A 51,477-nucleotide genomic window follows, 5' to 3' on the forward strand; every position below is an offset into this window, starting at 1 on the left:
GCAGCAGTTGAGTCAAACTCCGTTTTACTGTCACGGAGAATACTTTCTTCGTTTATGTGGTGTTTGTGACCCTAAACGTAACATGACTTTCAACTTCTCCTGCTGGTACCATTATTTCGGATGGTATACAACCAGGTGGAAGAGGTATACTTACGTAACTTCCAAGAGGTTTTGTCGAGTGGCTAAATCGATTTCGGTCAAAGATGCGTGTTATGACGATGCCTTTGTCACCGTCCTGATACTTTACATTTTGAAAAGGGACGACTCGGCTTTTGAAAGTTGATCTGCTCTCCCGAAACTTTTGCTTGGAGGATTGGAACAATCCAGTTTTGCCGCATTCACTGCTGTCTGCGGCAAAAGTGTCTTGAGTTTTGTACTTTTCTTCATCAAGGAGTGGTGGAGAGACGGCATGGTGTTCTGTCGCGGTAGCAAATGATGCAATTTCGTCTGGATGTGTTCTTTTTGAGGAGTCAGACATTTTTTTTTAGGAATATAGGAAAATTTCTGACGTTAAGCCTTTTAATGAGCGTGTTATTGTTGTGTTGTTTTTCTGAGTAACCTGTGGATATTGGTTGATCTTGATCCTACGTGTTGTGTAAAGAAGCCCATGAAATGTTCAGGATTTTTCTAGTTTATCACTGAATGAAATATTTTATTCTCTTGCTCTTTCCCAAATTAGTTCCCTACAAACCCTTCACTCACCGAGTTCAGGCGGCTGTTTACCAATAATAGAGAACACTCGTACTCGCCCAAGTCTATTCAGTTTAGCACTCTGCCACCAAATTCACCGCAGAAGTCAGAAAATACGGGCTCCCGAAAAAAAAACGGCTACCTGAAAGTACGAAACCTCAATTTGCTGGCCTTTCTTTTATTCGCCGTTCGTGACGCTATATACTAACTACATCTGAGGCATCAGAGCCAGCGCTACATCCATGCATCAATAACCCGACATCAAAATGCTATTTTAAAACGTACGAAAAATTCAACGTGAGTGGTTCGACTAATTTTTTGCTGAAACTTTAAGCTGAAAATGCTTAAAAATCATTTTACATTTCTTATTTCTTCATTCACTGTATTCTCTAGACACTAAACGTAAATTTAGCCGGCAAACCATAAGCACGAACGGATCTTGTTGAGCCGCGAGTTGTGTCATTTTGAAGGGAATTTTTAAGTTCGATTCCAGGGATGGCTTTACCTTGCGATCTCTTTTTCTTTTCTCGCGGCAAACGCAGTCATATGCAGTATCGGAGAACAACAGAAGGTCAGCGTGTTATATCCATTTAAAATAGAAATACTCTATTCCACAAGCAATGCTGAAAAGCGCGCATAAACTGCCTTCGACTCTCTCCGCTAGCTTACATTACCTTACGGCTTTGATTGAGGAAAAAAAAGAAGCTATTACACAGTTTATTGAAATGCAATTCTTAGGAGAGTCCAAGTCCTCGGAAGTGTTTATGTAACGATTCAATCGTTCCACTAACATCGTCTTAGGGTTAGAAATCAGAGATCAACGAATCGGTTGTAAGAATTAAAAGCCAATGTTTATTCAAGCTGCATGTTCAAGGACGAAATCAAGTCAAAAGAATGAAAAGCTCCGCTTTTAATAACAACCGGAGCATTAATCATCATTTCAAGTGTGTATTGCGATGTAGATTATGTGGGCTTCTCGAGTTGACATGGAGAACCACTAGCAATCGAAGATCACAAACACGCGAGGGGAGCTCGTGAGGAGCCTGTTGGTGTTCGAGAATTTCCGAATATTCAAGAGTAAGAGACATCCAACGTTGAGATAAAACATTTTCATTACAGTTCAAAGAACTTTTTGTCACATGAGGAGGTGGTTTTCTGTATTCGCCAATATTTAAACTGTTTTTTTTTTCTTACGATTTCCTAAATACGTTTGATGTTCACACGCTGTTGATTTATTTAGACCTCTTGCCAACTGGAAGGCCAACTAATTGCAGACCAATTAATCCACCGAACTTAGCACACTGCACAATCTTATGGAGCTTTGCTGTCAGCATAATGTGATTCACGAGCAATTTGCTAAATTTGTCTCTCTCTTTTACCCCTTCCCACCCCCCACCCCCCACCCCCCATTTCTAGTCGCAACAATTACCACCGTTCTGGCTGCATAAATAGCTCTATTTCTGCAATTCTTTTACAGTTGCAACATGCTTTGATCAGACACCTAAACCCTGAAACACGACATTTCGCTTGGTTTTATTAAGGCAGATGTAGTTTTACTTCAATGGGAATAGCAATCGTTAAAGATACTACAAAATATCGTTTAATACATGATGTAAGGGTAATGAAAATTCTATTTACTTTTATGCTTATACTTCGAGATGCTTACTGCTAAGACATCGTAGTATATAGGTTTGCATAAATCTAAACCATTGGGCACTCTTTCTAACTGTTATAGAGTTAATATATCTCCTCCCTATTCTTAAAATAATTTTTTTACTGCCTACCGTTTTGCCTCCTCTCTATCGTTCAGCTGTTGCTGAACTGCGGGTCTTGACACTTCTGCCTTTATTGCCGCTTTGAGGGCACTGATTGCACTTTCCACTACGTTGAGAAAAGGGCTTTAAGCAGGCAGCGTCGTAAGCTATGTATTGGCTGCTGGGTTAACAGCATTTCGGTGTGCTGGAGCTCCATAAACACCACGGTTCGTCCGGGTTAAGTTGACGTTGAGCTTGAGCGGTAAGTCACTGAATGCTCGTGTATTCATTCCACTACTACAGTAGTGTAATGGACCAAGCCAGCGGTTGGAGACACGGCTGAAGTTCTTGTTACATTTCTTCCAAACTGAGCAAGGACTTGTCTGTTAGCTCCGTCTTTCACCAACTCTGGCGCGCCAATAGCTTCTAAGTGTCCTTATCTGCATTCATCGGTCAATACGTAGTTTTGAAGAATTCCGTTCGTCATGAACCAGTTTCCGTTATCGGCTCGACTTCGGATGACTTCCGGCCTGTTTTGGTCAGCTGGTACTGTAAAGGCTTTGCAGGTTTAGTACATATCAGCATACTGTAAAGACCTTCTCTAACAGTCCTATCGTTTACAAATAACTTAGCCAGAAGTCCTCTTCGAAGCTCCTGGTTAATGTCACTCGAAGTAAGCATCCACCTTCACATTATTGCGGCCGTCACGCGGTCTCTCCTGCGCACGTTCTTCTCGGAGGAACCTTGCCACAGTGCTTCAAATCGTTCATGAACCTACATGGGGATCTTCGAACGCTCTCACTATTGACCACTATTCTCTCCCGTTGCTCGTTTGGGACACGATTTCTGCGCTATCGTTCAACCCTACGCTCCATTCTAAGAGAAGATTTTACGCACAGGTTTTGTTTTCGTTCCGCTTCGAGCCCAAAGGGAATTTGATGTGAAAATTCACAAAAGGGCGTTCCCTTGTAATTGAAATTTTATTCACCCAATTGAACTTGAATTCAAGAAATATGAATCCTTTGTTGTTTTCGTTGAAACGTCTTAAGGAATCGTCGTTTCGATGAAAATTGCGTTAATGAGTATCGCACAATTTAAAATGGGTCGCGTCTTATTTAAACTGATTTTATGCAAATGCTATTGAGAAATACTTTCATGCAAATGAAAATTGATTTTCCGGTTATGAAGGGCAAAAGGTATCTGACTATAGCACGCACGGATCTGGTTGAGCAGCGAGTCAGTTACCATTAGGTATCAATTGTGTAATTTCAAAGGGAATTTTAATGTTCGATTCCAAGGATGGCTTTGCCTTGGGATTGCTTATTCTTTCCTCGCAACAAACGCAGTCATGTGTGGTATCGGAGAGCAACAGAAAGTCAGCAAGCTATGTTAATTTAAAGTAGAAACGCAATGCTAGACAGTACGCTTGAACTGCCTCGACTCTCTCTACCAGCTTGAATTGCACCGCGTTCGCCCCCTATCGAGTTCGCCCCTTCGAGTTCGCCCCTACCTTATGCCGTGTTCGCCCCCACACTTTTCGAGTTCAACCCCATCAAGTCGAGTTCGCCCCTTGATTGAGTGATATCCAGATGAGTTGATTTGTGACGAAGGCACTAGCAGAATGTGCCAAATGTCACGTCAGCGACGACCATTTTGAATTTCGGCAATTGCGTGAACCTGTTTGGGAACTGGGTTGACGGATTCAACTAAATACTATGCGTAGGATCTGGGAATACCAGAAATAGCTGTATAAACTGAACTTGTGATAAAGAGAACCACACTTAATCAAAACAACATTGCTTAACTTATTATTCAGACTGGAAAAGATGCAAACCAACCTCGATTTACCTAACGAACACGAAATGTTCGGTAGATAAACTCGGTTCTAACTTGTTTGCAATGGCAACTAATTTAGACATGACTCAATCTGGGGGCGAACTCGACTTGGTGGGGGTCGAACTCGAAAAGTGTGGGGGCGAACACGGTATAAGGTAGGGGCGAACTCGAAGGGGCGAACTCGATAGGGGGCGAAAGCGGCGGATACCACCAGCTTACATTACTTTAAGGCTTTGATTAAAAAAAAAAGCAAAACAAAAACAATAAAAAAAATACCATCACACTCTTAATTAAAATACAAGAGTGCAAGTCCCCAGAAGTGGGGACTTGCACCTTAATCCATACGAAATCTTCTTTTACAAAATTCATGCGCGGGTCGTTATTGTTTAATAGGAGTGTTTTTCTTCTTTGTACACTTGAAAAAATGTTCGTAGTGTGTTACTCCACTGCTTTGTGTGTGTAAGGTGTCATTTCACCTAATTAGCGCTTTCACAGATGCATTTGGAAATTACGACGTTAATTCGGGTTCTACCTTGGCCTTAAAAATTACAGTCATGAATTATCGAAACGTCGTGCACTTTCGCCGCTGATTCCGTAGCTATTCTCTTTTCATTTCCTGAATCGCTGACAAGGAGAATTTGTTTAAAAATCAAGAGCTTCCCAGGTTCGTGATCATTTTCTTGATTCCTGGGACCCTAGTGTTTCATTCAGGGGTGATATCGTAAGGAGAAATTAGAAGCTGATCACTGTTAGGGGTTGAAGGGTTAAGAGAAAGCTCGCTAAAAATAATACTTAATGAAGTAATTTTAAGAATCCATTTGAAGAAAGGACCAGTCTTGTACAGTATGTTTCTACGATGTAACCAAGTCAATCATTTTTAAAATTGATTAAAAAGTGTGAGCCGTAAGGTACCTTCTCTGGCTGAACAAAATTTCGCTATAAACTCCCTTCCTGTGTGATTTTAGCTGAGTATATGACCTTCCTCGCCTTTTAAGAGCTTTTCCGTTTCTGCTCTGTTGGAGCGTTTATCCGAACATCCTTACCCTGGCGAGCAGGTTAGAAATGGATTTTTATCTCTCTTTAATCAAAATATAATATTTTTTAGTTCAGCTATGTGTTGGTATCTTTCTTCGCAGTAAAGTATTACTTCACTTATAAAAGCTAATAGTCCCTTGAAATGAATTTTTATTATATTTCTTTCATGATAATAACTAACATCGTTATACTCCTGTGACACACACGTTATATTCTGAATTCATTTGCCACAACATTTGGTCGCCTTTGCTCTCAATTTCCTCGATCCTATTTTCACATCCTCATTTAGATTAAAATAAAAATTCGAATCCTTGTCAGCATTTTGAGTCTACGAGTTGAACACCGAAATGTAGCAATTCTAGAAAATATTCCCACATTAAGAAGTTATTTCCATTCTTGCAAACCAAGAGTTATTTTATTAATAAAGCTAGGGTCAAAGTTGCCAGCTGTACCGGCTCGATTGTAAAAACGACTAATTAGCATTTCGTGACCGCTACAAACCGTCCCAAAATTAAAATAGAAAGGCTGAGGATATCAAAATACATATCTTATTCCCTTTGAATCAAAATTCTCTGGTTTTTAGTTTCTTGTTTAAGTCAGTACCGCTAGCGCGATAAGACTCACATATTTTCCAAGGAAACGTTTCCGCTCAGAAAAACAAAAATGAGAGTGAATGGTTATTTATTTCCATCTTGAAAGCTCTCTGACGTCAGTCAAGATTTAAATCTGAAATAGTCTCCCAGCTGTTGATGTTTTTGAGATAACAATACTTTTTCTTTTATGTGAAACAAAAGTCTCCAGCCTCGTTACTCATCCGGCTCGATTCCCCACATTCTATAAAAATCATACTCTTTAGCGATCTGAATGGAAGAAAATACCACCCCACATAAACAGCCTACTAAACCAAACACAGCTATTGACACATCGAACAATATATGATACCAAGGCATAGTGGAATAGTGAAGCTTAATATGAAAAAGACACGGATATATAAGCACTAAAATGGTGCCGGTGAAACTGCCGACAAAGGCCATTAGTAAACCGAAATGAGGCACGAAAATTGCCACAAGAGTAGAGAGCAAAATAAACATGAACCTGAACACCAGTTTTGGCATGGAATTCCTGTTGCATCGGAGAGGCTCATCTTTGAGTTCAGCAAACAGAGGAATATTGAGCTGGTGTTCAAAAATGTCATACAGCGTGAACATGGGAACCACATAAAACAGAAGTGCTGTGACGATAACTGCGAGAGAAAGAGTGATGCGGAACGCACCATGTGGGACACTAAGTGTCATAATCTGCTCTGTGTGTTCCCTGAAACAGAAGAACACCAGGATTCCATAGTTGAATTTGATAATGGTAACCAGAGTATAGGTGAAATCCATGATGGCGTTAAACTCTCCTGGATACCGCATGGACTTTTCGATGATAGGTAGATAAGCCTGTGATGAATAGGTTACCACGATGATTCCCATGGCAATGGACATTTCTTTGAATTTCAGTGGAGCTAGTTCGTGAGTCCTCCATTGTTGAAAGTGAGCCAGAGCAAATACCAACACACAGGTCGAAGTGACCAGAGCCACGATAACAGTTAAGATACTGATCCAAGAGATGTGCTTCATTGTACGGACGCCAGCACACGGCAACACAGCAATGGAGACCACCGCGATCCAAACGCTCTCTGACACGAAGCTATCTGGAAACGTGTGGTGCAGCACAGTCCCACACATGATAAGGAATAGAGTGCAGTGCGAGAACTGTTCAAAGAAGTTAGTAATGTGCACCATGACGCGCCCATATCGGGGCCAGAATGCTTCACCCAGGTCGGCGTAAGTGGCCTTTGAGAGGTTTTCATAAGCAGTGTCCTCCCGAAGACAGTAGATCAGAAGTTTGCCCGTATAATTACCGAGAGCAGCGATAATAATGATGAGAATGACTCCCCAGTAGCCGGTCAGACGTATAACATACGGCATAGCTAGAACCCCAGTGCCCATGTTGGCATTAAAGATATTGAAAAATGCTTCCAGAGAAGAAGTTTTGTTTTCTAACTCATTTCCGGAGCCTTCTTGGTTGGATTTGCTTTCTTTCCCCAGAAGGGGTGAAGATGATCTCGACTCGCTCATAACGAATTACTTTGAGTCTGTTTCCTTTACACTCGAGTTGGCGCTTCTCATTAATTGTCTTCAATTTAAATCAATTCTGAATTTCGTTTAGCGTCTTTCTTCAGAAAGGTCAAGTGTTTTAACCGGCAGATTACATGTTATCTTGAAGACCCGTCCATTTCAAACATCGGGGAAAGCGCTCTGACTTGTAAATGAAATTTTTTCAATAGAAGCTTCAGGCTTTCGCGCAAACAATTTATGTGTTGGAGGTCTTAAACGTTATTAGCACACGAGCCAATTAACTGTTATTAAAACACGAGCCAATTAGCTTTGGCGCCTAACATCCAATCAAAAGCGACAAAACATCTTGAAAAATATCACAAATTTCCACCTGCTTGTACAGGGATCGGCTTTCCTGAACATTCTCGCGTGGGAAATTGTGAAGATACATTTATTTAAACAGTATTTTTAATCGTCTTTCTTCAACCAGACCTTCAGAGGAAACTTGCAATTTTTTCTGGTCAAGTTCATGCACAATAAAAAGTAATAATACATTTTGTTTGAATTTACAACCACTCTTTCCACTAATTAATTATTTACTCGATCGTTCAGAGTAGAGTAAATTGGCTGCTTTTGGCGTTTTAGCTAATAATTTATGAACTTTCATTTCTGAAAGGAAGATCTAAAAAATTATCAATCCACCTACTAATAAATGACAACAACATTATTACACAAGAAAAAGACTTATTTATCACTCTTTTCTTAGAAAATACACCCTAACTAAGTAATTCAGCCGTGTGGGAATGTTTTTTTTTTTTCTATCGTGTAACCATATTTCCCTTTCTATGCATGAATTCAAACCTATAAGGAAAGTAAAAAGTGCTTTCATTTTTATCGATGATGAAAATTGAAGCAAAAATGTCAAATTGAAATTTAAGGGTCTGTGTAAATCAGGAAAGCCTGAAAATGCGATTACAAATAATAAGCTTGGTGTATGCTCTTGTGATACCGCTTCTCGTCTTTATTTACATTTTCAAAACCCAAGATTATCTTATCAAATTCTCTTTATTTCGATTGGGAAACGAAATATTTAAAATAATTTTTTTTTTAACATTCGAGTGGCTGTAGGTAATTGTATTATTTACAAGCGCGTTGGTACTTAACAGTGGGTTTTGCGAATAATCACTCTGCTCGCCCACACAATCTGTGACTGTCTTTGAAATATCTGTTTTAATCTACAGTTTTCACCTCTATCTTTCATTGTCTGCAAATCAGCAAGAGTAAAAGCTTAAACTTCCTAGAGTGACCAGTACGCAATATTGATGAAGAAGATTTCTCAATTTGATAGAGTAGAAGGTGTTCTATACTCCAAAACTTCAGCTAAACATTATTAACCAGGCATCCTCATTTTCGGGTAGAAACATGTATTCTTGTCTTGAATCGAAAAATCAACTTTGAATTTTCAAGCTGATAGAGATGTATGATTAAAACAAAAGGAAAGTTATAAACATGCATGGTGTTAGTTCTATATGTTTGGAGTCCTTTATGCCAACTCCTATTTAATTGCTTTCCTTTTCTTTTCTTTTCATAAGTCATAAGATCAACAACATCATCTTATCCCGATACTGAGTAATTAGCTACCAACAAAGGCCGTTACAGAACGCTTCAGCAAAATGATTAAGGGCTGGATGAATTTGCCAAGACTGCCGGATGAGTATCTCGTGGCTCGATTTACATATTTGTAGTGTTTATTTCAGTGGCGGCAGAAAAAATTTAAAAAAATCTGATATTTGAATTATTTGAATTTGATATGATTATTAAATTTCTTCATAGGCTTTGTTGATTCGGGGTCCTTATTGACGTTAACTACATTCCAGATTTAACATTTTAAGTAACGGAAATATGTCCGAAAGAAAACAAAGTAGGTCAGTAGGGTTTGAAAGCCATGCAAGAGAACGCATTGCCTGAAAGATTAAACTAACCATAGGGGTGGGTAAAGGTTTAAAATCTTATATCAAGTAAAACCAGTTTAGATTTGAGTTGAGTTAAAGATTTTGATAATCAAACCAGAACGTGTTCACATTCGAGTCTCAACTCCTCCAGGCAGAAAGTACGAGAAGACAGATTTGTTCGGTTGCGATACAGATGGACGCCGTCGAGCTGCAATCTGAAGCTCAGACCAAGCTTTGTTTTAAAGAAACTGTATAATCCGTTCCACCGATCGGATAAAAGTGAAATGCTCTGTTTTGTATACATCAGCTCATTCATCTCACTTCAGAAAATTTCCCTGGGAGTAGATGAGGAACGTCTCTGAATAACGAAGATCATACCTATAACTCAAGGAAACAGGAGATCAGGAGAGGCGAACAACAATCGATTTATTTTATCCATCCTCTCCCTTCCCTTGTGCAATTCTTACTTACAATTAAGTTACTAATCCTGGATCTCCATTGTACTAAATTGAAAGACAGATTTCAAGCAGTTGCAAAGCAGGAAAGGAAGTGGCATGAAGGTTTTTAGAGAAGTCTTCCCTTTTTTAGGTTATCGGCAAAATTACATGGCTATTACAGAAGAAGTATTGATAAAAATACAGTAACACCATCATGAAATATGCAACGTCAAAAAAGAAAACAAATCGGAAGCAGATTAATGGAGTTCAATCAAATTTTCACAAAATTCACCTCTTAGATACCTTTAACATAATTAACGTGTCAGTAAAGTAGGCAATAATCTACATTTATGCCTTTTAAACAAAATTCAAGGTACACAAAGTAAAAAAAATTGCTCTCAATGAATTTTATGGTAAATTTAATGGCCTTTTCTCAGCGCTGTATCACAGTATTTTACTAAGAATAAAGAATCAAGTTTCGAAAATTAATGTAGCAATCATGGTAGTCATATTGGTGGCACATTTACCGTTTAGGAAAACCAAAAAGAACACGAGCTAAAGAGTTAAAAAAATTTAACTCTAAAAGACTTAAATAAACATAGTTCTAGGTGAGAATTATCAACATGTGACTGTTTAAAGAACTCTGGAAAATCTCGCCAACGACACCATAAGAATTTAACCTCGATGATGAGATTTGAGCGCAGGTGAGGCAGAGCTTAACTCTCTTGAGTTCTTTCTTTTAGTTTATCTAACCCACTACTGTAATGCATTACGTATAGCTTTTTGATAATATGATGTACGCGAAAAAAGCTTCTTTTTAACCACAAATAGGATGAAATTTTACAAAAGGGACAAAGACTGGTACATTAAACTTATTCTAAGAAAGCTTGATTTTCTGTCTTCTAGTTAAAAAGTTCTCGCACTTGTTGCTTGTTACAAAGCTGGGTTAAGATAACCCAGGGTTAGTGTGAAATCTGATTTTAGATATGAAAGCTTTTATAGAAAATTCAGTATTATTATTTTTGTCTAGGATATGATTATTAGATGCTCTAAAAAGAATAGAAAAAATTATCCCAACAAGGCTTTTGTACAAGGAAATAAAGAAACCCGGATTAAAACTTAGTCTTAGGTTTGCGCTTATCGGCCTTCGACCAACTGAATTTTTTTCTTTGTCCCACACTCGTGACGAGAAAAAGAAAGAACTTTCGCTTTAGCTTATTTGTTAACAAAAAGAGCAAAATAAGCGCGGGTTAGGGAACAAAAAAAAAAATCCTTTAAAACATATCCACGACGGTGATTGGCTACAAACTCAGTACATATCTTTAGTTGCATGCCACATTCTACCAAGTAACCGCTAGAATATTGGACATGACCGTCATAATCACCGGAGCAGCCAAGAAGTGCCCTGGAACAGATAAAGACAAACACACTAGTTTCCCTGATATTCATACGATCTTAAATGATATGTGGGTTAAAAAAGGATGGTTGAGATAAACTAGTAACCATTTCTACATTCTTTTCTTTTGTCGACAGGGAAAAAGAACTTTATTTCTAGGGACTAAAAGTGAGTCAAATATGTCGCACAAAGTAATGTGTGCTGTTTGTATAGTTTTTGTCATTTGGTTAGATATACTAATTTCTCTGATACATTTCCCACTCTCATGTTCGGCTCACTACATGTTACCAAGTCTCAATTGTCTTTCGCCATAACATGGGATCTCAGTCAGTCACATGGTTAGTGACATAGGGCTTTGGTTTCAAACAAAAGTGAAACAAAATGATGAAAACAACTGACCGAGACTGTGCATGCAATCGCACACTGTGTAACACGATACATCTCGCTCCACGGGTCCATAATGTGAGCATCTATTGAGACCTATGCATCGCTCTGTTATGATCGTACAATTTCTTATCTGGCGAATCACTGGGCCCCCTGTGTCACAACACTTCTTCTGGCAATCATCGGTATTTTCTACTCTCCAAGAAGACCACCTTACTGCAGCTACAGAATCAAGCAAAGCAAATTTTTTCGGTTAAAATGTATTTGATGTAAGTTGCCGTTAACTTTTCCATCCAGGTACTTATCAGTCTGGTCATATTCAGGTTTGGGTCTTCATTTGAACGATGTAGGTTTCATTAAAAAGCGCTAATGAGCATGATAAATAAGGCTTCCTGTAGAACCATTTCATAAGTTTCTATTTGTCCAACGAAGTATCATTTATATAACTGTAAGTATTCATCAAACCAAGTTGTTATTTTTGCTAACGGTACCGTCATATTCTTACCGAAACCAATAGACACAGTGGCGGTCTGATTGACAGAGTGATCTACGGACTTCGCTATTGATACGGTAGTCATTCTATGTCCACCCTTAGAGAGAAGGGAGCTGCCTCCGGAATTACCCTGTTTGGTAGTAGTGCTGTTAACTACAGTTGGAGAGGTCGTGCCAATGGTTGAATTTGATGTTGCCGTGAGTGAGGGCGTAACTGTTACACTGCTTGAACCAAGAGATGAATGCATGAAGTAGAAAGCTAACGTGGCGGTGAGCAGAGCCTGTGGCAACAACATCTGCAATAACAGTTTTGTGTCACAACCATATTACTGGAGTAAACACCGCCCTGGTATATACACCGCACCCAATCAGAGGAATGTTGCATTTATTCGAAGTTTATAGTAAAATTGGATATCAAGTATCATATAACTCGGTTACCTCCACCTTCCGTCGAAATTTTTTATCTAAAAACGAGACTTGAGAACTTAAAAGAAGTTTCTGAGTCACAAAATGATTTATCGTGGTAAACTGGAGAAATATGATTTTGAAATAAATGCCGCAACGTTATGAACTTCGCATCAGAAACGCTAAAAATTGAATAATTGCCTCGGCGCTTGATCAAGTAAATACGATAGCTCATGTAAGAAACATGATTGGAAGGCTTAGTCGAAATAACTTTAAATCCTGTAATCAGGTTTCTAAAGATTAGGAGTAGGGAAAAGCATGAATGTAAACATACGGCCTCACTCTTTCATGGACCCGTGCGATAAGCAAGGATTTCCATCACTAACATTTGATGCTTTATTGCATTGATTTGTGTTGTAGTTTCCCTCAATCTTTCACCATCGACTATTTTTCACGGCCACAGAAGCTCAAAAGAGTTATTTTTCATAATTTGGGAAAGGAGCGGCCCGCCAATTATGTTTTAAGGAAAAAAAATATTATGAATACCTATTGCATTTAGATATATTTTATCGTAGTAGTATTCTCAGCTTTCGATATGACACAAGAACCACTTCTGTTTCAGCGGCATTTTGTCCACCGAATTACATATTTAAGAAAAGTGTAAAAGTGGTGTTCTTGGCTCTCTGACCATAGTACCAACTCTCTTCTGGCGGAAAATATTCTTTTGTTTTCCTAATGTCCTCTTCAACAAAACACCTGCCCAGTTTTTCTTACGACACATAAACACAAGGAGGTTGATTCACGTAACTGCTTGAAAAGGTAAAACACTTATTTATGAATATTATGAAACCCTGAAAGAACTTAAAGAACAGTATCGGTTTTATCTGGCAATGTTGCAAACTAAAATCTACAGAAACATGAGCAAAATATTATATTTTCAAGTTTCAGATATGTCTCTTATTCTAGCAATAACAAGCAGATCAAGTTTTACTCTAGTTTCACTGAATGAAAGTATATCGTGGATAAGGTGGGAAAGTGACTTATTTTTCTCTTTCCGAAATCAGCCCCAGCATCATCTCTATCGTAGCACATAAAAAATTGAGTCTATTTATGCTATTTTTTTTCTCATAGTGGAAGCAATTAATGCACTTACTCCATACACAAGAAATACGAGGAGCTTGTTTAATCAAGGAGGGGCGAAACATGGAGTCATTTTCTGTCCACAAGCACGAACATTCATACAGTAGATTTAAAGGATTGTTGACGAATATCTCAGTTTTACAGCGGAGAGAAAAAAGTTTGGTTGCTTGTGGTAAATGCTGAGTCGCTGCAAAGATATCGTTTTTCATTGAAAACTGCTTTTTTGTTTGACCTAAATTATGATGCGGTAAGTTTAAAAGGCTGAATCGATCTTACAGGAAATGCGCAAATATTTAGAAGTGAAGAATCTGCGCATTGAAGATATTTATGTCAGCCGAATTAAGTCGTGCGAAGGAAAATTACGTAAAGTGTTCCTAAGTCAGCTTAACCTATCGCAACAGAAACGGGCTTTTGACAAACAACGGGTTAATGAATTGTTCTTGTACCTTTTGCTGATATTTCTGTAGCAAAACTATGCATATTTCTTTTTTCCGAGCAACGTTTCCCTAACTATCCTGACCTTGCATGTCGCTGGTTAGGTTGAGTCGTTCCACTGACATATACTATATACACATATGTATCTGTATGGAAATATTTGCCAAATTATCCCGTTCCAATTGTCTCTGGGGAAAAAACCGTTGTCGTGAAAACAAAGATTTGCCACATTGATAAAAGTATTCTCTTACCTTTGTGAAAATGTTAAAGCTGCAATTGGATCTTACAGCAGAAGGGCTCTAATTTGAAGGCGATAAAAATTTGAGTTTACCTTGCAGTATCCTTTTACAGTGTTTTAACTTGTTTCCATAGAACCAACAAAGGCAAAAAAAATTATTGTTGAACTTTGTATGTTATTAACCTACGTCGCCTCCTACTTATAATTCGAAATGCGCATGTTTAAAAGAACCAATTGATTGTTAGCTTCGTTGTTGTGTGTACCCTCTACTTTCAAATAAAGTTATTAATCATTTATGGTAAAAAAATTCTTATTCGGCATTCTTTTTTTCGCAATGGAGTTGTAAAAAAATTTTAACAGATATTAGATATTTTTGGTTAAATTTTGTTGTCTGTAAATCATGCAAATTACTGTTGCAAACTGCTACGGACATCTTACTTTCGTCAATTTCACTTTCGTTCAAAGTTGTCGGTGTCAGTTTACATTTTCCTTTCATCACACCGGTACACCTTTGAATAAATTCAGCCACCTAAGAAAAAAACTACTGAGCTTCAATTTGACGATCTTTTTTTCGTGTACAATTCCTGCATTACAAAAGTAACTCCTTCTCCTAAAAGTCCACTGTTTCGACCTGTTCAATCAATCCTATCACTAAGACATAGCTGAATATACATTTTCCTTGTTCGCCTTGTGGAAAAAAAACTTTTCACCTACTCTTTGCCGATAGACTCCGTGATAAGAAGCGCATGTCGGACCTTAGAAAGACATGATAAAAGGCTAACGATTTGCCTTTTCCAAATGGGAAATTAAAAAAGCAGATGTGAAAGTACTGTATTGCGGATTTTCAGATGGCACTTTCGGCTGTTATTAAGCTGCACACGGCCAGGTCGTGTACAATCGCAGTAGCCTCAAACACTGAAAAAAGTTTTAATTCTTTTTGCTTAACTGTGGTGATTGGCTTTTCCTTTTAAACCATCTTCTTGGGCTGGTGTAGTGTGGAATTTCAGTTTGAACGATTTGAATTAATGGTTTTACTTATGAAAATATGAAAGCAGATCTTTTCCAACCAATGAAATAGAAGCAGCTAATGGTTTTTAACAAATGTGAAGTGAGTTACGTTCTTGTTGACATAAAAATTGGCAAATTATTTTGTGTGAGAGGATCGCACCTTTTTGATCTACAGGTCTCATTCAAAATTTCTTGAACTAGTTGGGAAATACTCTTAAATTGTCCTACAATCGTGTTAAAAAATCGCTATTGCATTGTAAAATTAATGAGCGAGCTAACATGTATCTCTTAAGTTATCACGGGTACCTGTAATGTCATCTAATCACAAATTTTTGTATTTTAGATCAGCAGCAGGACATCGATGCGCCTGATATTTCGGAATTGAGAGAAAAATTGCGCTTAGTAGGGTCATAGAGAATCAGTAAACTTTCATTGCAGTAAATGATTTGAACCTGTGAGTATGAGAAATGGTCAAGTTCGATCCCTCCCCATTCCCTTCCTCCACACTCCGCTCTAGCGATACAGGGCGAAATCATTATTCTACAGCGATTTAAAACTTTAAAACGAAATCTATCACGAGTATTCTCATTACAATCTAATTGCCTCATTACATAGACACCATCTGTCACATGCAGAGACCCACCACGTGCCAGGCGTCGGTATGCAAGACTGCGGTTAAAGAGCTTGCAACCGATCTGTTAGAACTGCTATACAACATACATGATAGCTATTTTGCTATAACCGCATTTGATACCAAGGTAAGCTGTAAAACACGTCCCGTGTCCTTAGCTGAGGACTGTTGTGTGCGAACACTAGGAAAGAAGCGAGGAAGCGAACAGAATGGAATGTGAAAATAAAAAAACTCGGGGAATTTTTAAATGCGAAAGCGGTTATGATCTCTTATAAGGCAAAAAAAAGAGTTCCTAATGAGTCCTTGACTAGTTTTCACGAAGCTACCCCAACAATTACAGTTTCTCTCAATAAGATATACTGTGCGTAAACATGTTAAAAACAGGATAGAACTTTTAATACTAAAATAGTTATCTAATACAATTCTTTACACTACACATGCACTATTCCAATCGTTTTAATTTCTCAGTTTTCATGGATTTGTGAATGACGCATAAATGTATTCGATTTTTTTAAGTTATTCACAAAAGGAACGCTTTCGCGTTTCATTAAGCCATTGTACAAACCAATTACAAGACCCTCTGAGGAGCTTGTTACATCCTTGCAAAAGAGACGAAACCACTACTCATTTATGACGCTGTGTTTTGGCGGGGAAGGGGGCTTGACATCACTCGGAAGCGAGGTTTTAGAGCTGAAAAATGTCCTCCAAACGGTTGTCTGTCAACACTGTTCCAAAGCAATCCATTACTGCTGCTAGTATCTAATATTAATACAGGAATTGTTTTCCAGTTATATATTATCTTTTACTGAAATACTTTCAACTTTCTCGTGAGCTACAAGGTAAAGAAGTGCGACACTACTATTAGAAACCAGAGATAGCTTACTAGTGTTACTTAAATACGAGAAGTGCTACAATTTACCAATTGCTTGGGGTGACATTCAGTTCTTTCCATTTGTTGTATTCATGTACATAATTTTCTTTCCAATCATGCCAAGCATCAAACATCCCCCATTAAAGTTGGAAAAAGGTGATTCATAACTAATAATTAAAAAATATATTTTGCATCCTACAGTGATCGTTCGTAACAGCATAAGATTCGAAATAGAAACTAATTGAATGAGCGAGTAGTTCAATCTCCGTCTGTCATCTGAAGGAACTGTGCATAGGCGTCTCGTGAACACTCTCCTTTGGAATTAAAAGCAAACTTATAATAACTGCCATCTGCACAAATAGCTACGGAGAAATCAACAAAAGAAACGGATGATCAAAACAAATTATCAACTGAAAAAAGTAACAATGTTATCAAACTTGTAAGTCTACTTGAACAAGCAAAATTCCTGCAGCTTCTCACGAGATTGCAACCTGTGACTATCGAAATGCCAGATGAATTTCCAATGCTGGCTGATGTTTTAGTGAATTTGTCCAAGGAGTTCATGACACTTAAAAACCATTCTACTGAGAAGCATCAAGTAACCCAGACCTACATCGTTAGTCATAAATTATTCCATACGTGGTAACTAAGTTATAAAATATTCCACACATGCAGAGCAATGAGGCTTACAATCCAAACAAGAATGCACAGTGTACATGCACAGTGACAGCCTATCCTAAGTATTTTAAATGTATCTGAAGTTGCGATGCATGTATGTCCCTTGCTTTCTATTAAAAAGAACAATGAACATACCTATGACAGTGTTTTTTTCACTTCCAAATGCACAAACACAGTGTGGGTCACCAGGAACTTGAAATCTTGAAAAGCTCCACTTAGAGCTGAAGTATTTTGGAAGAAAGTTGTGGGCTGTGGCAAGACTGACATAAAAAAGGAAATAATTTAGGAAATAATTTAGGAAAAAAATTATGTAATTCAGAACACAGTCAGTGCAGCACATATATCATGTATCCATGAACAGTGATTTCTTATTGCATGGCTTACAGATGTGATTTTAGCTCAGAAGAAAATCAAATATATATACAACATTATAAATTCATCTTGTAACAATTCCAAAGCCATTTCTCTATATAAGCCGCTGGCAAAATTGTTGAGCTCCAATACCATTATACCAGAGCTGTATACACTGTTCATGTAAATGTACATTTTGTAAAATAATAAGCAAAGTAACAGGTGGAGGGAGGATTAGTTACAGGTGGAGAATGTAGAAGATGTGCTGGCTTCCACATCAACAAGTCAAGGCTCAACTCCTAGCCAGGGTCTCAGAATTCATAAGAAAGACAACTGCTCGTGAGTATATGGTAAATACAATACTAGCACAGTGAACTGTAAGGGAACCTCTCTAAAGAACCTTTTCATCTCAGGAAAAAAAGCATTAGCTCTCCTTCCTTCATGCTACAAACCCTGGATAATCTGCAGCAGCTGTGAAAGTCACTTCAATATTTCTATATCCCACTAAAAAATCGAATTGCCAGCCCAGATGGGAACACCTGTATACCAGGACAACTCTCCAATCCCAAGGGGGGACCTTAGCTCAGACTGGATTTCCACTTGCATAATGAATTTTATGTATTTATCCTAAATCTATGTGCACTGTGAAGCTCATGTACATGCTTAGAGCTAATCTAAAAAATTTACCTTTGAGGGAGAGGACCTTACCTTGACTGTTTATTTTTCTTTGGATCTTCAATGGCAAAGATGTGAACTGTACCATGATCACTTGATACACACAAAAGTTCTGAGTCATGGTTGAAGTTTATACTACAAATAAAACAGACTCTTTGTTATCTACTATTGTTGAAATCATCGAGAAAATGGCACACAAAATAATGCAAAATAATAAACCATAATCATTTCAATTTACTGCCTGAACTAGCCCTTTACACTATGACATAGTTATCCAAATTCTCCACACTTTTAGATTCATAAATTTCCTACATGGTACCGACAAGGAGGATTAGTAAATCAGTCAAAGCTTCTTAGGTTAGCAATCACTTCCTTTATTCTTGTGATCTCCATGAATCACTCAGCAGTATTACTCAAGGGAAAGAAAGAAATGAAAGCTGTCGATATCTTAAAACACTACCATTACTTGAATGAAAGTGATCCCTGCACTAATCTGCACTACTTGAGCAGTAGTGAAAATAAGGCCTGAAAAAAATTCAGGCCTGTATGGGATTTGAACCCATGACCTTTGCAACACCAGTGCAGCACTCTACCAACTGAGCTAACAAAGCAACTGGGAGCTGGTCATTATGTTAGTTCAATTAGCAATCATTCCCTTTATTCTAACCCTTTATTCCCTTTATTCTAACCCCATGCAGGCCTGAATTTTTTTCAGGTCTTATTTTCACTACTGCTCAAGTAGTGCACAATACTGCAAGGATCACTTTCATTCACGTCTTTATCCGCAGTTCAAATATATGACTTTCATATATTCTTAGCCGACCACCATTACTGTAAAACACAGAAAACCATGCACACCTGAAATATGTTAGTAATGATTTCTGAGCTATGGCAAATTTTGTTGGAGAACAGGTCACTCCAAACCTCTGGAGCCACACCTGATAACTGCTGCTGATTACACTAATCTCTATTTGGCATCTTATCATTGATACACAGAGAGTATGAGTGAGATATCAAGTTGAACACAAGAAGAGAAATTCCATATCTACATAAACAAGCAACCATGTGATATTTTGTTTACTATAATAGCACCACAGACCTTAATTGACAGGAAAATTTGACAAAATGATTTGGGGGTTTAGAATGGTGAACATCATTCATCAACCTGACTGAGTGGTGCAAAAGACAAGTGACATGCCAACAGCTGATTGGCTGAAGTCAACATTGAAGTCACCATATCATAATAAAGATTTCCATCAGGTTGTCATAATGTAAAGTGATTGTCACCACCAACAGTCCCTTTGAGGACTGCCCTCTCAAAGACAATCACATACATAAAAAGCACTATTTCTTCATTTTTACCAGTAAATATTAGCACTTCCTGATCCTCGTCTCAATTCGTGCAGTTGTACTGCATTACTTGTATCAAAAACTCTTATCAGAGTTCCCTGTAGAGAAGATTAAGTAAAAGAAAAAATTACTTATTAACCAATTATCCACTGACTAGCCTTTAACACTGTTTCTTGAAAATCCATTCCGAATCTCAGCATAATAAGCTGTTGTACCTTTATGCATTGACAGTAATCATCAAATTCTCTTTCCAAAATGGGACAGTTCCAAAAAATATACACATACAAGTGAAACCCCCTCATCCCTGCACTTCATACTAATCTTAAAATTACTGACCAGCAGTATGCTGCATGTAATGAGTATCTTGTATTTATTTTTATTGATTAAAAGCAGCTGATTTTGCTTAAGCAGCCAGTGGTTTACACCAGTGTCTACAATATGTAAAAGACAAGCTACGTCAAAGTGAATTTTAAACATTGTTCCCAAAAGAGAGTATATCAAGCTCCTTGCATAACTACTGCAGTTTATGAAACATTTTTGGGATACAGCTGTGTACGCAATTCAATCAATTTAGTTTGATGCTGATCAAAAAGAGGAATATATAGAGCAATATATGAAAACACAGTTGACACAGAGTAACAAAAAGTTGATCTTTTCAGCACAGTTAATATTACAGGAAAGATATAACACCTTCTCAGAAGCTGTTGCTAGTCTTGTTCCTTGTAAATTCATGGCAATGCAACTCAGTGCAGCCTCATGAGCAGCAATCTCTTGTGGAGCACGTTCTGTGTTGGCCAAGTCAACAATCTGAACATGTCCCATCTTACGTGCAGGAAATGCTAGTAAAGAGTTGTTACTGCTTGGACAAAGGACACACAAACCTACAAGGGAAGAAAAATCCTGAATTTTACTTCAGTAAACCTCATCTAGAAGTACATGTAGTCCTTTGTAGCTAATCAATTATGTATCCAAAAGGAACTCTGACTTCTATTGAGTATTTGCACAAAACCTTGAGCAGCATTAAAAAGGAAAGTATAGAAACTTGGTTCACACACTGAAAAATTAAACTGGTTTGTAAATGACCCCCTTTCTTTCTCTATTGAACTCACTCAATACAACTCAATTCAAAGATAATCTGGTAATGGAACACACTTCAAACAAGAGATCACTGCTAAGTAAAATCAAACTTTGTTTTGTAACTAAGGAGCAAGAAAGAATGAAAGGAGAAAAAGAATGACATTCTATCATCCTGAGGTACTGTAACAGGGATTGGCCAAATTTGGTATCACACATGTAAACAAACGGCAAAAGTTTGGACATTGAGTCAACCACCCACTACCTGTGTACAAATTTCAGCTTCAGCATTTTGTTTTAAATAATTTTCCAATGTTGCAAACCACTTCAACACTCAAAATTGACTAGTTTGTTTCATCATATGTTTGATTATTTATAAGGCAAGGTGTTATTTTGTAAGCCCCAAAGTAGATGCAAAGAATGTAACAGGAAGTGTTGTGGCATGGAATAATCAAACCAGTTCGGTCAACAGTGATGTATCTTATCAGGAATTTTGTCAAACTTTCACTTTTTGTTTAAATCAGAAGTCACCTGACAGTACACATAAAAACTAATACTGAATAGGTGAATTTTCTCATTCAAGTGTGAAATTCATACCTTTGGGATTAATTGCTGTCTCAAACACATGAAGTTGTTGAGGATTCTGTGTAAATGTGAAGACTTTGATAAGCTCTGCCAGCACAACTACTATCCTGAGAAACATTACAAAGACAATTTTACAATACAAATCACACCAAAAAATTCCATGAACCCTGTGTTCAGATGACATAATCATTTCAGCATGACAAAAAATGGTAATAACAAGTGTTAAGAGAAGGTTTATTAAGAATTTCCGTTCCCCTAAATAATGTTCATAAAGATAATTGAAAGATTTGGTTGAGGGCTTGACTCTCTAGTGGCATCAACCCACAACCAAATATAACATTTTGTTCCACTAAATAATGTTTGTAAAGATTATTGGCAGGTTTGGGTAAGGGCTTGTTTCTCTGGTGGTATCAACCCAAAACCAAATCTAACATGAATATTTAGTGTGATCAAATATAAGCCAACTGATAAGTTCCTGTGTCATTGGTCAGATTACTAAGGTTGATAAATAGCTTTTATGAGCAGCAGCATTCAAAAACCAATAAATTCAATCTAGTGAAGCACATTGTATTATATGAAAATTGGAGTGAGATCACATGTCATGTGGATAAAATTCTGTCAAAGCTCATTAGCAAGCTGGAACTTCTTTTAAACAAATCACTAACCTGTCTCTTCTAAGCTTCACTGCCTTGACATCACTAGAGAAATTCAACTCTATGACACACTTCTTTTTCAAGTCATCCCAAACCATCACTATTAAGTTAAATAAAAACAATAAGTAATTCTTTGTATGTTGCATACAAGCATATACATGTATATGCTTAGGGGAAAAGGACATTATTCCATTCATATGTCAGTGTCATAACAAGACAATGCCATGACTGTGCTGTGAGTTACTGTAAATGAAGAAATTGGTTCATCTACATTATACAAATTTAAATGAACACTTAATCACATGGAAAATACATGTACATGAATCATTGTCACAAGAATGTAATTTTGCCCCTTATATGAAATCAAAGTAACCAATTAAGGGATTTTTTTTTTCAGATAATTTAACCAGAGGATTAGAGCAATAAGAATTATAATGTCAATAAAATCTTTCACCTTTGTTCTTTGGATACTTTGGATTTTGTCCGCCTCCAACAAGTGCCAGATAATTACATCGAAAAAGCATTTCCACATAGTTGATACCACCATCTGGGAAATCTGAAGTTGATCAATCATAGCACAGTTTATTCAGTAATGGTTCTGCCTGTGCATTATTAGAATGTAATTGATAGTAAAATTTTAAGCAATTTACCCGCTAAACGCTCATCCTCTTAAAATTCTGATTCATTGAGTATTTATAATTTCTTAATACATGACTAACAGAGGCTGAACCAGTATTCTTCATACAGTAATGACGTCTATCAGGATGGGATTAAGCTTTTTTTTTTTTGGTCTTTTGGCATGACATAAGAATCACACCATGACTATAGAGAATCAGGCCCTAAGATTGATCAATCAGAGTGAGCCATAGATTGAAATCATACAAATATATTGAAAGGATAAATCAATAAGGTTTCTGTTTCTGGGCTGAAATATGTTTTAGACCTGACTCAGAGTTGTTCTAGCCCAAACCACTAGGCAAGGGTTTAAATGACCAAGAAGGGCCCAAAACATATTTACATGTATAGCCAAGAAAATAAACTGTGTTAATATCACTACAACTCTGGAGGGCATTAAGAAAATTAAAACTAGAAAAAAAAAACAGTCTGACAAATCATGACAGCATGCAAGCACCAAACTCTCTATTTTAACCTGCAAAATGCACCACAAAGCCCAGCAAAGTGATAGTGATATATACTACAGCACATAAATAATAATGATAGTGATAATAATTTATAGCACCAAAAAAACTACATGCAATACTGCTGGCATTTTGTGCTGTATTTACATTACTCCTGGAGACCATTGAGAATTCACAGCTCCTACCTGAGGTCAGATTAGTCAGGTTGTATCAAGGTACCTCACAACATTTTTGTTCCCTCACCCTAACCTATTTTTGGCAAATAATTAGTCAGCCAGCATATTCTTCCTCTGATTGGCAGTCTATTGATACCCCAGTGGATACTACTCACAGTCAAAGTGACCCACTGCACTCAGATGCATTTCTTAGCTTCACCAGTCACTCCCACGAATGACCAGAAGGAAATTTATAATAATAATACATTTTCAAGTGACAATAAGAAACGAAAATGTTAATTTGGGGAGGTTGTTTTTTAATTTTACACAAAATTCTTTAATCTTGTACTATAAGTAATGTATTAAGTCATTGCCCGTTGTAGTACAGTGCAGAGAACTAATATCCTGATCATGGGTGAAGGAGTCAATGAGTATGATTTGAAACCGATTACAAAGCAATAATTTTGTATTTGTCAGTCTTCTCCTATAAAACTTTACGAAGAAAATCAGAAAGGCTACTACTGCAAACCAGTGAACATTATCTTAAAGATTCTTTGATATAATTTCGGGAGCTTACAAGTCGAGTTTGACCTCTAACGTGCATATTATGTGGATGAAACTGAAACCATGTCATTCCCACCAAAATTAATGCCACAGGTATGTCATAGACGCTTAGATGTTTACGTTACCTTGACGCTCTTTTTCTTTCAGCGGATCGCAGTTGTATATCCTAAAGCCGTTCTCCATACCACAAGAAAAGCAACCTTTAAAAGGAAGTAAAGATTGAGCTCAGTCTGAGCTGTTTCCGATCCGTCACTCGATAGTATGAATACAAACCTTGGTCTTGATTGAAGCCTGCATACAGCAGCCCATTGCCATATGAATTTGTTTGACTGATATTCATTGTCAAAGATAACAATAACCCATTGAATATTGCATACTTTTAACTACTAAGAAGGTTACACTGGAGAATTTATACCGCCATTTTGAATTAAATAGACCATGTGATATCCTTGCTATGATTTACTGAATGTAGCCAATCAAAATTAATGAAAGAATCAAACTTCATTTATCTGCCTTTCTGACTGGCTGCGTTGGCACCCCAGAGTTCATGTCGAGCGACGATAACAAAGATGGCGGCTGAAATACTGTAGTCAACTTACTTTTCCATAATATTTTGGAGTGGCTATGAATCCCGGGAGCAGAAAAATATTCCGAGCTAAACCACCAGACAAGGGTAGCTTTCCTTTGGATCACGACGGTATGGAAAAGTTTCCGACGTATCAAATGTTGTTTCAAACGAAACTTCTTATTAACAAGAATCATTCAGTTTTTCATCAACAAGCTTGAGTTTATGAATGATAATTAACAATTCGCCGAACGCGAACAATAATTATTGTTTTAGTATGGTGGCTCAGTTGCTTTCAAATTCTGTTATTGATTTGTTTTGCTGTTGACACTAGAGGAACAATTTTGACTGGCTGCGTCCTCTATCGCATTTATCACTTCCTCTGTAACATTGACAAAATACGAGTTTCTCATTGGCTGGGAAAAAATGCAATTGAGAGAAAAAATTGGTTTGCCAGATTGGTAAATCAATCAATCATAATTTATTTGTCTCTTATAAACCCTTTGCTACCTTATGTATGTAAAGCATGGAATTGATCTACTTAAAAATTATTGGTTGTTCATTAAATGGATCAAGTCCAAGTTTCCCTTAGTCCATTGTAGCCCATATTTTAATATGGCTGAATCTGGTCTGTGCCTCATGCACTAGATTAATTACATGTAATGTTGAGCTCAGGAAGTAAGAAGCCTCTCATTCAGCATGTGTATATGTGCAAATGTCTCACTTTATTGTGAAACAGGTGAATGTAAAGAGTACATGAAGAGATACATGAAGTGCTTGAGGGAGAACAATAATGGGAACCACTTGTGTAGAACAGAGTCCAAGGATTATCTCCAATGTAGAATGGACAGGTACATTTGTTTTCCCATATTCATTCCAGTGAAAGATCTTTTCCTAAATAGTTTTTGAAAAGGAGAACCAAAAAACGAAATGATCCTCACAGATGAATTGCAATAGAAGAAATTTCAGGAACATTTAGAAGGCTCAAAAAATTCAGGCTTTAATGGGAATCCAAGCCATACCTCCCAGATACCACAGGGGATTCCTAATAACACAGTTAGTATTGGCTGAAACCATTCATTGTATCCAGGCTTCCCTTCACAATATGTGATTGCTACTTGTACATGCAGCTGTGTGAAAATGATTCTGTTGCTGTTATTCTTCTTGGTTAGCTCTGATTTGCTCTTCATTTTCATAGTATAGCCAGTTTTACTGCAAGGTAGTATTAGATATTTAGATCCACTCAGAGAAGCCTTTTGGAAAAACTAGTTCAATATTGTTCTTTGACAGCTTCAAGCATGAGATGTCTGTGTTTGCTTTGTTGCCCCTCCTGTTCCTCTCCCTATCAATTGCCTGCTGCAAAGAGCTTGCTAAGCAGGCTAATCTTTTACAAATGGCCTATTTTGCATAGTTGGTTTTGTGTTTGTACGTGGTAACAAAGTAATATTTTTTTAAATTGACAGACAACTCATGGCAAAGGAGGATTTTGAGAAACTTGGTTTTCATCAGTCTATACAATCACAAGATCACAACATTGATCAGATTGATCATGACAACATACAAAATAGCACAAAGTCCACAAGCTGATAGTAGTTCAAGGACAATATAAAAGTTGATTAACATATTAAAAATACACAACAGTTTGGTGGAACTGGGTTTTTCATTGGTTAATCATCATCAAAAGAACTTTCTCAACAGCCAGGGGGAGTCAGCCCTTGGCAAGGAACACAGGCCTAAGGGGAGGACTGACTCGCTCCAATGACTTTGATGATCACACTACTGAAGATGTTAAGCAGTCAGTCACTTTCACCACCAACAGTCATTTTCAGGACCACTCCCCATCCAGACAATTAGACCACACCCTCTATCTGATAAACAATATAATAGAAGTGAACATTTAATATACAATAACATAGTAGGACTCTAGTAAAAGCTGTAGAATAGTAGAATGAGAATGTTTTCACCTACAAGAATAAAAAGGCAACAAGGACTATTTTGTATTTACTATGTTGGAGCATTTCTGATGTGGTGCAAAAAATAAACTAAGAATCGTGAAAATTGCACAAGCCTGTAGGGAAAGTGCAATTTGTGGTCTTTGAAAAAATTTACTAGAGCTTTTTTATTCCAAATTGCATGGAAAAAATTATGTGATTATGTATCAAGTGCAAAAATAATTTTTTCAAACCCTGCCTGTGACATTGTGCATTCGGTCAAAACAACTGCATATGATCAAAACAATAACATAAAATGATTTTTTCACATCTTTAAGGCACAAAAAACAATAACATAAAATGATTTTTTCACATCTTTAAGGCACAAAAATTTCAAAGTCCAGCTAAACAGTTCAAGGAATTGTTCAGTTTGGTTTGTTACTTCTCTGCACCAAATTAACCCTCTTTTGCTTTGAATTACCTGAAAACTGCATTTATCTTAACCAGTCAGAACTGAGTAATTTTTTTCATGTATCTCATTAAAAATGTTATTTAATTGATGTATTTAATCCTAAAGCTTGACTTACATGTCTGATTATGTTAACGGATTCCTTACATACTGTATTTCCTCAAATAAGCACCCCTCTCTCTCAAGTTAGTAGGGATACTGTTGGAAAAAACCTGTTTCAATGACCAATTTATTTATAATTTTTTTACCTTCAACTACAACGTAACCAGTCTAAGAGAATAGTTTATTTTCTCCTTGTAGTTAATTCTATCTCTAAGTACTTACAGAGTTCCTTTGAGTGCATTATCTATTCTTTTGTTTTTTTGTGTTATTTTGCGCTCTGAGTAAATGCAGTTAACTTTCCAAGCACAACTAGACCATTCTCTATCCTTTGGTGACCAGTAATTTCTACAGTAATAAAGTTAATGAGATGCGTTTGAAGAAAACAGTTGATAATGAGTTACAGCTCAATCGAAATGTGCCCAGCAAGCTCAAAGCTGTCAGCGCCATGCATAAGACTCACTTTTTAAATTCCAATTGCATTGTCCGGTTATACTTCTTTGCTTACTCCATGTCGCTTTTTAAGCAAATATGTATTTCCCTTGTGTAAACAGACGAAAGGTATTAAAAATGTTGAATCAACGTCTTCGTGGATAATGTTTTAGTTTCTGTTTTTCTATTTACGATTTAACCAGAGTAAAGTTGCAGTTCGTTTAAAGGAAAACTCGATAAAATTTTAATTAAGCGCCTAGATGCTTATTCAAGGAAATACGATAGACTCCAAACAAAATAGACCATGCATTTCGATAGAGTGCCGTAAAACCGAAAGTAGAGTCACAGCGATCCATTAGAGTGAATGAGAAGGTCCCAAGGAATCACTATATTCAGATTAGAAACAAGCCAACTGACTGAAGCACAGGAAATCGCGAATGACCAAGTTACCATTGTTGTCAGTTTGGCAGCATCTGATTAGTTGAGAGGGTGGTCCAAGTTTTCTAAACTTATCACGAAGCGAAGTAAAGCATATAATTAAGTAAGTGAGTAAGTAAAACCTTTATTTAAGTGTCAATGTCTTTAGCCTAGATGGACTAATTGGGAACACCAATAAAATAGTAATACTAATTAACATATGATACTTATATTATGTGGTATTATATTATACTTATATATATATGGTACTAATTAACATATGGTACTTATTCTAGTGGTTACAAAGATTACAGCAATTGCTGTCGTTGGTTAAAATGTCCGTAAGATCCAATTTTTTCTTATCTTCTTAATAAAAACGGGTAAACTGGGGGAATTCCTCTGATTTACGGTAAGTTTTGACCATAAGAATGACCCAAGATATCTAAAAGAGTGTTCGCCGTAGCGTGTAGTTCTAAAACGTGGTAATACGAAGTCACCATTAAGCAGCGAGTGTGTAGAACTATTGCAGACAAATATGTCGGAAACGCAATAAGGTACGAGACCATGTTTAACTTTGTACATAGGTGTAGTGATATCTTGAAGCCGTCTGTTATATAAAGAAGGTATATCAGCACGTCGTAAAAGTTCTTCATATGGGTCAGAGTGGGATTTATATATCACCCTTAGGGCTCTTTCTTGTATTCCTTCTAGCTTCCTTTTGTGGGATGACTTGCAAAAATGCCAAGTTAAATGGCAGTAAGTTAAATAGGGAAGTATAACAGATTTATACAGTAGTGGTTTAACCTTGCAGGGTATTAAGTTTTGAAGACAAGAGAGTACTCCGACTTTCTGGCTTGCCTTAGTACATAATTTGCTAATATGCTCAGTAAAATTGAGATTATCATCTATGTGAACTCCTAATAATTTTATCAGTTCCGTGTTCGCAATGTCCAGATCGTCTATATTCAGCATCTTGTCTCTCTTGTCCTTATCGAGTTTCCACGGATTAATGTTTAGAGACTGAAACTTGTCTGGATATAAAAACAAAACCATCATAAACACCCCTTGGTCTCGTCGTGTAACATTCTCTCCCCCACCTAATTTAAATTTACAGACTATCCGCTGGTGATCGGCCGAAAACTTGGTTACCTGACAAGAAACGAGCTGTGACTAGAGAAGAAGTCTTAGCGCGGCTAGATCGAAAAAATATTAACCGCAACCTTATTAACTACACTTGGGAAAGGAATGTGCATCTGGTTTAAGAAGCCGTCGGTCGGGAAAAGAACGTTGCGCGACGAGACCAAACGACGGCTCCGAAGGAGAGTACCACAAGGACAAATTCTAAGCACTCTGCTTACCCTGTGAATAAGGAAATTATTACATCTTGGGTGACGTTGATAGAGTCTTGATGAATAATTGAAAAATATAAGTACCACTCTCGGTTACGAGCACTGGTTATTATTGAGTGATGAGTTGTACTTTGTCAGGCTCTTGTTTTATTATCAAAGAGCCATCTCTTAGGAGCCTGCCAGCACCAATCTAAGAAACGAATGGGTCGACAATCTCTTATCTTTTTCCACCATCCTGCGCACTGGATCTTGTACTTGATTTCGCCCAGGACATCCAGCCAGAAGTCGAACCAGATCAGCCGCATGAAGAGGATGAGCAGTAAATGTATTGGAGAGAAAGTCCCAGACATCTGGTACCGCAGGTGCTGTAACGCCTTCTCTCGGTATTCTGGCTGATTTAAGCGAAATGAACAGCTATCGTATGGGGCGCATATCGCCGTTATTGCTTGACGCGGATTTCTTTTGAACATTGTCCAGAAATCAGGGAATATTCCGCATAACCTAGCGATGTCATCTCCGTAAGTGTAGGCTTCCACCAAGGTAGAAAGTCTACGGGAGGAATCTTTAAAGTAGTCGTCCCAAAATAACTTGTCTTTCGCAGCTATTCTCTGCCTTTCATCTCGGGAAGGAAGCTCACACAGTCCCGAGAAAACTTTCGCGCTAAAAAACGATTGAATCTCAGCCAAAGTGATCAATGATCCGAGCACTGGCCGAACATATCCGATGAAAGCCAATGTCGGGTCCTCGACGTTGAACAGATACTTGTAGTTGTGGGTGAGAGGAACCGTCTTTATTTCCGCGGGGAGCATGGGAAATTCTGCCTTATAACCTGTGCACTGAATGATAATATCAACCTCTTCTTCTGTGCCGTCACAGAAATGTACTTCGTTACCCTTCACGCTCTCAATTGCGCCTTTTGGAATACAACGGTTGTAGTCAACCATATCAAGCACATGACCATTTTTGTTGACGAAACACTGAAAAAATTTGGTGTCATTTTTCCACTCGGATATACCATGGCCTTGATAGGCGAGTAGTGAACCGTTTGACGTCCACTTACATACCCACGCTAGCCCTGCAAGGGAAGGAGAACTAACATTATTGGGAGCCAAATAGTGGGACGAACCGACTAAAAAACGATCACCTGAAACATCTCCGATAATTTTGAGGAGTTAAGATAACATTACATTGTGTTTTTCAATGGTCACTAGAGCGACAGGGAGGATACCCCTCCAGAAAATAGGGACAAGGAAAGAGGAGAAAGCGAGAAAAAGAAAGGTGAAGGAAGATCAAACAAAATGCAAGAAGTAAATCTGTTAACACTGATATATAATCAAATAACAAATTCACATTAATCCTACGTTATTATAGTCGTGCTTTCAGCAAAATGACCCATGAAAAGAAATAAATGCACAAACTTTGATCTCTGTAAACTCAAGAAAGAAAATCTAAACTCAACAAGATGACATATTAGTTACTGGGATTACCTGGTTTTCCCTTTGTGAAAGGAGCGACGAATTTCATTGCACGAGATGAAGCCTTGTCCAGGACTTGGGGCTGTCGGTTCGGCAGAATCTTTGCAAACTTTCGGAAGAAATGCATTCCACGTGGTATACTCCAAATAAGGCGATCTACGTTGTCACACCATTCTTCAACCACGTCACTGGCAGTCTCGCCTCCACCAATTACCATCACTCGTTTACCTTTATGCTCAGGGACAAATGACTTGAGCTCAGAGCTGTGGTAGATTTTGCCAGCGAAATCTTTAAGGAGAGTCTGTTCCAGAACTCGATTAGGCTTCTGTACACAGCCTGTGCAAATTATCAAGAATTTGCTGGTGAACACGCTGCCGTTCTCGCATTCAACTCGCCACAGGTTGTCTCTCTTCTCTACTGACTTCACTCCGTGATCCAGTCGAATGTGAGGCCACAACTTAAACTCGTCACAGTAGGATTTCAAGTAGGCGAAGATGTCTGCGTGCTTGGGAAAGCATCCAATCTCCTCCGGCATTGGAAAATCTGACATTTCTGTCACGGATGATGATGAAGTCGTTCTCGTAGTCTGCATGACTGTGACAATGTTAGGGTCCTCTGAGAAACACCACAACCCACCTACCTCTGAGCGTTTCTCTAACGTGGCAACAGTCAGTCCAAACTCCAGCATGTACTTACACGCCATTAACCCTGACCAACCAGCCCCAATGACGGTCACATCGTGAAAAATTGACTCAGATTCAGACATAATGATGATTTTGCTCTGCTAAAGTAAAGGGAAAATTTCTAAGTGACTACTTCGGTTTGGATTGGCAAACTCTTAGAGTGTCCTGTTACAATACAAGCTGAGTGGGAGGACCAGACAGGAAATATTAGGCGTGAGGTCTTTACTCAAAGAGCGAGCGCAACGATGTTCTTGCGTACAAGACATTTTCCCGTTGGTTCCTCCCTATCAGTCGATAAGTATTTCTACATACGGCCACTTACTCATAAAAATATTGAAATTACTTTGAACCTGATTAGGGTGCGATTACCCATTTAAGCCTAACGCGCGATGGGCAACTATAAAAAAGGTTCCATGAGAGAAAAACTTCATTCTTTTTTTTTCGAAAACTAGACGCTCACAACTGATCGAAATCACAACTTGTTTTCTCGATTCGAAGGCTGAGGAGAGGAAATATGTTTCCAATGTCTTAAGGGCGAATGGCTATGCAAAAACTTTTCTCCGCAACTGCTAAAAACCAGTTATAACGAGTAGCACTCCTGATGAAAGGGAACCAGCGACTGGTTTTGCTGTTATTCCTTACATTCGGGGTGTTACGGAAGCCATCAAGAGAATTTTGAATAGCCACAACGTTTAAGTTGCTCAAAAACCTTTTCAGACTTTAGGGCATATTTCTGCCAAACCTAAGGATCCTGTCTCGAAAGAACAACGAACCGACGCCATTTATTCTATTCCTTGCAATGACTGTGAGAACGAATGCATCGGACAGACCAAACGTCAGTTTGGTACACGTTTGAAAGAGCATCAAAAAGTGGTTTTCTCTTGCAAAAAAGAAAATTCAGCTTCATCGGAGCACACATGCCTAACTAACCATACAATTGGATGGGACAAGTCTAAAATTATCACCACTAATCGGCGTTACCACTAGCGCCTTTGTTTGGAAGCTTGGCATATTAACTCCGCCCACGCTCCTTTAAATCGTGACGATGACGGCTTACTTCCTGACGTCTATTTACACCTCGTCGCAAAAAAGGCAGCTAATTAGTGATCGTATAAAGGACCTCTTGTTGCGTATGTAAACTCGCATTTAGCTGACGGTGTCTGTCAAAAATTTGTAAGGTAATTTGTATGAATACCGGTAAGGTAATAGGCATCATAAAACCAAAATTTATTAAGACGAGCAAGCTATGGTGCAGGTCATTCAGAGAAGCCGGAATTTCAAATATTCTTCCTTATACTGAATACACATGATAGGTGATGAGGTCTAAAAGCTTCATCACAGATGTTACAATGGACTGGATAAAATGAGACCACGGTTCTCCTCCAGGCCTGCGTTTGCATTTGAACGTACCAATACCAACGTTGTTTCCGAGGGCGACAGTAGAGAAGCGATGAGAACCGAAACATCACATTACACAGGGCTCAGTATAAATATGTCGTAAGACAAATACGTTCATTAAAATTGCTTCAGTTTAGTTTCCTACCTTCAAATTCAACGGATTAATTGGGTAAGCGTGTGGTCGCCAAAATTTTGCATTTTCTCTTGCAGGAAAATAAACAGAATTAATATGGATGTTTTCCATGTCTCGTACTAGCTAAACATCTTCTAAATTGAAGTCCACAGCTCTCCTGTGAGATGGTGCATCACTTTAGCAGTTTATGGCTCAATCAATTTTGCGGTGCATGCTAACTTGTCCAAGTTGAACTTTCCGTTTGCAATTTTTTCTTAAATTTCAGAATTGCAGAAGCACTCAACTGTGACTTAAAAACATTCTTGGTTTGCAAAGGTCAAGACCGAAAAAAAATATATAGACAACGATCGGCCATTTTACTCCTCGAATGCCTAACTTCCTCGATCACTGAATAGCTTACACCGTCGTACACAGTGACGACACATGTTATATGTGTGCCCGGTGAAAAAACAAACTTACTATAGAGACTGTGAAGCAAACCTCCTGCTAGTAATGTGATCTTGCTTGATTTAGCATTCAAAACGATCTGTCTGCAACGTGAAATAGTTTCCTTGTGACCACGACTTTAGCAACTAACACACTCAACTCACTTTGCATAATGTTGACAACTTGCAACCCTACTGACGATGAAGAAAATTTGCTTCCAGACCTATGCCCGTGAGTATCATGACCAATTCAGACTTTTCGCTGTAGACTCCCTCAGTAACCTAGCCCGGTTAACAGCGAGTGCATCATTAGTCATATATGCAAACTAACTTACTGTTCGAACCTCTTGACGGTATTTAGCACCCGGGTCTTTGTATGGTGAGCGTACGCTCACCAAAACTTCTAATTCAGCCATGATTCAAAACTAGATGCAATCTATGGCCTCAATTAATGTTATGGGCCGTTTTTATTTTTTGAGCGGGTGTACAGCTTCAGGCTCATTCTTGAATTGCCGTACTATTCTTTTTTAATATTTCACCGTATCTTAAAAATGCGATTTTACATTTCCAACGCGTATCAAAGTGATGTTTAGGTTAGATAATTGAGCTCCAGCCAAGAACTGTTTCCCCTTTAAAAGAACCCCAACCTCTATTCCTGGTATCATAAGGGATATCATTCACCTAATGCTAAGGAGAAAAACAATGCGTAAATTCGTATTCTAGGAGCCTAGAACCTTTTACGACCCCATAAGCCCTCAGAGTCGACCCTTCTTCATATTTGTTTACTTTTAAACACAAGTTTTTGTTTTTTTTTTTTTGTTTTTTTTTTTGCGTGTGCGTGTGTGTGTGTGTGTGCAAAATTGTTGTCAAACCTTCTTGGTAATGACCATTCAGAGAAGAGCTACAACAATCCGTTTCTTTAAATACATTTTCACCCATTTTGAAACCATAGTTGGAAAGTTAGCAAGCGTGTTACGTCAACGCAAAAAGAATGTGTTGGATCTTGAAATTTTCCTACCCACTTCTCGCGCTTATTCTTTACCCATTCCCAATATTGAACATATGTTTAAGAGTGACAAAATCATTGCAGGCCTTGCTGTTTGCGTTACAATGCAAATATCAAATGCTGATACCTGCAAATAGTAAAATAAATCATTACACCTGACAAAGTAATACTGGCATGCGTTATTACCTATCCGACAAAACTTGGCAAGTTCCGTCAGCTTATACAGATTACCCCTAATACCAAAACAAAACATATTCCATAATTCATACTGAAACATAAGACCCGGAAGGTAGCCATAAACATGAAATATAGCTTTGGCTCGTCTCTACAGAATCGATTACATTGTATGCAGCATTACTTTGTGATCTACACTTACTGTTGATCGATTGATCTGAATATATTTAATTTGAGATTAGATGATAGGCTCGATGATAGTGCTTTCTGTTGCATAACTCGTGACTAATAGCTTTAGTTCACTCGAGTTACTTTTTCTCTGCCGGTCTATTCGCCTTTTTTCAAAGATTCAATCTATTTGAGATTAATTAAACTGTTAAATTAAGCCCTTATTTTATCAAATTTCAGTAATTATGAAATGTTATCGAGGAAGAGAGTTGTTCATGCTGATGTGATTTACGTTGTGTCTATATTATTGTCCTTAGAATTTTCGTTCTACAGAAAAAGTGATAGGGTTATGAACAGATCTTGATCTTAAATATAGTTAGAACTGCCTTACCTTGCAAATAATTTTTGGAAGAAATATCTTTGTGTGAAGATGGACTTTGACGAAGTTTGACGTCAGTGTTGGTCACAAATGACTTTCGGCCAGCTTTGTGTGTTCTTTAAAGCTCTTTCCATAATATGCGTTTCGACATGTTCCTTCCACTCATCTTGCGGTACGCTATTCAATAGTTTCTTCCTTCCTGATCGTGCCTGCCTTGGTTTTTTCCTTCTTTTCTAGTAAGCGCTCTTTCCATGTGGAATCACATACTCCCCTTTCTGTTCGAAAAATCTGCTCAGTTAAGGGACTGAAATAATCAAATAAATTGATCCTTTGTTTGATAAATCAAGTCAGCTGTTCAACAAAGGTCATCTCTCTGAGGGTCTCATGAATCTTAACTATCACTCATCACCCTGCTTCTTCGCTTCAGGCGTGTACGTCAGAAGTGTGTGCCGGCGGTCAGCCGTTTCAGCTGAATCGACAAGACAATCAAACATATAATCCTGAGAAGAAAGTAACGAAATGAATTAAAACGAAATAATGAACTGAGAACTTAGACAATTTCAAAAATTTTAAAAATCATAGTAACATTTAGGTAGTGCCCACTAGATAATGACGTTTGTCAATTTCAGTAATCGACACGATAGTTTTTTTTGAGATGGAACTGTTGTAAGACAATCAGACCTTCTTGGGAACGGACTGAAGACTTTTCCCTATGATGGACTGATACAGTTAAGCAGGATCATATGGTCGGTTTTGGCCTACGAAACATCTCATCAAAGAAAGCTCTTTCAGGAATGTAATTTGTGGACTACTCTGATGACATAAGTAATGTCAAGTCGGCTTACATAGATGAAAATTGATATCATAAACCAAAACCCCGTATCGTGATACAAAATAACATAGAATGATAGCTTAATAACAAGGATATTTGTAAATGCGATGTTAATCTTGTAACTGTCGGTCGTTTTCCTGTAGCCTAGGCAAGTACGCCTCAGAAAAGCCGTCGCGGGACGATCATTTAACAGCCCCCCTCCTCCCCCCCCCCCCCTTTAACAAATCCTGGCTACGCTGCTGTCTAAAAGTTTAAAAGCACTCGAAATATACAACACGAGGGAAGTTTTCGTCAGTAAGCACCCTAATAATATAAATGTTTTCAGTTAAGGTTCGTAAATTGTTAGACTCTTGCTTTATTATCAGAGAGCCATCTTTTAGGAGCCTGCCAGCACCAATCTAAGAAACGTATGGGTTTTAAATCTCCGATCTTTTTCCACTATCTCGCGCATTGAATCTTGTACTTGATCTCGCCCAGGACATCCAACCAGAAGTCGAACCAGATGCAGCCGCATGAAGAGGCGCATGAAGAGGATGAGCAGTAAATGTAATGGAGAGAATGTCCCGGACATCTGGTACCGCAAGTGCTGTAACGCCTTCTATTGGTATTCTGGCTGACTTAATCGAAGTGAACTGCCATCGTAGGGAGCAAAAACCGCGGTCATAACTCCACAGGGATTTTTTTTGAGCATCTTCCAAAAATTAGGAAATATTCCGCATAACCTAGCCTTGTTGGACGGTTGGATGTGTCTTCGGTAGACTGGGTAGATTGAGTTTTATCGCAAGTACTTGATATTTCAACTCTAACGATCGAGTTTTATCATTAGCGATTGATATTTTAGTACTAATGATTGAGTTTTATCATTAACGATTGAAATTTTAGCACTAACGATCGAGTTTTATCACGAGCGATTGATATTTTAGCACTAGCGACTGAGTTTTATCACGAGCGATTGATACTTTTAGCACTAACAATTGAGTTTTAGCACAAGCGATTGATATTTTAGCACTAACAATTGGGTTTTATCACGAGCGATTGATATTTTAGCACTAACAATTGAGTTTTAGCACTGGCGATTGATATTTTAGCACTAACGATTGGGTTTTATCACGAGCGATTGATATTTTAGCACTAACGATTGAGTTTTATCACAAGCGATTGATATTTTAGCACTAACGATTGAGTTTTATCACAAGCAATTGATATTTTAGCACTAACAATTGAGTTTTAGCACTGGCGATTGATATTTTAGCACTAACGATTAGGTTTTATCACGAGCGATTGATATTTTAGCACTAACGATTGGGTTTTATCACGAGCGATTGATATTTTAGCACTAACGATTGGGTTTTATCACAAGCAATTGATATTTTAGCACTAACGATTGAGTTTTATCACAAGCGATTGATATTTTAGCACTAACGATTGAGTTTTATCACAAGCGATTGATATTTTAGCACTAACGATTGAGTTTTATCACAAGCAATTGATATTTTAGCACTAACGATCGAGTTTCATCACAAGCAATTGATATATGACTGACGAGTTTGAACATTCTTATCTCTATTTTCTAAATGTAAACCACAGTTAAGAGCAGAAATTGGGTGGAGGGGGGGCTTAAGGGGGTTGAGGTTATAGCAGAACGACCTTTTTTTTTTTAACTCAAGCTAGCTTCTCCCGCTTGTTAACCCCCCTGGGCTACTTTGTAAAGACTGACGCCTAAGTATGCCTTTATGAATTTCACTGCAAAATACAAGCGCATGTTGACACAGATAACAAATACATCTTCAAGCAGATAATCTGTTTACTGAGAACGAACATGTGACCTCAAATGTCCCCGTATATTACTAGCATTGAATTGAAAACCAAGAAATTCCAAGAATTAACTTTCTCACTTCAAAGAACGGTAAAATAAACAATAGAGTAAAGTGACAAATGAACACCTTAGTTCAGAGGCACGATGCCTCCCTTAGTTAGAGTAACATTAAGAAAAATTAAACAATCCAGTTTGTCTATTCAGACACTAAACATTTATACTTTCTCTTACTATGTTTGGTCCGTGATGAAAACGAGTCAAGTCACAAGAAGCCAGCAGCTTATTCAAACCAACCCCCTTTTCTTAGTAAGAAAAAAGGCACGGTAAGAGAAAGGAGGAGAAGCGCCAAATAAAATTAGTTTAAAAAATTGAGTAACAACATAAAGAAGATATGACCGTGTTGGTCTCCAAATTTGCACAATGTTAAGGTCGCAAATCTCTTCTTTCAGTTCTTTTCCTCTCCATCTGCAAACGAAAAGAGATTATTAATGCGAAAGGGTAATTAATGTACAATCTTCGCCAGTCCATTCACAAGACGTCCTTCCACAGACCTTCCGACGAAGATAACATCATTTAAGCAGAAAAAGTGTCCGCTATAGGTGAAATGCACTTAAAAGAAAAAAACAGCAGGAGTTTGTTTGGTTTTCAGGTGACTAAAGGTCATCTATTTTTTTCAATCTCAAGGCTAATAACATCTTATGTTTATGGAAAATAACCACCTATAACGTGCCAAATAATTTAGCATCTCAAACGGAATATTCAACGCACCTTTATCGTCGTCCTCCTCTTCCTCCTCATCGTCGTCCTCTTCGTCGCTTGATTCAAACGTATTATCAGGAATGTCGTATATTCTCACCACACCCTTAAAATTCAAGGAGGAACATAATCAGCAATGCAAAATACAATGTAATGCAAGTGTCGAAGGCCCGCCAAAAGGTTCGAGGTGACGGGGGTATGGAGATATCCACAGTAACGCTCTTGTGATAGACTGACACAAGCAAGGATCAGAGAACTTGGTGATTTCGGGGCTTCGACTACGACTTTGAATACCCCTTTGAAGAAGACTTCCACTTCGATTTCGACTAAATTCCTATTTGGTTCTTATATGCGATCCCCTGATCTGACCACGCCTGCTAAAGCTAATGGCAACACTTTAACTTGCAACAATTCCCTCAGTTGGCACAATTACCAGGCTGAAAGATTTTTTTAATTTCAATGTTTGTTTCATAGAGGAAGGCCAAACGATCAACTCAGTTGGAAAAGTCTTGTGTTGGTAGCTAAGTCGAAGTGCGAATATAAGATAACTGAAGAAACAGAAAAAAAAAAATAAATGGATGAAACAGCACTACAAGACCTGTTTCTGGATTCGATATCAAACCATGTCTGAAAACTGTCATGGATAGCGAAAGGATCCAGAATTGATTTCCCTCGAATTTATGATCACCACAACTGAATAACCGTTTGTGACGTGTACCATCCGAGGAATAACATAAGAACAGGCTATATATGGTAAAGACGTTAACTTCACCAGCGTGGATTCTGCCTGCATTTTAATAATACAGTAGCACTGTACAATGATGGACATGAAGTTACCTTTAGGGGGTCTTTTAGTATGAGGTACTTTCCGTCATTTAATTTCATGCAGGTGTCAATGATACATCTCAGTATTCCCCAGGCATTATCCATGTTCAAGGCTATCTGAGTTGCAAACTCCTTAGGACGGAATTGTTGTGTACCAAGGATCGAATGCTTTGAAGAATCCATGAAATTTACGCGAGACACATACCTGATAGGACAGGAAAGAGAATTTTAAAAAGTACTCGGTTAAATTGTTAAAGCTACCTCGCAAAATTCATAACACTCTGAATAACAGACTAACAATGATCTGGGAGATCATGGGGTGCAGAAAACAGTCTTCAAAAGCACTGCTATTGGTTACAATGAATAACTTTGGAAAAATCTCAGCTGGAGTCATCATGTGACTAAGAGTAAACAGAAGAATTGATTGCCTTAAAAAGAAGATCTTAATTTTTGACACTGAATGATCAGCTATGGCATGCTGTTAACATTAGTTGTGCACAATATGAGGATGAAGACATAGAATTTACTTATTATTAGGATGAACGTTACTCCTGGGCTCAAACCATTTAGAGTGAAACAGTTAGCAAACATTCAGATAAACTAGGACCTTTAACTTGGGCTCAATAACCAGTGGCTGTTCAGGATATGAGAAAAAGCTTCTCCTCTTATGAGGGAGGAGTAAAGAATGAAATTAAGAGGGTCTCCAAAGCCTCTTTTAACCCCCTCACCCCTTGACAAGATTCTTGCAAGTATTTCTCCCCCCCCTCCCTAAATAAAAGAAACTTGAAAATATAAACTTCCAGACTGAAATGAACAAACTATTTAGCATAATACATAGTTGAATCAATTTACCTTACATAAAATGAAAAATGTCTTCATGTACATGTACCAAGATCAGTGGTAAACTCTGTTTCTGTCACTGGCGATTTCATTATTGCTTTCCAGGTGACTTATTGATTTATGGTGGGGTTATCATAATCATAAGGGTTAATGATTCCCTCAATAAAGCAACATTAGGGATTGAAAAAAATAATTAATAAGAAGAATATGCAGGCACCAAGTAACTTAAACCCTGTTTAAGACCTGGTCGCGTCTGATTTCTCAATAAACATTCACTATACAAACAAACAATTATCCTTGTTCCTTACAGTTAAGGCTTTGTCTTACCCTAGTTTGAGATATTCTGATCCAGCTAGTATGGAACTAGCAGTCCACTTTGCCAATTTGCAGCTGTTGTTTCTTAATGCTGTCGCTAGTACAGCACCACGCTGAGAATCCAGCTTCTGACGCCAATCTACACCAATTGCCTGCCAATTTTAAATCATTGCTCAGTCAGTAGTACAATTTGACACTATTCAGAGAAAATATTAACAAAACAACAGAACAACAATAACAGAACAATCAGTGATAAACTTATGAGATTTTGATGATAAAGATGACTTTAAATCACAGCTTGCTAACTTGAAGTGAGAAATATATAATACACAGAGTACAATGTAATTCAATAACAATGAAAGAATCTAACCCATGGAACAGTTTTGGTATATCTACAGGAAAACTACTAGTGATTATGTTTATGTCACTAGTACATGTAGAAATCAGTGTTATCACACTGCAATGCAAAGAAAAAGGATATAATTCTAAGTAACCTAACTTTGAGGTTTCTTCTCCATTCTCAGTAAAATTAACTGAAAAATTATCCCATAATGATAATAATCAGTGAATTGATGTTAATGGATAATAAAAGCACATCAACATCAATTAATATTGATAATCAATGATCATCTATTTATATATTTATTGTGAGTAATTATGGTTATCCATTGCCAAACATTGATGAAATATTGGTGTCAGTGGCCTAAGTGGTCTTTGAGGAGTTGCATGATAAGTTTTCTGTTATGTTTGCTTTCCATACTCAGTGCCTCAGAGATTTTTTCTTAAGTTGAAAAAGATGAGTATTATGAGGTGAGGTAACCTGCCTAGCCGTGGTCAAAAGACAAAATGCATTTACATGCAATCATACAACCCTGGGGTGTTGAGGTTGTTGTTGCGTTTGCAATTAAGGAATTTGCGGAAAGGCATCCCAAGTTCACATCTTGAAAAAGATGACAGATTAATTCTTAGACACATGTATTTATTCATGAAAGCTTTATGCATTGTTACGCGGTGTTTGGTTTCATGAGGAACCATTGACTTAATACATTATATGGAATAGTTCGGGAAACCAAATATGATCGATTTACAATGCTAAATATTCCAAAATGTGAACACTTTATACTCCTTGTGTGTCCGTTGTGGTTTCTGGTGATTTCTGCTATGAGATGGCTAGGAAATGTACTAAGTTTTAAAACAAACATGTTTTGCCATGAACATAACCCCAGCTAGGCGGTTACCCCACCTTGACATGTTTACGTGGCAAATTGTCATCCCAGCTAACAGGGTTACCCTACTTGGCAGACCGGGCAACCTGCCTAGGCAGGTCACCCCAACTATCATGTAAATATGATCAAAATAAAATAAGAAATTATACGGACAGGCAGGTTACTCCACCTAGGTGGGTTACCTTACCTAACTGGGGTCCCCCACCTCCATGTGAACAAACGCTTAGTCAATGTTTTGAACAAAATAAAGTCTTTACCAGATAATCAGCCAATTAAAGGTCTGTTTTTGATTGCTCATTGATTAAAGTTCCCAAACTACTCTTACATCATTAAATGCTACCTTATCAACAATGATTACATCTCCTTACGAATTCTTCACTTAATTAAGTGAATTGTGCTACAGGGTAGGTACAGGTGCAGTTATTAACCACTAACCCTTGGATCCCATTCATTCAATGTCTTGATATTGATGTACGCTTCTTCTCCATTTGGTCCCAGCATTACAGCATCATGTTCACATCTCACAATCAGCTCAATTCCATCGCCCAGGTTCCATTTGCGATACCTGAGTGACCAGAACATAATTTATCCTTACAATGAGAATACAATATCAAGCAGAGAAGTGGTGGAAATAAAGAAAAATACCAATAAGTCAGGGGATTGATGGTGACTCCAATACCAAATTCTCAAAAATAACATGAAAAGAATGTATGACAGACAGTAAGGAGGACTACTGGTGAAAGGGTTGATTTCAAGAAGCAAAATCAAATAAATGTTCAATGAAATTATCACTTAGGGCTTTTTAAAACAGAACATAAGTAGGTCAAACAAATCCATGAAATTTGTTTCCCTGCATGACACTTCAGAGCCAAAAGCACTTGTTACAGTGTACACATCACCAAGAGACACAATGGAAACCCTTAAGAATGGGTAGAATATCCTCAGAGAGAGAATGAAAAAGAAACAATATAATCAACTGACATAAGACACAAGGAGATTGGCAAAGGGGTTTATACTTGTCATGTCATTAAGGCCAAAACTAAAGCATGAATTTTACAGAAAGGCCAGCCTGATTCATAAATTCATGAACCAGTGTAAAGCAATTTTTGCCTCCCCGAATATATGTGACTCATGAATTTTTCTTTCATTACATGAAACTTCAAGATTTCCCTGAAACCTTGTACACAAGAAAAGACATTTAAAGTTTTCCCTTTTATATACATGTATGTGACATGTGAATTTCTCCAACATTTGTGCATGAAACAGGATTAGGACTCCCCCCTTCGCTAGGTCTTGCAAGAGAAAACTTTCAGCACTTCAAACATCCCAGCTGCCCTGCTATGTGTCACATTTGCCTGGCTTTAAAAACAGCAAAGTGATCTAGTTGGTGTATCACTGTTTACATTGCAATATGAACATGTCTAATTTATTCAAATTCAAATTTTGTGGAGACAAATCAAAAGATTTGACTTTTAGGCAATGTTAATGGTACAATGGTAGGCATCAGTAAAGATAATTTTAGCTTGTCTTTATCATAATGGCCTGTCTCAAGGTCTATATGTAGTATGTCTGTATTTTATCAAATATAATGATCAAATGTCTCTGAATTATACATCACACCCAGCTGGTAACTGTCCCAGGTATGTGAAAAGATCCAGACTTCGTTATTCCTCAGATATGTAATCACTGCAAGTATTGATAACCTTGCAGTGAGTAGCTGTATGAGGATAGAGAGATGTGCAAGTACTGTACTCCATAAGAAGAAAGAAAAACCAATCCAGTTTACATGTGCATATTAATTTAAAATGGCTAAATTCTATCCTTGATCTGTCTGTCAAATTAACTACACCTACCTGTATGCTACAGACGCTACTTGTGCCTCATCCTCATCAGTAACAAATGGGTTAGAGTTGGGAAATACTTTTTTGTCTTGCCCTTTCTTCAGACACTGCTGTGAGAAGTTTTGATTGATGAATGTTGCTTCAAGGCCAAGATTTGTGGGAGAATTAATTCCATTTCCTTCATCAAAAGCCACATCATGTGCAGTCTCACTCACTGTTAGTAAATCTAAAAATACAGAGAAGTCAATGGTACACAATCCATTTGGCTGAGGGGACCTGGGAATGCTAACAGACCCCAAAGACTTAAAACCTATGGTGGAGAAGATGTGGATAATGTACATGAAACAGGTACTTAAACAATACTTTCAAAGACCATAGCCAAGTGCAGACTGTAAGTTTATTACTACATTATATGCTGTCATGTGAAGAAAAAAGACAACAACAACAAGAAAAAAGGGCATAAACAGAATATAGGGCACATGGTGGTTCCTTTTATTGACAGTCTGTAGAATGGGGTTGTTAAGAAAATGTGTCAATCAAGAAGCTGTGATCTTGATTTAAGTGTGTTATGTATAGCAGGGAGAGTCCAACAATTAGATTATTTTCTATCATACAGAGACACAGCACATCTGGTAACACTCTTCACACAGTCCCAAGAATTTAATCATCATTGTTGTGAAATATTCTAGTCTTAAGTTTATCAAACCAAGAGGTTATACATTCCAAGTAAATTTATGTGATTGTATTTTTCAGCACTCTTTGTATCTCATTTGTGCTATATCATTCATGGTAACATATAAAAACAACTTTCTACAACTTGAAACCTACCAAATTCAGAATCATCTCTCTTGTCGAAAAACAACTTTGATCCAACTCGCTATAAAAAATTGACAACTATCAGGAAACTGACCAAAAAACTATGCAGTTACGATCAAAATAATTATTGATGTGAATTGCATTACACCTCTTTCTGTTATTCTCTCAAGGCTGCGCATTGTACCCCTGGTGGTCTGTGACCATTGAAATGAATAAACTTATGTAAAACAACAGAATTATTTCATTTAAGTTTCAGCTAAAAAGTATAATTGAGTATGAGTTGAGTACTTTTACAGGTAATTGTTTAAACTGAGTAAAACTGACAAGGTATATTCTACACTGTTCAATGATTCATGTTACACATCAACCAAATGTAAGACCATGCAGTGGTTATGCATTTGGCTGGGGATACCATAAAAATTGAATAGGATTTATGTGAAGTTATTTAAATGTTTTCTTGTTACTCAAATGAACTCTTTCATGATAATTATAAGGCTATTTGTTTTTTTGTAAAAGCTGAGCATGTCTCCTTGGGAGAGCATTTCATTGTGATAATTGGTACCTAAAGTATAATTTTATATAGTTTAAATTCATTCATATACAATACCTGCACTACAACATCCCAGGAGTAAACAGATCGTGTTGCAGTCATGAGTGTAGCTATTATTGCATCTGTAGCAAAAACATTTCCCTTGGAAAGCAACTGAAAAGAAAATTATACAATTACAGCTTTTGCTAAAATAGTAACAACCATACAACACTATGCATTCATGCCAAACTTGCAATGAACAGACATATCTCAATTATACAGATTGTACATTACACCAAGCTGATAAAGTTCACATTGTCTTGAAAACCAATGGTCATTGGGTTTAAACATACCTTCCTGATGATAGGGTCATCTGTAGTTGTAACTTTGTGGAAGATTCTATTCACTCCAGCTAAAGGCACCTCATTCTTTGTTGTCACACGATCATAACTTTTTTCATAAAACTCTAAACTACCACACTCATACCTGAGGATGGAATGGAGGGATTTAATGACAACTTTAGTGTTAATCCTACTTTAAACCCTTCATATAGTCCTTTCATAATCATGTAAATGACAATAGAAAGTCTTTAATACTCACAAATCTTCAGGTTCCTCTACGTTTGGCAGGTTCAGCTTGGAAAGTCGCGGAAAATCCATTTCACCATCCTCCAAAACTTTCCATTCCTCACGAACTGCTACAGAAGGTGCTCTTTTGTGAATATTCTAGAATAAGCAATGAGACATTGTGTTCCACTTAATCTATAGGTTGGTTTCAAATGTTTCTAAGGAATCAGATGGTAGAGTAAATACAGTCACTGTCCTGTACAGTACTTCTTTACATCATAGGAACCTTAAGATTGTGATCATTACTCCTTAAATAAGTTTGATGTAATAGAGTCAAAATAAGTGACTGCAGCCTTTCTTTACTCTTCCTTTTACTTTGTTTCTCAGAAAGACAGATCATGCACAAGGCTCTCATTTTCATATATAAATAAACCCAGGACGATGAATACTTACAGCTGGTTTTCTATCATGCCATTGTCCACGTCCATAGTTCCGTTGCATCTTCCGTGAGAATTTCTGCCGATTCTGGTTCTTTGACAGACTTTGCATTCCCCCTGCTGGATATCGCTGGTTTCGCTGGTCCCTCCTCATGTTTCTCTACAATTATTCCAAAAAAAACACTCAATAATTGACTTGTTTGTAAAGCATTATAAAAGGTACCTCCCATGAATATTAAGCTTCTGGATTTTACCCTATAATATTTATGGATGGTAAGCTTCCACTAACTTTTCAATTTATTTCACATCAAGTCTATAAACTGTTCAAGAAAGATAAAACAGTCTTTCTCTCCTAACTCACAGGTGAATATTTTCATCCCTTACCATTCCGGAAAGGATACAATGTTTAAATTTACTTACCTGTCCAAACCTGTTCCTATTTCTCTGGTAAAGGGGACGCTGTGGACGTGAGGTGTCCACTAACTGGAAAGATGATTCATCCTCCTCATGGTAATAAGAGAACATTTGATTTCCTGCTCCAAACTGAGACTGGTATTTATCTAAATGGACAAAACTCCTATTACTGAATATGTCAAGTATCTTTGAACCCAAAGTAGGTTTAACCTCTTGTTATTCAGCTATAAAGAGTTTCACTGAGAATTTTTCATCCACAAAATATTTTAGTGAAAAGTTTTACCCTTGAGACATGTTTCTTGAATTTCCCAAGCTTGACATTGATTTCTTTAGAGCACTGAGACAGATGGGTGCAGAGGTGTAACAAGAATGAAAAGCTGCATATAAACAAAATACAAGTATTATGCAAAGTGGAATACTCACTCATGTATCTCCGATCTTGATAGGTGCCACCAGTCCAGTCAGATATCTTAAATTTAAAACACAACTCAATATAAGAGGAGACTTTGTTCACATTCTTTGAGTAAAAGATACCCCTTCTCCTATAAACATTTCTTCTTTCCTTTCCCCTCTCACTGACTCTCATACCATGTCCCTAACCTAAACACTCTGTTGACAATCACTTATATGTACATGGCTATTTATACTACTGTTAAATTTCTCTCTGTTTCTAAAAGTAAATTTTTGATAATTGATGCTGACTTCACTGATAGTTTCAAGTCAACACTCTATTTCTATTTTCTTAAAAACAAATGTACATTTTTTAAATCCAAGTACAGTCACACTCTTATCCCACCAGAGCAATTCGATATACACACGTATCTACCTACTTATCCTACATCACTGCTGAATCAGGATTCTTCAACCTACAATTATCATCCTCAGTTTAAGATATCGTAACCCATACTTAAGAAATATGATCACAGTGGTTGAATTTAGAAAAAAAAAACTGACATCTCCTGAAAAGAAGATCACACAATTCAGGAAAAAAGTCTCCAAGTAAGAAAGAATGGTTTTAACAACAAGAAATCGAGGCAATTTTCATCATTTGAAGTGTTTCTTAACTTGAAAAGTTTCCCTTATTTTTAGAACGTTTCCTTAAATAAAAACATGAAAACAAGAGACTGGAGCCCTTAATACCGGAATCAAATTGATTCGTTGAATAAAGAAATTTGTTTTAGAGCGTATTAAAATAAGGACTGAAATCAGAAAGCGACGTGGCATTTCCGAGCGAGTTCAACCCAAAAAGTGTTCATTTTACCTTGCCGAGACGATCTCCTTTAGAAAATGGCTGATATGGTATGTCTTTGAAAGCAGTCGGAATGGCACAAGGGCCCCAACCATCGGGATTATCTTCTATAACCGGCGGAATAAAAGATGCCTTACCCGCCATAATGGATTTTTAGGTATCACGTGGAAATTATTTTCTCTGACGTTAACACTACCATAAAAGCGCTGCCTAAAGAAACTGCTGTCTCAAGGAACTGCTGTCTCAAAGTATTGGGTAACTTCATTGCACGTATTCGTCTCCGCACCCACTGGGTATAACAATGCTCAAATGCAACCTAATATTTCTAATCAAGTTCCTTTTTCACCACGTCAAGTTTTCCAACAGATTCCCTCAATTTCCTGTCATGTTTTTTTTCCGGCAATAACTCTTTGAGCACAATTATTCCGACACAGCTATTTCCGGCACAACTTTTTGCAGTACGACTTTTACGACGCGACTTTTCCTGATAAGACTTTTACGGCATGATGTTTCCAACACTACATTTCTGGCACAACTTCATGTGGAGCGACTTTTTCTCCTTTTTTTTCCCTTTTTTCAATTTCCTTGGCAGCGCGGGGATCTACGCAGTAGGTCACCGCTAATCAATCGCAGCTTCAGTTTATCAGGATTCAGAGTTGAAGCTATTCTCCTTTGGACCCTTAAAATGAAGTGTACCTCAACGATAAATATGGGATTTCTCACCTTGTCTAATGAACCTACATGCACGGACTCCGCCATTTTGTTGTGATTAATACCTGAATAAAGAACATCCACAGCTCTATAGTGTCAGTTCTTGTTTACTTTTTTTCAAATTTTGTTGTTGTTTTTGTCTTACCTATACAGTACGTACAAGTGAAGACAATAGCACCACTCAAATACCTATATCGAGGATTGCAAAACTAGTCTAACTTGCAGTACTAGGATTAACTTTCTTACCTACACAAACTGGTATGTGTACATGTACGCATGTACACATACCACATCTAACTCAAACAATTTTTCTTCCTCTCTTACATATCGAAGTAATTACTAATATTACAATCAGTTCGACATTTATAATACTTACGAAATATTCGATACTAACATCGCTCACAAAAAATAATGAATTGATAAAACAGAAAAGATATGGAAAGGTAGATCTTGCTGTGACCTAACGCTCCGTACATACATTTATCTAAGTAAACAATACTTACGATACCAACCTTTGCAAACCATGACGTTTTTCGAAGAAAATTTTAAATTGAGTTTGCCCAGTTTCTCTCAGTGTTTCGATTTTTTTCTCAAGTTACTTAAGAAGTCAGTATCACTCACGCAGAAAAAGTAATATTTTGCCATGTGATTCGCACGTGATCAATAAAGTTAACTATCTGTAAGTAACTTTTGGGTTATCAGCCATGGCCAGTGTTATGAATTTTTAAAAACGTTTTGGCATCCTAAAATATGTTTTTGTGTGTTAAAGCGCAACTGATACAGTGGCCGTAACCTTAGACCCCCCTCATATTCTTACCTCGTCGAAGTGACTGCATAGTCATCTTTAGGATGACTAATGATGACTATGATGACTATGATGACTATGATTTAGGATGACTTTACTTAAGATACAATCTTTTGCAAACGGTTATAAAGGCTATTAGCAATTTCCTACTAGTACTACATGCGTAGTTAAACATCTGCTCCAAAGTCAATTTTTTAAAAATTGGGACGGCAAAATTACTCAACTCCTCACACCAATCCCTCACACTGGCCTCAATTTACGGTCTCATTTAATAAAAGAACCGCCAGACTCTCCGATTTTTGTATGCACCAGCCTCCTGTTGACAATAGCGGACCAAACTGAGATCTGCGTTTATTTCGAAAATTAAATAGAGACCCTTAATGAGAGGCTGGGGTTCTGGATACTCTAACTTTACTCTCTGGATAAGCCTTCGGTGAGGTCAAAGTTTCGGATCGTAACTACGTGCAAGTTGATTGGCAAACTATAGGAAAGTAAAGTAAGATGATGCTATAACAGGGGAAGTAAGAAGATGTGAAATTCATCAATTTCTTGGATAGCAAGAACCTCTCTAGAAGAATATTGATCGAGAGGGGTCCATGGTTTAACCTTTTCTTGAATCGCTTTTAGGTAATAGTTCAAACGACAATTTTCTCTTTCCATCTCCCCTTGGTACGTTTTTTGTATTTAAAAGCGTTGTGCTTGATTTGATTTGCATAATCATGTCCACAGACCTTGTTATTGAATCTAAATTCGAAGTGAACATCCACTAGAATTTGACGTTCAAGTCATACTGTGTTCTTTTTAATTTATTAATTTATTTTAGCTTAGCTTGTCGCCCATTTCTGTTTGAAGTTCATGAGTTCCATAAGGTTCCTTTTGCAGCCAATTGTTGTATTTGATGAACTCAGAAACTTTGTTAACAATTATTTACTTAAGTGGAGGTGAATAGAAGTGGATATTTACCGAGCCGCGAAGCAGCGAGATAAATATCCACCACTTTCACCGACACTTACTACAAATGTCAGTACCCTTAAGTTATTTGAGCTAATTTGGGACACCATGAAATAAAAAGATACAAATGCACAATACTATATAGGCCTGACACTAAAAATATGAAATAAATATAGACATATATGTGTATAAAATTAAATTAGATTAAGTAAATAAACAAATAAAAATTTAAGACTTTATAGGGTGCACTCCGGCCCATATGACAGAATATTTACCATAGGTTATCGAGTTATATCTTGGAATCACGATGTCAGAGTTACGTACATTGTAATTAGTGTCCAGTCTTTAAAATAACTCAGGTATATGCTCTGAATACATTCCATCGTTCAACTTAAACATCAAAATTGCTCAATCTTGCTGTCTTCTGGCCCCAATCGTTTAAAGGACGGATGTGTTAACAAAATTTATTGTGCTATCCAAAGTTTAGAGATTTATCCAGTGGATAGTGCTATCCACCCTAAGAACAACCGGAGTTTGGTGTATAAACTAGGTAAGTTGGTCTTCTTTAACAAGTGCTCATAACTTGATGCACTGTATTTAAATACAGTCACTAGACCCTTCTCTTGCAGTCTATTTAGTTTGCATTTGTGGGGTGCTCTTATCACAACGATTGAAAATATATACTTTAGTTCAGAAGGGATCACAGATTCGAAGAGACGAAACTTGAACTTCTTAGGAACAAGTTTCCGCATCCTCGTCAGAATACCAATTTTAGAATTAGCTTTGGAGCACACTAACGTGATATGTTCATCAACATTGAGTTTCTTAACTATAACGACTCCTTATAAACTTAGAGAGTGTGTGTATTCATTCTCCTCATCGTCAACAGTAATTTGTATTTCCGATGAGTCTTTCGCTCTGGAATCTAAGAACAATGCTTGAAACATCTTTATTTCCTGATAGGAAATTTCTTTTATACCAGTTAGCCACTAACGCCGCCTCGTTAATTAAGGTTGACCTAAATCGCTGAGCTAGTGACTATATGCACACAGTTGATGATCATCAGCCTTCAAAAATAGGTCACGTTTACTTATGCTTTAGTACAGGTTATTCTGAAATACGTTCCATAGCAGGGGTCCAAAGCACGAGCCCTGGGGAGATCCTTTCCTTTGATCATGCTAAACACCAGTAGAAGAAGGAAGTTTAACTTGCCACCACAACAAACTCGCCATCACTGAGAGTCAAATCGCCCCCACTCGTTGACGACAATCGTAAAAGGCTATTCCCTAGATTACTCAAACAGTTTAAAACTTTTTGAGCACACCCTTAGAGGTATTTCTCGAAATGCCGTGCAAAGTTTTAGCTGTTGAATTTCCCTAAGTCAGTGGCGACAATTGATGAACTGACAAGTGCCC

General features: G+C 37.5%; 6 protein-coding genes across 14 annotated transcripts; 1 reads left to right on the forward strand and 5 right to left on the reverse strand.

The window, feature by feature from the left end:
• Positions 1 to 5,451: 5,451 nt before the first annotated feature.
• LOC113682157 (vesicular inhibitory amino acid transporter) lies at positions 5,452 to 7,960 on the reverse strand. The gene has a single exon (XM_027199313.2). It carries the CDS (start codon positions 7,436 to 7,438, stop codon positions 6,122 to 6,124), a length of 1,317 nt encoding a protein of 438 aa, XP_027055114.1. The 5' UTR covers positions 7,439 to 7,960; the 3' UTR covers positions 5,452 to 6,121.
• Positions 7,961 to 10,208: 2,248 nt separating this feature from the next.
• On the reverse strand, positions 10,209 to 14,573 carry LOC113682137 (uncharacterized). Of its 4 annotated transcripts, XM_089183590.1 has the most exons (5): positions 14,390 to 14,573; positions 14,144 to 14,246; positions 12,092 to 12,374; positions 11,602 to 11,808; positions 10,209 to 11,211 (listed from the first exon to the last, which is right to left on the reverse strand). In XM_089183590.1, exons 3-5 carry the CDS (start codon positions 12,372 to 12,374, stop codon positions 11,147 to 11,149), a joined length of 555 nt encoding a protein of 184 aa, XP_089039716.1. In that variant the 5' UTR covers positions 14,144 to 14,246; positions 14,390 to 14,573; the 3' UTR covers positions 10,209 to 11,146. The 4 variants fall into 4 exon arrangements, with proteins under 4 accessions (XP_089039716.1, XP_089039717.1, XP_027055093.2 ...); XM_089183591.1 differs by lacking the exon at positions 14,144 to 14,246; XM_027199292.2 differs by lacking the exon at positions 14,144 to 14,246 and having other exon boundaries at positions 14,310 to 14,572.
• A 1,736-nt stretch (positions 14,574 to 16,309) lies between these two features.
• Positions 16,310 to 24,499, reverse strand: LOC113682135 (WD repeat domain phosphoinositide-interacting protein 3). Its single transcript, XM_027199290.2, has 10 exons — positions 24,304 to 24,499; positions 24,156 to 24,230; positions 22,627 to 22,728; positions 22,185 to 22,272; positions 21,532 to 21,626; positions 20,551 to 20,741; positions 19,873 to 19,958; positions 18,544 to 18,645; positions 17,620 to 17,744; positions 16,310 to 17,168 (listed from the first exon to the last, which is right to left on the reverse strand). Exons 1-10 carry the CDS (start codon positions 24,368 to 24,370, stop codon positions 17,065 to 17,067), a joined length of 1,035 nt encoding a protein of 344 aa, XP_027055091.1. The 5' UTR covers positions 24,371 to 24,499; the 3' UTR covers positions 16,310 to 17,064.
• A 32-nt stretch (positions 24,500 to 24,531) lies between these two features.
• LOC113682136 (cytochrome c oxidase assembly protein COX19) lies at positions 24,532 to 27,676 on the forward strand. Its single transcript, XM_027199291.2, has 3 exons — positions 24,532 to 24,727; positions 25,335 to 25,446; positions 26,059 to 27,676. Exons 1-3 carry the CDS (start codon positions 24,655 to 24,657, stop codon positions 26,180 to 26,182), a joined length of 309 nt encoding a protein of 102 aa, XP_027055092.2. The 5' UTR covers positions 24,532 to 24,654; the 3' UTR covers positions 26,183 to 27,676.
• A 387-nt stretch (positions 27,677 to 28,063) lies between these two features.
• On the reverse strand, positions 28,064 to 36,173 carry LOC113682134 (uncharacterized). Of its 6 annotated transcripts, none has more exons than XM_089185210.1 (4): positions 35,815 to 35,951; positions 35,146 to 35,633; positions 30,780 to 31,548; positions 28,064 to 30,367 (listed from the first exon to the last, which is right to left on the reverse strand). In XM_089185210.1, the coding sequence occupies exons 3-4, from the start codon at positions 31,531 to 31,533 to the stop codon at positions 29,427 to 29,429; spliced, it is 1,695 nt and encodes a 564-aa protein (XP_089041336.1). In that variant the 5' UTR covers positions 31,534 to 31,548; positions 35,146 to 35,633; positions 35,815 to 35,951; the 3' UTR covers positions 28,064 to 29,426. The 6 variants fall into 6 exon arrangements, with proteins under 6 accessions (XP_089041336.1, XP_089041335.1, XP_027055087.2 ...); XM_089185209.1 differs by having other exon boundaries at positions 30,780 to 31,551; XM_027199286.2 differs by having other exon boundaries at positions 30,780 to 31,551; positions 35,146 to 36,173.
• A 1,578-nt stretch (positions 36,174 to 37,751) lies between these two features.
• Positions 37,752 to 47,898, reverse strand: LOC113682132 (eukaryotic translation initiation factor 3 subunit D). The gene is made up of 14 exons (XM_027199285.2): positions 47,608 to 47,898; positions 46,770 to 46,815; positions 46,353 to 46,492; positions 45,949 to 46,092; positions 45,530 to 45,654; positions 45,283 to 45,415; positions 45,008 to 45,103; positions 44,413 to 44,461; positions 43,597 to 43,810; positions 42,179 to 42,308; positions 40,530 to 40,669; positions 39,375 to 39,567; positions 38,550 to 38,643; positions 37,752 to 38,246 (listed from the first exon to the last, which is right to left on the reverse strand). Exons 1-14 carry the CDS (start codon positions 47,737 to 47,739, stop codon positions 38,227 to 38,229), a joined length of 1,656 nt encoding a protein of 551 aa, XP_027055086.1. The 5' UTR covers positions 47,740 to 47,898; the 3' UTR covers positions 37,752 to 38,226.
• Between the last annotated feature and the right edge of the window lie 3,579 nt (positions 47,899 to 51,477).

This window comes from Pocillopora damicornis, chromosome 10 (genome assembly GCF_964200805.1).
Source record: "Pocillopora damicornis chromosome 10, jaPocDami1.2, whole genome shotgun sequence".
Taxonomy (NCBI): Eukaryota; Metazoa; Cnidaria; class Anthozoa; order Scleractinia; family Pocilloporidae; genus Pocillopora; species Pocillopora damicornis.

Coding starts and splice junctions, on each gene's coding strand:
- LOC113682157 (XM_027199313.2), bottom strand. CDS start 7,438: ATGAGCGAGTCGAGATCATCTTCACCCCTTCTGGGGAAAGAAAGCAAA.
- LOC113682137 (XM_089183591.1), bottom strand. CDS start 12,374: ATGTTGTTGCCACAGGCTCTGCTCACCGCCACGTTAGCTTTCTACTTC. Junction 11,809..12,091: donor CACTGTGTCTATTGGTTTCG/GTAAGAATATGA, acceptor TTGATTCTGTAG/CTGCAGTAAGGTGGTCTTCT. Junction 11,212..11,601: donor CGATTGCATGCACAGTCTCG/GTCAGTTGTTTT, acceptor TATCTGTTCCAG/GGCACTTCTTGGCTGCTCCG.
- LOC113682135 (XM_027199290.2), bottom strand. CDS start 24,370: ATGAATATCAGTCAAACAAATTCATATGGCAATGGGCTGCTGTATGCA. Junction 21,627..22,184: donor GTGAAGCTTAGAAGAGACAG/GTTAGTGATTTG, acceptor AATGTTTCTCAG/GATAGTAGTTGTGCTGGCAG. Junction 18,646..19,872: donor GGAAGTGCTAATATTTACTG/GTAAAAATGAAG, acceptor TTTTATTTGTAG/TATAAACTTCAACCATGACT.
- LOC113682136 (XM_027199291.2), top strand. CDS start 24,655: ATGAATCCCGGGAGCAGAAAAATATTCCGAGCTAAACCACCAGACAAG. Junction 24,728..25,334: donor CTTTCCTTTGGATCACGACG/GTATGGAAAAGT, acceptor ATTGTGAAACAG/GTGAATGTAAAGAGTACATG. Junction 25,447..26,058: donor CTCCAATGTAGAATGGACAG/GTACATTTGTTT, acceptor TTAAATTGACAG/ACAACTCATGGCAAAGGAGG.
- LOC113682134 (XM_027199286.2), bottom strand. CDS start 31,533: ATGTCTGAATCTGAGTCAATTTTTCACGATGTGACCGTCATTGGGGCT. Junction 30,368..30,779: donor TTTCACAAAGGGAAAACCAG/GTAATCCCAGTA, acceptor CTTCCCTTGCAG/GGCTAGCGTGGGTATGTAAG.
- LOC113682132 (XM_027199285.2), bottom strand. CDS start 47,739: ATGGCGGGTAAGGCATCTTTTATTCCGCCGGTTATAGAAGATAATCCC. Junction 45,104..45,282: donor ATGACCCTATCATCAGGAAG/GTATGTTTAAAC, acceptor TTTTCTTTTCAG/TTGCTTTCCAAGGGAAATGT. Junction 39,568..40,529: donor TCAGAATATCTCAAACTAGG/GTAAGACAAAGC, acceptor CTGTCCTATCAG/GTATGTGTCTCGCGTAAATT.